The 60,948-nt window shown below is 39.4% G+C and overlaps 3 protein-coding genes across 3 annotated transcripts; 1 reads left to right on the forward strand and 2 right to left on the reverse strand.

Moving 5' to 3' along the window:
• Window positions 1-1,388: 1,388 nt before the first annotated feature.
• Window positions 1,389-12,432, reverse strand: mcm4 (minichromosome maintenance complex component 4). Its single transcript, XM_042498530.1, has 17 exons — window positions 12,336-12,432; window positions 10,999-11,075; window positions 10,685-10,843; window positions 9,738-9,901; window positions 9,518-9,619; window positions 9,340-9,435; window positions 9,070-9,165; window positions 8,208-8,346; window positions 6,954-7,174; window positions 6,677-6,797; window positions 5,904-6,163; window positions 4,198-4,563; window positions 3,964-4,091; window positions 3,239-3,446; window positions 2,876-3,104; window positions 2,181-2,314; window positions 1,389-1,961 (listed from the first exon to the last, which is right to left on the reverse strand). The coding sequence occupies exons 2-17, from the start codon at window positions 11,060-11,062 to the stop codon at window positions 1,866-1,868; spliced, it is 2,583 nt and encodes an 860-aa protein (XP_042354464.1). The 5' UTR covers window positions 11,063-11,075; window positions 12,336-12,432; the 3' UTR covers window positions 1,389-1,865.
• A 3,778-nt stretch (window positions 12,433-16,210) lies between these two features.
• cebpd (CCAAT enhancer binding protein delta) lies at window positions 16,211-17,621 on the forward strand. The gene has a single exon (XM_042497239.1). The coding sequence runs from the start codon at window positions 16,420-16,422 to the stop codon at window positions 17,296-17,298; it is 879 nt and encodes a 292-aa protein (XP_042353173.1). The 5' UTR covers window positions 16,211-16,419; the 3' UTR covers window positions 17,299-17,621.
• Window positions 17,622-17,711: 90 nt separating this feature from the next.
• On the reverse strand, window positions 17,712-60,497 carry spidr (scaffold protein involved in DNA repair). Its single transcript, XM_042497238.1, has 20 exons — window positions 59,913-60,497; window positions 59,418-59,579; window positions 59,248-59,311; window positions 57,994-58,200; window positions 57,124-57,266; window positions 53,251-53,489; window positions 51,166-51,266; window positions 49,270-49,489; window positions 41,351-41,555; window positions 39,563-39,795; window positions 31,374-31,532; window positions 28,373-28,460; window positions 26,258-26,398; window positions 26,087-26,149; window positions 25,378-25,576; window positions 23,818-24,012; window positions 22,491-22,584; window positions 21,762-21,873; window positions 19,705-19,761; window positions 17,712-18,252 (listed from the first exon to the last, which is right to left on the reverse strand). Exons 1-20 carry the CDS (start codon window positions 59,925-59,927, stop codon window positions 18,133-18,135), a joined length of 2,817 nt encoding a protein of 938 aa, XP_042353172.1. The 5' UTR covers window positions 59,928-60,497; the 3' UTR covers window positions 17,712-18,132.
• Between the last annotated feature and the right edge of the window lie 451 nt (window positions 60,498-60,948).

A 60,948-nucleotide genomic window follows, 5' to 3' on the forward strand; every position in this document is an offset into this window, starting at 1 on the left:
CATTCAAAACAAACTAGCTCTCCAACAGTCCCTTCCTCTTGGCAGACATTTTCACGGGTCACTGTAGAAAAAAAAACAGGTGTGTCGCGTTCATGATGGCTGCATCCCATTTAGCAGAGGTCCTGGTTTTGAGCATGCTGCCTTTTTTCTCTTTCTCTTTCTACTTTGTCATTATTGTTATTTAATTGTTATTCACGACATCTATTGCACGTCTGTCCATCCTGGAAAAGGGATCCTTCCTCAGCTGCTCTTCCTGAGGTTTCTTCCATTTTTTCTCCCTGTTACAGGGTTTTTTGGGGAGTTTTTTCTTCGGCGATGTCAGGGTCCTATGCTGTGAAGCCCTCTGAGGCAAACTCTGTTTTGTGATAATGGACTTTATAAATAAAATTGAATTGAATTGGGAAAGCACACTGGGACACTTAATGGAACTGAGCCACTGTTCACGTGATCAGTTTCACCTGTGCGTTTCCTATTTTGACAAATCAAAATGTCTGCTGGGAAAAAAGGTCCTTTAATAAGCTCAGTCACTCAACAGGAGGGAAACTTATGAATTTCGACTGGACAAGCCGACAAACAAAAATGTTGTTCTCTACAGAAGTGTTTCTGGTGTTTTGACCTCAATTCACAATCACAAAACAGTTAAACGTCAGTGTAGGCTACTTAGTTATAACATGTTAAAGAAAAAAAAATAGTTAAATTTTGATAATTGAGTCATAATATTACGAGAATAAAGTCTTAACACTATGAGAAAAAAGTCGCAATTTTATGAAAAAAGTCCTATTTTTGAGAAAATAGTCATAATTTCATAATAAACTGGTTGTATTACGAGAATAAGAAAAAAGTTGTGATTTTGCCATAAAAAGTAACTTTTATGAGAATAAAGTTGTAATTTTACAAGAATAAAGGCAGAATTTTACAAGGAAAAAATGTTGCAATTTAACGAAAAAAAAGTCATAATTTTATGAGAAAAAAGATATGTTTTTATGAGAAATGTGATATATTACGAAAATAAACATATTGCCAGAAAACTATAAAACAGGTGAGAGTACAGGTCAACGGGTTACCCGTTGACTGTGTGGCACCCAAAAATTCCAAATATATTAAATATGCTGGCAGAATTACGAGGTAATGTACATAAAAACTCATATGAATTTCAATTTGATAAAAGGCTGCAGCCATAAAAACATGAAGTCTTGGGTTTGAATATTTCACTCAGTCATAAAACTTAAAGATTTGGAACAACCTGGTGCAGAATATATTATACTGTATATTTTACTGTGAGAGTGCAGATTTATTTAATTTCAACTTTAAGATGCTCAGAGGAAAATATAATAACAGTGGAATTTATTGACTTACCACTAGTGTAAAAAAAAGAAACTTTCCAAGCATTTTCAGCGAGCAACATTTTATTTTCCCTCTATTAACAAGTAGTCAGTGCAAGCTACAAAGACAACTGTGGAAATAATAAGTGACTGACTCGACTCTCAGTCAGTACAATTTACAAGTTGGATGAAAAGAGCTTTTACCAAAACAAAATACAAAAACAGCAAGAGCATTACTTTAAAACAGGTAACCAATGACAAACAAGCCCTTTTTAAATATTAGATCTATTATTTGCCAGTATGTGTATTGTTGTTTTTACTTTTTTTCATTTATTTTTCTTTTATATAACAGTACACCAGAGTTTGAGCGAGTCATGCGGTTATTCTGAATCACATCTCTAAATTGCAGGATATTCCAACATCTAACACAGCCAGAAAACATATGGTGGTTCAATTACGCAAAATATTTTTACAGCACCAGAAAAGAGGTTGACACAGGATAGGTTTTAAAATTAAGGACTGTACATAATTGCAGGGTGTGCCTTAGGCGAGGAGACGCACAGTCTTTCCAGTGACTGTCAAGTAATCCTCGTCAGCCAGGGCTCGGAGCGCCTCGTCAAACAGCTCCTTAGTGATGGCCTGAAAACAAAGTCACAAACAGGGAAGAAATTACAGGACGCGGTGGCGTTGTTGATAAAAATGGACCATGTATAATTAAAAAAAAATTACTTTGAAGAAAGTAAGTCACAAATAATTTCAGTTTTTCAGAGATTTTCATTTAATTAATTACCTACACTGTAAACTGGCCACTGATTTAAAAAGGATAGTATCAATGAGAGACAAACTAAAATTATTTACAGTTTCCGACTGTCCTCTGAGGTCCTCGAGAAGCTGCTGGTATTTCATGGCAGGTGTCTTTCCTTTAGCCTGGATCATTTTCTTTAGGGCTTGGGCGACCTCCTCCTTGCGCTTGCGGGCGGTGGCACTCATACCTGGAATCAAAGATTAATTCAGTCAAATATGCTGTTTCATAATGGATGTATCTGCAGTTTATTTTTGGTTATGCGATTTTTGGCCATCGGCCTCGTTGGGCGCGAACCTCAAATCTCCACTCTTCACTCCTTTATTTTTTATTTTAAATAAATTAATTCCATTGGTCCTCCTCTACATCTATCAGTGGGTTTTACCATTCCTCAACCAATCAAATGTATTTTAAAAAAAAAGCTTGTGACTAAACCTCCTAGCATCATCGGATCCGTTTAAAAACAACATTTTTTCTAATTTCTGAAAAATAGCAATTTTGGAGATACAAGGTTTGCGACAGCAGTTTTATTCACAAAGGAGGTTTTGGGCCACATGTGATGAACAATTTGAGTTCTGCATTTAAAGTAAAAATTATGAGTTTGCACCGATTTCTAACCTAATACTCTGAACTCTAATCATTTTTTCACTTTAGGCCCTAATCGTATTCCGTACATATTGCCTCCACAAATACTTTCTATTATTCCGAATGCAGCACAAACATTAATCTTACAAGGTCGTGTGTTGCGTACCTGTTGTGAGAATAGAGATGTCAACAAATCCTGTTCTGGGGTCAGTGGCCGACTGTTTGAGGGCCTCTCTGTGCAGCCGTTTGGCTTCCTCCACGTCGATGGTCTCCACCTTCTCAGAGAAGCGCACCTTGGCGTGGGCCTCTGCCAAACGGATCAGGGACTCCAGCTGTCTGGGGTAAGCAGACACCATCCCTCGACCACTGCCGATCTTCCTCATGTCCACATAGGCCTGAGGACCAACATGCACACCGTCAAATGAGGGCTTGTGTCGAATTCATATTAAGCGACTGTTATTAGGCAGACCTTTCTGCAAATATCAAACATAACGCACATAAATTGTTGAAATCCTTAGAGAAAACAAACCTCAATGAGCGCCTGGCTGGCCTCCTCACTCAGCCTCGGACTGATGTATGTTCGTGCATATGCAATGTAGTCCCTCAACACAGCCATGTCCAGGAACTCCTCTTCAATCTGCTCCTCACTCTGGTAGTACAGCGACACCAGGTGGTGGGCCAGCCTGCGGTCGTATGCCTCGTCTTGGGGATCCAGCATCAGGAAGATGAGGTCAAATCTGAGGGAGCACGTAATGCTTTCTTTAAAACCATTAACATGACAACAGAGAAACTAAACCATGAACAAATCATGAAAAAAGGCATTAGGTTGGATGTCCTGTATACTGAATCCAAATGCAGTTCCCCTTATTCGTTATTGTCAATGTTAGATACGTCGCCACGAGTTTTCTCACATTTTTATTGTACTGTTCAAAAAAAAAGGATACAAATGATTCAGTTTTTTCTAAGTTTAAGAATTATAAAGGCAAAAGATGTCTTTTATGTATATGTGCGACAATCAGTTAAGTTATAAAAAAAATCAACAGAATAAAAGAGAAAAAAGGCAACAAAGAGACTAGATAATCCCACACAGTCACCTTAAGATACCCAAGAGTCCGACTCATCACTTCTGTTTGATACTGTGAAATATTATCATAGTAAGATTTATATTATTATATTACAACATAAAATGTAGACCGTCTTATCTCATTTCAAGCTGCAAGGAAGAAACCTGAGATCATGTCGACAAAAACTCACCTGGACAGCAGCGTGTGAGGCAGCTGGATGTTCTCAATCGTCGTCTTTTTGGGGTTCCACTGAGATTCAATCGGGTTGGCAGCGGCCAGCACGGCTGTACGGGCGTTTAGCTGGCAAATAATTCCAGCCTGCAGACATATTTCAAGAAAAAAAGTGTGAGAACTTTAACAAAACATGTTTTCAGTCTACATATTCTCCATCTACCTAAACTTGTTTAACATTTGGGAAACAAACCTTCGCAATGGAGAGGGTCTGCTGCTCCATGACCTCATGCAGCACAGATCGCGTGTTGTCGCTCATCTTGTCAAACTCATCGATGCAGCAGATGCCGTTGTCGCTCAGCACCAGAGCTCCGGTCTGCAGGACTAGCTGCCTGGTCTCTGGGTCCTTCATCACGTAGGCGGTGAGACCCACGGCGCTGGAGCCCTTCCCCGACGTGTACTGGCCACGGGGCACCAGGTTGTAGACGTACTGAAGCAGCTGGGACTTACTGGTGCCGGGGTCGCCACAGAGCAGGATGTTCACCTCTGCACGGAAGTTGCCCCGGCCGGTCTGACTGAAGTCCTTACGAGTGCCGCCAAACAGCTGCAGCAAAATGCCCTGGAACAAACAGACGGAAAAAAAAAAATTAGTTAAAAAACAAAACAAATGATTTAGAAGCATAATTCCATCTGGAATGATCAATACTGTGATTGGACCTGACATCGCCGAAGATTTAGGGGAAGAAGAAGAGGAATTTGTCATTGGCGCATTAACATGGTACAGAGAAATTCTCCTCTGCGGAGCAGTGAGCAGCTGCGTGTAGCGCACGAGCACCGACAGGAATATTAACCTAACGTACATGATTTTTGTTGAGAACATGTGAACTCCACACAGAAAGGACCTGGGTCGGCTGGGACTCAAACCTTTACTGTAAGGCAACAGTGCTAACCACTGATCCACCATGACGCCCACCATGGCTATCATAACATAACGCAAGGCTCCAGTAAAGGCTGCAGAAATTTAAACACATTTCTGTGATCAATAACCAAGTGAATACATATGAATTTAATTATTTTTATACTTTGTTTGTATATTAAATTACTGTATGTGATGTTTTGTCTTTTTTTTTTATATGGACCCTGAATCAAATAACCTTTTCCAGATATTTCAGTGGGAATTTGTCAGTTTGAGCTACAAACTCTAATGACTCACAGGCCTTTTTCACTACTTTACCATCATTGTTTTACCTCCTATTTATATATTAGGGAAGGGCATCAGTACCCGTGTACTCGATTTGGACGTCAGTATTCCTTCAACACGCAGAGTAATCACTGCTCAACCTCTCAAATGTGAACATGACTTTGTTTTTTGACAAACCTGATTTGATTATAGAGCTACGTGCAGTGCAGACCTCATAGGTCTGATATGAGTAATACATCATCATACTTATGTTAACACCCTTATCTCATTATCTTAATGTGGGTGTACACCTCATTAACTTGAGGTCTACTCAACCTTAATTTTGACACGCCACAGCAGGAAACACACAGGAGTGACAGTAATATTAATGATGGTTCCAGTGACATTAAATAGACATTTCGACTGGCAGAGGTGAAACAGATTTTGTTAGTGATGGCTCAGTTACATTAAGTGTCCCAGTGAGCCTGCGTGCACAATATCAGAGCCCTGAAACTCTCTCGACGACATGAACGGGGTCATTAATGTTATTAATTGCGCTCATTTTTCCTGCTGTGATGCATCAAAATGTCTGCTGTGCTAATTAGGGCTCATAGATTTCCGTTGGCTTTTCTTAAAATGCATGTTTATGCATTAAATGCAATGATCAGAGTGTTATTGGCAACTCAAACAGTGTGAGAGTTTGTGTTACCATTACTCGTTACCCAGTGCTTGCACAGGTTAACACTCGTGTTTTGGCGTGCACCCATTCACACACACACCTTTTTGATGTCCTCGTGCTCGTAGATACTTGGTGCGAGGGCTGAGGAGAGGCGTTCGTAGACGTCTGGCTTGGCTGCCAGCTCCTTCAGGGTCTGCACTCGGTCCTCGGTGAAAAGCTTCTGTTCGGCCTCCTCATCCAAACCGTGCAGGCGCTTCTCGTCTGTCTTCCGGAAGTGGATGGCGTCGATGTGAGTCTTGTAAACCGACTTCACATTGCTCTGACGAGGGTTCACGCGCATGGGGACCGCTCTGTAGACACCTGCAGGGACATTTAAGAAGGTGTTAGGATGTCTGACTGACTGAACAAGAAATATGGAGATTTTAGCTTGGGATTAGTTAACGTGGGACTGCCAAAAAAAGAATGTTATCTTATCTGCAGACAGTCAACATGACGAGTATCGGCCAATACTGACGTGCGGCCATTAAATCTGTGGATCCCCCATTATTTTATCACATTTTATAGACCATACTGGAGCTTAAATGACTGGTCTACAAACAGAGTTAATATCTGTAGCTATTCAAATAATATAATCAAAATAGTTGTATGTCTTTTTTTTTTAATAAAAATTAATTAATGAGCCCAAAATTGGGTTTGGGGCATTTAGTTGGACAATATGAATACATCAGCATCAGCTCTGGAAAATCATGATGGTCAATTCTCATTATATTGTGGAATTTCATAGCTCAGACGATAATGGAAAAATAACAGACAGATGAATCAATGATGAAATCCCATTTGCAGCCCCAGCGGTAGAGATTTAGAAAATCATACCAGTGATGTTTATGCGGTCACCAGGCTGCACTTTATCAACCAGGTCATTATGAGCGTAGATGACAGTTGTGTGAGGCGTCTGACCAGCCGGCATGTCTTCAGGAGACTCTTGAACTTTGATCTGTTGAAATAAAAAAAAAAAAACAAGATCAATGAATGAACAGATGTCACGACCTCCACAGACAACATGTCACTAATTACCACTCAACATATTCTGAGATTAGGTGTCGCTGACTGTCGGCAATCTGCCCCATTATCAACCCTATCAAACTCTCACCATCTGTTTGTCTGAGAAGACCGAGCGATTGTGAACGAGCGCCAGGCTGTGGGTGGTGTTGCAGTGGCGGCACACAGCCGGTTCAGCGATGCGCCCGCGATCCACCTCCACACGGGTGCTGAAGGCGCACACCTGGCACTGGAAGAAAGCCTCCTGCATCTCAGGGATGAGCTGCGAGGTGCGGATCACCATGCCGCTGATCGTGATCAGCTGATCGATGTCTGTGGAGGCAACACACGAGACACACAGACGCTTTAGCCCGTAGCTGATACCTCACATTTTATCAAGCAAGGAACAATATTCACAAAAATCCCACATGAAATATGGGAGGCAATATCGTGGTGTGGTGGTCTTTATAAAGTGTGATTTCACTTCATATGGGCTGGATTAATGAATCTGCTATGGCTTTAACGGTTTGCGTATTTATTCTGAACTGTCGCGGTTTGAGGGTTACGGGTCGGTGAACGTGCCCACGCGTGAAATAACCAAAGTTCATGAGTGAGTTTCACCTGGAAACTTTTAGTCTGCGCAGTTGCTGATGTATAGACGTGGATGGTAAATGGAAAACAACTTGTATTGCGCCTTTCAGTGCTCCGATCACTCAAAGTGCTTTTACACACACATTCATACACGAGTGACCAACGCTAACATACAAGGTGCCACCTGCTTAAACAGTTAAACATCCAAACACACTCACGCACTGACGGCATAGCTATGGAGAGCAATTTGGGGTTCAAAAGCTGACCAAGGACACTGAAACAGGAGGAAACGGGGATCGGAGCGTAAATCTTATGATTAGTAACCGATCCACTCGACCTCATGAGCCGCCAAAGCAAACTGGCGAACTGGTCAGACAAACGCCAAATTAAATGTTAGAGCTAGAATACCCAACTGGGGATACTGGTGACAACAGCAAGAGAGAGTGAGATATTTTAGAAGAGGAGGACCGTGTTGCTCAGCTGATTGAGGGTACAAGAATGGAAACACCTTCACTGTCCAATGTCTAACACACACTGGACAGTATCACCCAGATGTGCCAATCACTGGGATCATAAATGTTCAGGTGTTCTGTATTTTTAAATATAGCTACAATGAAATCAATCAAAACATTTCCCCTGATGAACAAATTTTATTTTTTATTATTCTATTTTTTTCTGGTATTTTTAAATTTCACAGCATGTTAGACGCTCTTCACTAAAGTATTATTCAAAATAAATTAAAGAAAGGTTTTAAAATCCCCTAAAATCCACGCACCTTCTGGGTTCAGACTCCTCATGTTTCTGGTTTTCAGGGCGTTATAGGGGCGGACTTGGATCTGGTACTCCAGGATGGAGTCTGGGAAACGCTCAAAGAAAAGCTCGTTGACTGCCATGTCAAAGGTTGGGATGACTTCCTGCAAATGAAACAAATTACAACCTTTAAAAAGGAGACAAAGATGCTAAAGATATCCTGTAGATAAAACGTGACAACAATAACCCCGTTAGTCAGATCCCATCACATTCAGGACTGTGCAACTTCTCTCATTTTTTTAATCGAGAGAAGAGTAGAAATATCAGCCCTGGTCTCTGTCTGGTGTTGATTCTCACCTCTGTGATTAGGACTTCTTGTTATTTAGCTGTTTAAGCACTTTGGTTAAAGTCGGTTTAGTTTTAGTTATTTTAACTTAAATACCAAAACAGATAAAAACATGCAACTAAGGATTCACGATAATATCTGCACAACATCAGTATCAGCCAATAATGGCTTTTAAATGAAAAATCAGAATTACTATTTTAATTTTTCGTGAACATGTAGGTTGAAGTATTTTTCTTAGTTTACACAGTGAAGGAATATTACATACATTCAGAAGTACTGTATTTTATATCTCCATCTACTGGTGGCTCATCACTTTAAAGAGCATGCATAATATGATGTTAATTCAAAAGTGGATATACCAATATTGGCAAAATTAATAGTTAAATATCAGCTTAACGGATATCGGCAAAAAAAACAACAACAATATGGCACATCCCTTTATGCAACCATGTTGTAGGCCAATATATGAATCAAAATAGTCTAAAATGACTTCGTAATGCAAACGAGGGAATAAAATATACCATAAAATATGGGTCATTACCTGTGGGTAGCTGATGAGCTGCCTGTAAAGCTCTGCATCAAAGGACTGTACGTGCAGACAATTCACATTCAGCACTGGATCACCGACGACACTGATCTGTGAGAAACGAAGAGGAGTTTTAATATTTAAGATTAAAGTCTGAGATTTCCTGTCATGTTTCTATTCAAATCACCATTTTGTGGGATTTCTCCCCTGATTTCCTGCACTGTGAAGGCAAAACTGGCCAAAAGATGCATGAGAATAAATCAAACAGATAAATAAGTACACTACCTCTTCCAGCTTCTGCATGTATAAAGGCTCGTTCAGGTCCAGGCCTGCGTTCTCATCTTCATTAGATGTCGGGTCAATGAACCTCTGCAGGAATCTCTGAATGCACAAAGCAAACAATTCACTCTCAGCACTAAGAATTAAGAATATGTTATAATACTTAAAATGTAAGATTCAATACCTGAAACTTCTCCTTGCAGGTCCCAACGTTGACATCTGTCCCCCAGATCACCAGCCTCTGGCCAGCGTTTGGCTCGCTGGCTACAGCTCCATCGGCACTTGGCTGTAAAAAAAAAAAAGTGAAAATTTTAACTACATTGTTAATTCTTTTGGTCCTGGCTCATTCATTCACAATAAATTACCATCACAATCTTAATAATGTTCTTGATGTGTCCACTGACCGCCTCAGAGTGAAGATCCACTTGTGGAGCCTTCCTGACTGACCCCAGATCAGGACGCTGTCTGGCCGGGGTGCCACGCACTCCACTGCGAGGGGTCCCTTCAACCCTGGAGCTGGGGGTCCCATACATGAGAGGAGAGCTCATGTCCACTTCATTGGGCAGGACTGTTAAAAAAAAAACCAAAAAAACAAAAAGACTGTAGTTAACTCAAGTGTGTCCCAACAGAAAAGACTGGGGCTCATTCACCAACTATTTAGAAATTTCTTCTTAAAAACTACTATAATTTTCACAAAAACTCTGACATTCAACAATGTATTCCTATTTGGGATTAGTTACTGGACTTCCAGGCTGGGTGGCTGGTTAACGCACATTTTAAGCATCTTTTTTTGTGTTAGTTTACATCCACTACTAAATATGGCAGCTCATTTGGCGTTCGCTTCCTACAGAAGTACCTCCACCTCACGGACTCTGGGGCCTTTCAGAACACTAAGATCACGTGACACACAGACTGAACACAGGTACTTTATTTAATAAATGATGTGACTTTTGAGGTTAACTGGTAAGACCAGGCCTTATTTAGGGGTTTGGAAGGTCTTGACATAATTCTCTCAACCTTTCTTCTTCAGTGTCTGTGTGTGCACACGACACTGCAGCCTCACGCCCTTTTAGGGGGATTGGCGGTGCGTTTCCCTACGCTAATAAGGATAAAATGGCATGAGCTACCAACTTACAGGGACAATAGGATTCCTCTTTATCGAGACAAAGGTGCCAAATATTCTGCAGTTTAAGAACATCTCACTAATCTGACGTGGCTTTTCTTAAAAGCTTCCTTAAGATCAAGTTTAAGAAAATCTTATTGATGAATGAGGCCCATTAAATCTTCCCTGCATTTCCACTGAATAAGAGTAAAATCAGCAGTAAATCTTTAATTTGGGCACATACTGTACCTGAGGGACGTGGGCTGGAGAGCAGAGATGTGTCCTGAGGTGCAGCTGGACTGAGCATGTCGGTGGCCGGGGAGGTCGGCATCGGCATCAGGTCCCCGGCTGAGGAGTCCTGGCCTCTGCGGCGCTGAGCGGGAGGCGAGGTGGGGCCCTCGCTGCTGGCTGAGGACACACAGGACACAGAGACGAGTTAATAACAGTCCACACAGAAAAGACTGCCACCTACAATCAGGTGGGCATGTCAGTGGCACAGCAGCTGAAATCATAGGAAGCTGTTCAGCAAAGAGTTTCATCTCATTTCGGGCACGTGGACTTACGTGTGGAGGGGTCGGTGTTCCTGTCTCGTTTGCGGCCGCCAGGAGTTGATGTTGGGGAAGACATTGTTGCTGAATATCTAAAATGGATTCAAGTGAATTAATTCTTAGCCAAAAGGAAGGTTGCCATATTATTTACTGCCATCGGCAGAGGAAGTAAAACAACAACTGCACTTTGTCAGGTTTGATTTTAAGTATTAACTCTTTATAGATGGATTTCTGCCACCTGCCAACTGTTTGTTTTTGTTGGGAGCCAAAAAACGATTACCTCTGTTTGAAATGAGTCGGAGTTTGTGTTCTGTGCGGCCAAAAAAAATGTTACAAGGCTGCAGGTCAACTGAATTGGTAAAAAAAAAAAAAAAAAAATGGATGTTTTTAATGTTGTTAAATGTTGTTGTTTTGTTTACCAAGCTATTGCCTTATTGCCCCCCTGGACCAACTTTTTTGCCTCATTTCCTTTTTGTTGCACTTTCACGCCCCAGTAACTGCTGAACATATATACTAATCCTCTAAGTGAAACAAAGATCAATCATGTTTGATACTTCCTGGTTAATTCACCTGTTAAATTTGAGGGTTCTTAACTTTATACTTGGCCTGACAAAGTAAGAATAAGTTGTGTACAGTCCCCAGTATTGTGTTGTTTTATTGTAATTTACTTTTTCTAAGTTTAATTTTACATTATGTCTTAACATTTTTGCACTGTGATTAATGTTATGCACTAAATCTCCAAGTCATACACCTTGTGAGTGCAAAGTTACTGGGTGATAAAAAACTTATTAAAAACATTAATTTTCATTCATTTGCCAGTGTTGTGGATTAATATTTCCAATATTTCCACTCAATGTTTTTATTTGGCTCTTCCAGTTACTCTGCAGGCAATGATCTCAAAATATAATTTACAGTTACAGTTTAAACTTCAACAAAGTATAATAAAGCAGTTGTCCGGTAATGTTACATTATTTGCTTTCCTTCACATGTTTGTTTGAGTTAACTCTCAATTCTTTAAAAAAATACAATACTTGAATTTAGTTGGGGGTTTTTTTTAGAATTGTGCACACTATTTTGCCACTTGATTGTTAAATATTTTAATGTATTTGAACTTCTTTTATCAAAAGCTCTGAGTCAGTCAACATGAACTTTTCCTCCATCTGACATGTGGCTGCAGAGGAAACAATGAGATGAAACCTCCTGCGCTGTTTCGCCTGATTTAACTGATGAAACTGAGCTTGAACGTTGATGCACAATCAAACAAACACGCGCATTAACAGCGAGTTTAGCTCAATCAACACGATCGATCAATTATTAAGGAAAAAAGTTAATCAAATGAAGTCTGTTCTTACCTCTTCTTCTGTGTACGTCCGAGTGCTGCAGATCTGGCGCGAAACTGCGAGTGACGTTATTTTCGCGGGGAACTTTGGACCAATAGCAGCTCAGATCATCGCTTTCTTTCCGGCCGACTCCGTCACTGCAGAGGGGGGTTCATGTTGAGTTTTAGCGGCTGAGACATTAATTTTACACAATACATTTGACTAACAAACAATACAAATAACGTAAAGTAGAAATAAAGGTACACAATTTCTGAATATTTATTTAAGCTACGATCGCACGTTTTCTGCGCGTGGCTTTAAACTCATTGATACCCTTAACTGATTTGGTTTGGTCCAACCAGAAATTACCTTTTTTCCACGCCTTTGCTTTATTTAAACAAACCAAAAGACAAAAATGCAAATCGTAAATTATTAAACAGAAATTAAAATAAAATAACTGTAGCAAAACATGAATGAAACTGCTTTTCACTCACGAAATTACAACTGACACGATAATATATATAAATGCAAATAAATAAATTGATGAAAAATAAAGTTTCATACTTGCATAATAAAAAGAAAAAATGAAAGACAAATAATATTTATAGGCTTACATGTCATTGTACATTGTAGTACGTTTAATTTTCATCTGAAAAATAAGGATTTTCGAGATGCTTGTTTTTTGTTGTTGTTGTTTTACAAGATTAATTGTGAACTGAAATGAATTATTTTTGACTAATAAGTTCAACTCTCCAAAAGGGTTGAGATGTTTGATTGTAAAAATTAGCAAGAATTTTTTTTTAAAGCACAAGAAAATTACCCGAAATTAGCACCAAAAAACACTAACAAAAAACAAACAAGGAAGTAGAAAAAAAAACACAAAAGGAAAGACAGAAGGAAAGGGGGGGGGGGGGGGGGGGGGGGGGGGCGTCTGGGAAATGCCCTGGAAAAAAAACAGCATAAAAATGTTGATTTTTTAAAAATTCATAAATAATAATTATGTTGATATTTATATATATATATATATATTATATAATATATATATATATATATATATATATATATATATATATATATATATATATATATATATATATATATATGAATTATAATAATTAGAAATACATCTCTCTGAATTTTTTCCCTCAGCTTTTTTAAAAGATAATTTTCTAAGTTGCTCATTTTCACATGTTTTTGACAGAAATTGAAGAAACTGCTCAGGGTTCAAAGGTGTAAATACCTGTAAGATGTATTAAAATGTATTAAAAAAATAATTCCTCCTCATTGCTGCAAAATGAGCAGTCTGAGGAAATCAACTTAAACTATGTTTTATCATCATTCATAATGATACATGTCTTTAGCTTTAATCGTTGAAAAAAATGCATGAAGTATTTTTACTTCATGCATTTTACTTTACACTAAAACACTTTACACTAAAACTAGTGTCTTTATCATGCAGGAACACGCACTGACCACCATGTGGCGCAGTTTCCATTTCAAAAAGGGCTCTGACAGAGGAAAAGTACAGCACACTTCCTGAGGGGGAAAACACAGGAGCGTTTCCGAGAAGTCTCAGTACCATGTGTCCCCTTAAAGTGATAAAATCAACCAACGTCATCTCTCCCAAATTCATTCTCTAAACATTCGTCAGTACAATAAAATGGTGCATTTAAAATCAATAGGTGCCACTATCTATCTATCTATCTATCTATCTATCTGGTGATGTCAATAATTTGATGACAGACTAAATATGGGTTTGGTAAAACAAACATCAATGAATACAGCCTCCAATATGCATCCACTTCTAGTAGAGTTTCTGCCTAGTAAACAGTAACAGTTTGACCATATATACAGTTTGTTTTCCAGCTTTTGCTTGTGTGAAACAGCTATACTGTATGTTTAAGTTTGTATATTTGTTAAGCTTGTAGTCTTTGTTTAGGTGTGGGTTTTGTGTCGCTCTGTAAATTTGTTCTTTGCCTGCAGGTAAATTTAGAGCTACAAACATTAGACAAATTCCCTGCGTGTGTTAACTGGGGCTGCGAGTACTGGTTATCACCTGCAGTGTCAACGTCAAAACGGCTGGTGTTGTTTTCTCCTTGAGAGTCTGTGTCATGGTGTCATGGCAAAATGTATTTCTGGTGACATATATTGAAGCAGGAACTACCACAGGAGCAGTTTTGAGTATTTTGCCGTGTATGTTTGTCTGAGGACAGATTTTTGTCAACGCAGTAACGTCGCAACCATGTAAGATGCAGTCACAAACTTCACAGATGTGTAGTTGAGATCAAAATAAAGGAGTCTGAAGATCAGCGTGGTTCAATCAAGGCTGCTCAGAGAAGGGACGTAGGAAGTAGAGAAGGGGACATTGGACCCCCGACTTTACACCCCTGGCCGACGTGTTGTGGTTGGAGAATTTATTTTATTTAATTTATTTATGACAAGAGTGTGAAATAATATCCAAAATTTGTCAGAGCCCAACTTGAGACTTAAATTTATTAGTTTTGTTTGTCACAAAAGACTTTAAAAACTGACTGACTGAAATGGTAAGTGGTTGGTCTGTCAAAAACGTTGCATATTTATTTCCTCTCAGCCAATTAATCAACTGATCGCTCAAACTCTAGTGTCAACATCCTCAACCAATAAAGTTGATTTATAAGTCTCTTATATATCTTTAAAAAACTTTAAAATGAGTACATTTCCACTTGGCTGCATGGCTTTTAAAAACATCAGCATGATTTTTCCATGGCAGGTTAAGAATGTCATGAGAGCCTTCTGTATTTTTTGTATTCTTATTTTTTGCTACTTCATACTTATACTAGGATACATTTCAGACAGAGGTAACGTCCTCTTTACTCCACTACTTACAGCTACAGTTACTTTTCAGATTATGTTAAAAATGTGATGTATTGTTACTGATAAAACTAATCAACAGAATATGAAGTAGTTATAATGAGCTTCACCTCGACCAGCTACAACAGGGATACTTAACTTGTGTTTCTTGGGGGCCACTTTTAAAAGATGACAGGAGTCCAGGGGCCAATCACAGCTGCCCCATACATGTTTCGGGGATTTAAGGACATTTCTGTTATGAAGATTTTAGGACATTTAGTGGACTTTAGGATATTTCTAAGATTTAAGGACATTTCAAAGATTTTAGGACGTTTCAGGATTTTAGAATGTTTCCAGGATTTAGGGACATGTCTGGGATTTTAGGGCGTTTCTAAGACTTAAGCACGTCTATAGGATTTTAGGATGTTTCTCAGATTTCAGGACATTATGGGCTTAGCTGGGTTTTATGCACTCTTGCACCTTATGTATCCTAAAAGTACGAAACCAATTCCCAGTGTGAATCACTTTCTTATGGTTATGAATAAAAATACGGTTGGGGGGGCAGATTTGGTCTGCAGGCCATAAGTTGATCATCACTAAACTAAAACACTGAAGTGCTTCTTCCCTGAAAATGCATCAGTAATGAATTATAATAATATGAGTCTACTTTAACACACTCTTCATATTAAGTACTTTTCATACTTTCAGTACATTATGCAGATAACACTAATAAACTTTTATGTTGTATTTTAACATTTTGAATGCAGGACTTTGTCTTGAAATGAGCGCTTCAACATTGTAAACTTGCAGTGTAATTATTTCTGTTTGAGACTGCCATTTATAGAAGCTCGTGACAAAATTAAATTTAATCCCAAACACCCAGAGCCTTCAGTATGTAAACAACTCTGAACCATTCATACTATCGTAGTAAAAAGTGGGTGGCATAAGCAACACGCCCCGCTCTCCTCAAATGGGAAGTGAACGGACACCACGTGACCTCCGTTTTCACTTGACTGGCTGGCGAGAAGGCGGTACGTGTGACGTCAGCGAGGCAACGATACAAAACACTGCGCGAAACTACAGACGCCTCAGAGAAGTGTCAAGAAGAGTCATCAGTGACAAGACCCTGACAGTCAACAACCAGGGCTCAAATCCAAAGATTTTTTTTTAAAGGGAGAAAGTCGCGTGCACAGAGCGTGAAGCCGCTGCAGGGCTGCTGTGCTGTCACATCTGTGTGTTACATTTTAACATAACCTTCCTGAACCACGTGGGCGAGTCAGCAGTGTTCATGTGTGACATATACAGCCTGGACTCTCACTGCGTGTCTCCACAATGCAACATGAGTTGGGCGATGGAGCCTGCTAACTTCTACGAGAGCACCAAGCTGGGCGCCCCGCAGCAGGGGATCTGCAAGCCGGGCAGCAGGAGCGACGGGGCGGCCGAGGACGGCACCATGGTGGAGCTGAGCACCGCCACTGCCATGTACGACGACGAGAGCGCCATCGACTTCAGCCAGTACATCGAGTCCATGACAGCCGTGCCAAACTTGGAGCTGTGCAACGACGAACTCTTCCTCGACCTGTTCAACACTGTGAAGCAGGAGAAGGTGGATTTCTACACCATGCAGAGCCCAGTGCTGCCAGGCGGCATGCAGCAGCTGTCAGCCGCATACGCAGCTGAGAGGAAGGCGGAGATCGGGCTGGATAAAGTGGCGTTTAATGTGCCCATCAAGCAGGAGTCTGACTGGAGTGACAGCGACATGTCCTCATCCCTGCCCTCCCAGATCGAGAGCTGCGCCCAGACCTCCGTCAGCCTCCCCACGGGGCAGCCGACTCCCCCCACCACCCCGGAGCCTGTCTCCAACGTGAGCTCGGCCAAGTCCTCCCCGAGGAAGATGGGCAGAGACAAGGGGAAGAAGGTGGACAGGTTCAGCCTGGAGTACCGACAGAGGCGAGAGAGGAATAACATTGCAGTGCGGAAAAGCAGGGACAAAGCCAAGAGGCGCAACATGGACATGCAGCAAAAGTTGCTTGAACTGAGCTCCGAAAACGACAGACTTCATAAAACTATCGAGCAGCTAACCAGAGAGCTCACCGGGCTCAGAGATTTCTTCAAGCAGATACCCAACTCCTCCTATGTGGGCTCTACGAACGCAGAGAGCCGGTGACAGCTTCAATATCCTATGAACTGAGCTTTTTAGGAGACATTACCTCAACAGACATTTTACCATCTGTACCAGATGTATTTTAAGCTTACCATAATGGCACTGGAAAATATATGATGTTGCTGCCATATTTTTGTGGGAATTTTCTCTATATTAAATTATTTTACCACTGCATTTACATGATGTTATACCTGATATGGTACATGTTTTATAATTCCAAACTTTGTATAAGAGCCAGAGCATGATCTTTTATATAGTTTGTATGAAACCTTGAAAACATTTTTGTTTATGGAATCTATAATAAAATTGCTGAAAAGGTGCAGAAATATGCTGGTCTGTGAGTAGTTTTTGCACTGATGTTGAGGGAGCAGCTGGAGAGAAGTGAGAGTGAAACAGGAAATGGAAAAAAAAGTCAGCAAAAACACAACTTTTATTGACACGTTGGTTATCTTATATACAGAGGTAGATAAATTGGAGGAAAAAAAAGTTTTTTTGGACTTCAGAAAACAGACAAAAGTCCAAAAATCCCCAGTTGATGAACCACGTGGGCTGCTTTGACAGACTGCATGCCACTGGTCTACCCTTGGGCTGTCAACTCCTGGTCCACAGGATCACATATCATTAACACAAACAAGACCTTGTCTGCTTGCAGCCCGTTCACTTCAGCACAGCCTCAAGCTGTCAGGGAGGCCTGCAGAGGGGGAGCAGGAGGAGGAGGAGGAGGAGGAGGAGGAGGAGGAGGAGGAGGCTGAACTGGCTCACAGCAAGGCCTTTAGTGTGCAGATCCTTGGCTTAGGTCTGAGGATTGATATCATTAGCTTACTTGCCCTGACAGCCTCAGATGCAGATTTCTTCCAGGCCGATCCAGAGGGCAGGTTTCCTGGTGACGACTCGGACGTAAGCGGCGAGGGGGCCCACCTCTTTTCCCAGGACATTCTCTACATCGTAACCTGGGAACTGAAACATGCACGCTTTATTTACTACCAGAGTTCCCACACACTGTTATGGACAAAATTTCAAAATTTTTCCATGACTTTCAAGGCCCCAAAATTTTGATTTTTTTTTCTTGCCCCAATTTCCCTTAGTTTTTCAAACATGTAAGATTCAAACTCTATTCGTACATAATTTAAGCATCCCAAATAATGTGTGCAAAGACCGTCAACAATTCCAACAAATATTTTCATTTTTTTACGGTCTCCTGCTGTGAAAAATGGTGTCATACTGACGCGCATTAGAAATTCAAGAAAAAAAAATCACCCCAAATTTTTAAGTTTTCTATTAAGCAAAAAACTGCAAAAAATGTTAAAAATAAAATTTTAAAAATTGTCTTAACTTTATAAAGAACACATGCCTTCAAATGCGATTTTCCTCAAAAATAAGAAAAAAAAGCCAAAAAATAAAGAAGAGAAAAAAAATCCTCTTTTTCAAGTTTTCCATAAAAATTTCCAAAGATGTAAAAAAAAAAGAAAAGAAAAAAAGAAGACTTTTTTTACAAAAAGAAAAGTTGCATGTTTTCTTTTAAAAAAATGTGGTAAAATAAATACATAATACAATCTCAAAAGCTGAATGCCGTCTCCTAAAGCCAAATGTTCTTAAAAACATCATTTGATATGCCTTGTGGGCATAAATGAAGGGAGAGATGAACGCGAGGAGAAAATGAATAAACTTACATGATAAACAAATAAACAATAACACAACATAACCTAAACATTGTTACACATCAATGCAATTAGAGCTATGCTACATTGCTAGAGAATACATCCACTGTTATGTTAGAATAATATGATTTAATTTAATACTCAAATCATTTCTGTGATTTTTCCAAACTTCCAAACTTTCAATGATTTTTACTAGTTGCATGACTTTTCTAGACCTGGAAAATGTGATTGTGAAATTCCATGAATTTTTCAGGTTTCCCATGACCGTGGGAACCCTGTGCTGCTTGTTTGGCTGACAACAAATCTTTTCATAAAACATATTACATATTTATATCTGCTGATGTTGCAAAACTATTTGAGTGCATTGACTTTTGCACTCCCCACATTGGTCAGCAGTATTTCTGTTGATCTAAGAATTTATTCTGCACTCATGAGCATTAATGCCCTCAGTGCAACTGTGAACAGCCACACTACCCGTAAACTACATAGGAATGTTGTTTTAAATGTAAAAGCAGAATGCAAACTTAAGAAAAAAAAACACTGACAGAGAATGCGTCACTATTTCCGCAGCAAATTCCTTCATCTGTGTCAGTGACGAGCATGACTCAGGTTTTTTTTTTCTTTTCTTTCAGTACTGAACAGTTTTTATCGCCCTGACATGAACAGACGACAGTGCTTTCAGGACATATTGACAGAAGATCAATGCACCGTGCAGCTCAGCCCACAGTTATGTAACAGTTTGTAAACCTACCTCATGACCCTCCAGTGCTGCAGTGTTCAGGATGGACATGATCGTCTTTCTCTGCAGCTGTCGAGAGAGATTAAATAATGTGGAGCAATTAATATCTATCGAATTACCACCTGAATGTTGAAAATGAAAAACAAATGCTGCGCTAACACATTTAGTAACAGACCAATCGAAGGGGCTGAAATATCAGTCGGCTTATAAGAATGACGCTGATAATTTTATCAGTTTGGCTCAGTTTTCTGATAACAAAGTCAGAGCAGCTTTTACATAATAAAGTGCTGTCATGCAGACGCACATAAAGTGAAGAATTGTGTTTATTCAGCTTTTTTATAAGCAGGAATGTCGGAGGGAGGGTTCGGTGTCTGACTTAAGGACACTCCAACAGGACTGATGCTGTTTGTAAAAAGATTTGAACCCAGCCTACACACACTGATCAATACACCGTTCTTCCACCCTGCTGTTCTTTGTAAGGTCATTCTTATGACATTAATTTTCTTTTAAAATCTTGCTGCTTCTCTTTTTTTCAGCTTAAAGCAAATGTTCAATGATTTGGTGAGAAATACTTTTTCGCTCTTTTTTTCCCTCCAAGAATTAGATTAAAAGATTAGATGTTAGATGAGAAGACCAATGCCACTATCTTTATTTTTTTATTTTACTTTTTATTTGATATATTCTTCTGCTTCTTGTATTTATATATATTATTTATTTATTTTTCATTTTATTGTTAAATCGTCAGTTTTCCACCTTTTTTGTTTTTTTTTTGATAGGTTGGTTTTTTTTTATTGTACAGCACTTTGATCCACTCTTGTTTCTAAATGTGCTTGATAAACAAATCTGGATTAGACTGGATGTCTGTAGCACAAGGCCGAAGCCATAGAGTCGACATCAGGGGGGACCAAATCTGCCCCGGGTCTGGGGTCTGCTACAGCTTTACAGTGTGCATTACCAATGTGCAATAAATTAAAGCTACAAAAATTGCACAGACAGCACAACATAAACAACTACCACTTGAGAAATATAATGTAATAAAGGTGTTATTGTTAGTTGAATATGCCTGTGAGCCGTATTCTGATGGGGTAAGACAACACCACCGCAATTTGTTATGTTTATTTATGATTTTGATTGCCTTTGCTATGATTATTTCAGATAGCAGAACATTGTTACTTATCATAGAATAGAATATATATATTTATTTATTTGTTCATCTTTCTTTTTTTTCAAAATAAATTAGGCCATACACTAGAAACAAGGGGAAACAGCCATCCTGCGTCCGTCCGGAGTAAAGCCGGGCAATATATTGATATTATATAGATATTAGTATGAGCCCAGTTATCATGTTAGATTTTGGATAACGTTATATTATTGTGTGTTTTCTTTTTCTGGTTTTAAAAGCTGCATCACAGTAAAGTTTTGTAATTTTCTAAACTTACCAGACTTTGTTAGTTTTATCCACATTACTGATGAGTATTCCTCTAAAACTTCATTGTGTAAATATTTTATGAAAGTACCAATAGTCAGCCCTACAATATCGTCGCAATATCGATATCAAGGTATCTGGCCAAAAATATTGTGATATCTGATTTTGTCCGAATCACCTGGCCTTAATCCAAAGGTGAAGACTCCAGGAACTTATTGGTCCAAACCAACAAATAGTCTGACACGCAACTTCTCATAAAACAGCAAATCTTCGCTTTTACACACCAGCTTTGGCACCAATTCAAGAAATAAATGTTAATTATTGAGCTTTAAAGGTGCTGCTGGCTGTTTTTTTAATCTTTGGATAGAGCCAAGTGACCTGATTACTCTTTTTTCCAGTCTTTGTGCTCAACTAACTGATGCTGGCTGAAGCTTCATATTCACAGACATGAGAGTGGAATCAATCTTCGCAACTAACTTGGCAAGAAAGCGAACACATGCACCTCCCAAAATGCTGACTCTAGATAATTGTGAGCTATAATGTGTAAAATAATACTAACGAAGCCCTAAAACATTTTCACTTTTGAAGCTTAATTAACCATCGAAATGAAAAGCACGCTTAAATGCAATAACATTGTTCTCACCTTAACTTTTAAAGTGCAATTACTTAATGAAGAACTCAGGAACACTTCCAGTTGAATCTTCCTGTCTGGCTTGTCCACCTCCGAATGACAAGAAACACAGTGGAAGTTTTGACTGTGGAAGAAAAAAAAAGAAATATGCAGTTACAATTTGCCATCAGGTTTGTTTGCAAGGACATTAAGGTGTTTTAATTCAAGGAATACTACACCTACAGAATGACTATTTGTAGATCAGTCTGTCATGTTGTGTTATGTTGAATTTGTCATGAAAATATTTTTCTTTCATGTCTCCACAAAAAACAGCAAACATATTGTTTTACTGACTGATTGGGGACCATTTGCACATTATAATTCAGGTCTCATTTATCCAGTTGTACACTCAGTACTTTCCAAACTCATGTGTTTTTGCTAAAATGATTTGATCTCCTCCATGTTCAAAACATCTGCAGCCACGTATTAATTTAATCATTCTGGAGCTGGAACGTTTATTAGCAGCGCAACTGGAATATAGCACCTTTAAATTATAAACTGCACCAAACTTAGCATAGTCTTGCACAGAAAGAGCAGCAGGACGTCAGCGCAGTTAAGGTGAAACTTAACCATTAAGTGCAGTCTAAAAGTTTTCTTTCACTCCCTCTGCAGCAGCACAAATTCAAGGAAACGCTGCATGACTAATTGATAAACATATGGTCATTTTGTGAGTCAAGTGTTCCTTTTAACTTGAGAACTTACGGTCTTTCTGCGGACAACTCTAAGTTGTCACTTCCACAATGGTTGCAGGCCGGCCAGGAATAAGCAGTGCTCTCGTCCACACCAACTATCACTCCTGCAAAGTTAAAATTTAAAATGGACATGCAAAATCATCTTTGGGAAACATTAATGCACACTGTATCTTTCAACTTGGCTTTTGTTTACTTTAATTCATGAATTATATTTACATCTTTTTCAACTTGTGGATGCCAAAAGGAAAAACATTGATGCCTGACAAGAAGTAACACTGATAAATGATCTACGCATAGGTCTCAAAGTGTGTGTATGTTTGTGACAGGGTGTGAGAGATAAACACATCCCTCTCATTTTTATCTGAGATCGCAGCGATTAACGCAGCAGAGTGATTCCTGCTTTAACACCATCGCACTTAACAACCAGAACTGCTGCTACACAAACACAAGCACAGGGCCTTTAACAAGATACTGAGTTTGACACTGATAAATCACTCTCGTACATTCCGGTCTGAACCTTTTCCACTGGTAATTTCCAGAAGATAGTATTCACGCACGAGCGCAAAAGATAATAAGTTTGTTTTATTTATTTCAGCCACCTGGCCAAACATGCACGGCAAGTGGGGCCAGAACCAAGAGGGTTCACAGTTTGATCTTTGCCCTCGACTGTGACACAGAGTCGACAGATGCAGTTTATTATCTGATTTAGGCGACTTTTTTTCCCTGCACCACATTTACATAATTGGGAAGGAACCTCACAACAAGGACCTATCAACTTTTAGCAAATGTGGTCAATAAATGCAGCAAAAACAGCTCTTTCTATTTAAATTAAGCTACAAATAGTTACTTCAACATGCATGCAGCTGTGGCATTAATATTTGATGTTAGCACATTGTAGCTTAAAAATATGAAGAAAAATGCACACTGACTGTATGCAATAAAGATTTTGAGGAAACAATGCTACATCGTTTCATCTGTAACTTATTTTCACAACTTTATTGCACCCTTATCTGAAACTGAAAGCCTTATGGGGAGCAGGCATGTTAATTTTTCTGACATAATGACATGGGAATTGACATGATTCCAGTAAAATTTCATGTGTTTTCATTTCACAAAGTTGCAAACAATGACAGCCTGAGGAGACTGAATAACAAACAGCAGAAAGCGATGCCTTGGAGCCACATCAAGGCCCCTTGCTGAGCTGTAAACTTATGTATGAAAAAAACAAGTGGTTTTCCTCCCAAGTAAACAACATGTTGGGCATGTTCTGCAGGAATCACTTCAGATGAAGCGAGTTATATGAAAACCACAGAACTCGGTGAGAGGGGGAAACTGACCTGAGAGAGAGCAGAGCGAGTTGGGTGTGATCTCAGGACTCAAGGGATCCAGTCTCACAGGTTGGGGCAGGGTCTCCGCCTGAGGCTCAGATAGCGACTGTGAGAGTGACTCAGGTACAGCTGAGGACAGAGGATGGCCTTCAGGATCCACAGAGCACATCTCAACAACTGACTGCTCCACACACAGGAGAACACCTACATTTGGAAATTTGGAAATGTTATTACAAAGGAAATATGCATAACCAAGCTAGAGTACAGTTCATCATCCCCAAACCAGCAGACCAGCAGTGACTAATGTATTATTATTTATGAAATTAGATCGTTAAGACTGATGCATCAGTGAAAGCAACATTTTACTGCTGTAATAAATCTCATGTAATTCGCTGTTATAACAAAAATATCAGTTATAAAGTAGCTGCCTTAAAGGCATTAACACACAGGGGATGTGATAAATAAACAACATAAGAATGCAAAATATTCGCCATTAAACTACTCATACCAGCAGTGATGTGAATTTGCAACAGTTACAACACTTGTTACTAAAAGGTTTTGATGTGAATAGAATGGCTGCCAGCGTTATGAATTTATGACAACTATAGGGATCCTACTGACCCAGAGCAGCGTCTGTCAGCCTCTCTGAGGTAAACTGGGGTACGGCCTAAGCTTAGCGTACAAAAGTATGCAAGGTTTATGTCTCTGGCTTTTATTGTGAAAGGTACGAACGGAAGCAGTGGATCTGGTTTACGTTGCTTTTGTCAAGGCTGAAATGTGATAAAGTTCTCCATCTTAGTTCAGACTACGGAGCCTCTGTGTTGCTGATTTATTTGTAGCCACATAATTTTCAACTTCTGTGTGAAAGTACTCATGAAAAAAACGTTTGAAAAAATACATTGGGGTGCCCAGTGGCTCACCCGGTAGAGCGGGCACCCCATGTACAGAGGCTGCTGTCCTCACCGCAGCGGTCACGGGTGTGACTTCAACCTGCAGTCATTTGCTGCATTTGATCCGCTCTCTCTCTCTCTCTCCCTTTCACACTTGAGCTGTCCTATCTCTGATAAAGGCAAAAACCAAAAATATTATCTTTCAAAAAATAAATAAATAAAAATACCCCTGGGGTGTCAAGGCCTAAAATCTGATAATGTGATGCATTATCAGTCACAGTAGACTAGTGCTGCACAACCACTAATTTTGCTTTTGATACTTCAGGTATGTAAAACTGACAAAACTTCTTTACTTTGACTTTAGTAGAATTTTGAATGTCCGACTTTCACCTGTGATGTTGTATTTTTACACTATTGTACTGAGTACTTCTTCCAACACTGTTTCTAACAGGTAAGTGTAGCCGTCAGATATATGTGCCATGGAGAAAATACCAGATTTTCTGCTGAAATTGATTAAAGTAGAGGAATAAATCAGAAGTAAACAGAAGTACTAAATTATCTCTTGATTAAATGTAGTTATTGACTTCCCATCAGTGATTGTGCACACACCCCTGTGAGATAAAACACCTCATGACACAGTGAATAATGGCATGTCAGGTCAAGTCACACAAAGCACTACCATGTTCTCTGATGGCATCTCTGAATGACATGCGACAGGCAGCGGGGGAATTTAGTGCTTCGAGGACAGAGGAAATGAGCACACAGGAAGCGCTCACACACAGGGCCACCGTTCGCCTGCACGGCCTCTCTGGCTGCTCCTTCTGAAGGCTGGGGTCTGTCAGCACCAACCAAACTTCACCCTGGCCTACATCACTGCTCTGAAACGAAACACAAAGACAGAGAAGAAAAGTGTGAATTACTTGGAAACAGAATGACCTAGAAAAAGGCAGCTTAAAAGGAAACATTACATAACAACAAGCTTACAAAGCACAAATTAGATGCAAATTTATGTCAAAAAAATCACCTGAAAACAGCTTTGACGAGATTATTCAATCAACAAGGTTACTAGTACAGCAATAAAAAAAAAAGTGTATCTGTGTGGCGTGAGCGCGAGGCAAAGTCCACCACATTGTTCTGAGCTGCTATCTCATCTTGGTCAAAGTTTAAAGGTCTCACCAATCAATGGTAAAGAACGCCCGGGCCTCTAAAACACTGTCATACGCACAGTGATATGGACGCTGCTCTCTACGTCAGAGCTCAATCTTATCAGTTTGTTGGTTTAAATGATCTCAGTGAGGATGACTTAGAAGTGCTAAAGATACAATATTTATCATCTTCTCCTGAAGTTTAAGTTAATCAGTATTTTTTTATGAATAAGAAAAAAGTACCTGCAATATTCTCTTGTGTAGAACAGTTGCAACAAAAGTGCAGCGACTGGTTTTAAGCTCACTCTGAAAGAGGAAAAAACAAGTTTTAGATTGAAGCACTGAAGATAAGTTATCATGATCTGCAGCAAATTTGATCTAATATGTTCTCTGAAAATGTGAGAAAGTGTTCACCTGCAGTATGTCTCGCAAGGTTTGTTTTGTGGGCGGAAGATAAAGAGAGGACACAGTTTGCTCCTCAGAGGGTTCAACTGAGCTCTCCTGGCCAGACAGCAGGTAGCAGAAGCTCGGAGCCGGACCTGCAGCTCTACTTTCCTAAAAAACAAACAAGACGTGTGAAAAGCATTTCTATGTTTAAGAAAATGTACTGATTTGTAAATTTTGAATCAAAGTATCTTCTCAATTAACAATTTCTTTATAGACAGTTTTGTTTTTTTTAAATTGACTTGTTTATCTTACAAGGATAAAATACATTGCTTCATATAAAAAACACAAAGTAGATGCACTGCATACAGGTTTGTTGCAGATTAATTTGCAATCCCTGTCTCTGGTTATGCTTCTAGAAATTAAGAGAGGAAGTCAAGGATTAATAAGCGTGGAGTAATACAATACAGTATTGAATATAACATATTACATACAATGAAATACAGGCAAAAAAAAAAAATTCACATGGATAACAAAATAAGAACAGAGACAAAAATGTTTAACAATGACTGTGTTACTATGTTTTCTGTATTTGCAACACATTTTCTTGTGATAAATACATGTTGTCATCTTGATGAATTTGTCAGTTTGCTCATGTATTATCTCTACTCAACATTTTTTTAAGTGTTCCTCATCAATTGTGTGAACACGTATCTAACAAAATCTTTATGAGATTGTCATTTGTTTTTTTCGTGTGTTTTGTAACGATCTTTCTCTGTGAGCCACTACAATTTTCACCTCATTTTTCACTTTGTTCATTTCTGGATGTCTGTAGCCATGGTGCATTTCTGTTTTAATTAAAAAAGCCTGGAGTTTTCACATAACAAAACAAAACAAAAGTAAACAAAACAAAACAAACAAAACCAAACAAAAGATTACTCAATAAGCAGAAATATGTGTCTATGTGACTAATTTTTCTTTTTTGTAATAGTTTGTGCCGTACTGAAAGATAACACTGCATCTGGCAGCTTCAAAACAAGCTGCGATGTAACCACTTGCAGCATTTGTGCACAGTCAATTTACATCCTCTGACATTGCTTGTTTTTGCCACTGACAGGCTCAGATTATTATTCCCAATGTCTGACAACATTATGGAAAGGATCCCTACAAGGATATACCTTTTTGTCTAAGAGTAACATCTACTTTTTAACCACAAACAGTACCAAAACTCACCATGGCAAACCTAACCAGACTCCATGAAAAAATCTAACAATTTTATCATTATTAAACACTTTTCATGTTAATACAACAGAAACAAAATAAAACTCACAAAAACTTACTTGGTTCATTTTTCCACTGTTTCAACAATCAGCAGTGCTGGTTCGATTTGAATTAACCCTTAATTCATGCAGTTAGATGTGAAAATATGCTGGCTCTATACACACTTAAATCACATTTTATTTAAATGGAGTCTGGTGGATTTGGCAAATGCCATTTCAGGACTGTTTCTGGTTAAACAAAAAGGATCTTACATTTTAACAAAAAAGTCTATATCTGTAGGGATGCGTTTCATAATGTTGTCAGACACTTATAAAAATAATCTGAGCCTGTCAGTGACAAAGATAGGCACTTTTACTGGATGTACATTGTGGGTGCATGATTGCCCCAAGTGGTTGCCACTGTAGTCTGTTTGGCCGCTGCTGGCTGCAGCCCTGTCGTTCAATATTGGACCAATTTCCAAAACTGTTGGCTACATTAGACACAAAAACATGGAAAATAGGGGCCAGAATAAAGATACAGAGGTTACCGTTTAAATATTTTTTTGGGGCAAAAATGCCAAAAAATTTTGTAGTTTCAGTTTCTAAATTACTTCTTTTCTTTGTCTCACATTATAGTAAACTAGGTCTGGGGTTTTGGTTGGACAAAACAAGACATTTGACATAATTACTAGGAGTTTAGGAAAATGTGATGGGCATTTCATAGGCCAAACATTTACTCAATTAGGAAAATAGTCAGCAGAATAGTTGATAATAAAAAAAAATCATTAGTTGCAGCCCCAGTTCCCATCATAAAAATAAGAATATATTCCCAAATCAAGCCCTCTCTTAGTGAAGACATACGATTCCTGCTCTAATAAGAACTTACACTGGACATACTGGGTGTGTTTCCATGATGTTTAAGAGGCATCACTGGGGGCCACAGACTGTCTATCAAGCTGAAAAGCCTGGTGCGCCTAGTGAGACACAAAGAAGGAGAAAAAAGAGTGAGGAAGGGGCACTGAAGGGGGAGGAGGAGGAGAAACTGGTGAATAAGGGACTCCAATGGGAAGACAGAGCTTTCACAGGCAGTTTCACTTCCACCGAAACACGAATCTGTTAAGACTGAGCTTGTTTTAACAAATTAGCAGAGAGCATGCTCAGGCTGGCAGAGCACAAACACACAAAAACAGTTTTTTACAAGCAGGTTTTGGAGATATGGGAGATACAGGTGGGAAAACAGCTCACAGCTAAATGACTTTATCATTGTGGTGCAAAAAAAAAGAGGTTTAGAGAAACAATTACAAGTGATTTTAACTGTTTAAAAGGTTTGATTAGTGACGTTCATCTACTCTCACCACGCTCTAAATCTCAGTGATGACATTGAAATTAGTTCATGCTCTATTTGCTTTTGTGAAGCTGCATTTACGTCAATCTGATGCTGTAAGGATTAAATCATTCAAAAGGAAGAAAAACATCAAGTAGCAACTCTGACAGGACATGTCAATCATTTGATACACTGTCTCTTTCCTAAGAAGTACTAGCTGAGTGTTGGGTAGCCAGTCAATGTTACTTATTCATCCATATGTGTGTGTGTGTGTGTGTGTGTGTGTGTGTGTGTGTGTGTGTGTGTGTGTGTGTGTGTGTGTGCAGTCACATCAGCCAGCAGTTAACGACCTGTTAGTCAGCCTGTAATCACAGGGTTTCTTTGTAAGGAACTGGTTGAGCAGCCCATTCAAGTCTAGTGAGGCCTCCTCGAGGATGAGTAACGACAAAGTAACAGGAGTCGTTCATTTCATTTTGATTTTGATACTGAGCTGATACACACCACTATTTTGGCAAACCTCAACACATCTTTTTTTGTTTATTTTTTGCAATTTGTAGGTTGTAATCTTTTAATTTCGTCTGTATTTTTAAACCTGAGCCCTATTTCAGTGTTTTTGTGTTTAATGTAGCCAACAGTTTTTTTTTTTTTTCAAAATTGGTCCAGTATTGAGAAAGAGAAAACACTGCAACCGGCTACAATTTAACCACTTGCGGCAGGTGCGCCCATTAATTTACATCCACTGAAATGGCTTGTTTTTGCCATTGACAGGCTCAGATTATTATTTTAAGTGTCTGACAACATTATGGAAAGGATCCAAACAGAGACAGACCTTATTGCTGAAGAGTAAGATGCTTTTTGTTATACCAGAAACAGCCCCAAAAAACGCCACTGCCAAACCCACCAGACTCCATTTAGATAAACAGTCATTTTAGTGTTTATAGTGCCAACAAGTTTTCACATCTAACCGGGTGATTTAAGGTGGTTGATGGTGGTTGGAAAAGTTAAAAGATGAACCCAGTTTGTGTGATTTTATTTTGCTTGTATCGTTTTTTATTGAAGTGTTTGGTCATGCCGATTTCGGGGCTGTTTCTGGTTAAAAAAAAAAAAAAGGATGTTACTCTTTCTATCTCTGTAGGGATCCTTTCCATATTGTTATCTAAGCCTGTCAGCAGCAAAAACAAGCTTTCAGTGGCTGTACATTAACAATGCACACCTATGCATAGTGGTAATATTTAAGAAAAAGGATCTTACTTTTAACCAAAAGGTCTATTTTTGTGGGAATGCTTTCCATAATGTTAAAATACCAATTTGAGCCTGTCAGTTGCAAGCACTCTTTGCGGCCACACATTGACGGTGTGCACCTGCTTCCAGCTGCAACCCTCTTGCTCATTATTGGACCAATTTTAAAAATTATTGTCCCAATTAGTCAACTAGACAGAAACACATTAGAAATGGGGTAAAGGTTGAAAAATACCAAAGTTAGATGTTGATCCGAACCTTTAAGAATGACTTTTCCTTTTTTTTTGTTGTTAGCATACATTCGAGAAAAGGGAACTTTACTGTGGAAATTGCTCCTTCCCATCAGGACACACCACTCACACAGGGGCCAGAGAGGCCTCTGCTTGTTTGTTTAGAAACCACACCCCCCAAAGACTGATACTGTTTAAGAAATAGTTCGGCATCTTGGGAATTATGCTTATTTTTCGCAGATAGTTTAGCAGAGAGAGGACTGATACCACTCTACCATCTCACAGCAATATCAATCTCTTTTATCTAACTTTCCGCAAAAAAGTAAACAAGCATGCGCCCTAAAAGTCTTCACCTCTTCTATACATTATTATGATATCCCAGGAAAGCCTATATTTACTGGTTCTAAGAAACTGGGAATAGGAAAAAACTGAATGCCTGATTTATCCTAACCCTGGGCCACGTGTTTTTCAGTTTGAGCTAGGAAGATGGCCCATGTGTGAGCAGCGGAGGTAGCCCATCCATCACAGTTGAGACCACAGAAAACCTCCAGAGACATTATAGGCTGCTGTGGCATTGAAAATACCAAGGATGTAAACATACCCCCAGCCAGTCTCTAAATGTTCCCATGTCAGTTCTTCTAACTGCTTCTAATCTGGGATCCTGACTATGGAAACTCACAAGGGACACATAGCGTGCACCTCGGTATCACTTTACATGTAAACACAGTTGCACTGCCGGCAGCACAGCATAATCAGGTTCATATGAGCTGAGAACAGTAAATTCTCATTGTGTTACAAATGCGGGAGTTAATGTTTCAAAAGGGTGTTCAAGCATGAAAATGGGGGATTTGCTGTGTTGGAGATTCACACATTAAGATTCTAAACCCAATGTGTGATGGTTTAGCTTCAGGCTCAGCGCCTCTAGCACAGGGCCCTGAGGCGTTTACCCAGGGCTGTTGTTCCAGATGGCTAGGGAGCGAGATAAGATAACCTTGTGTAGAGCAGAAATCCATATCACTGATTGGTATTGGTCACAGGTTGAAGTTTACTCATGACACTGAGCTGAAATTCAGGTGAAAAGCTACCTTTCTCACCTTTCTCGCGTGACCCGCTGTACCACTTTAATGCCTCTCAGCATGCAGGTCCTCCCCTGCCACATGTCGCAGTACTGGTGGAGGTCGTCCTTGCAGGGCAGGAGGTGGAGCTGGACCACGCTGAACATCCCGTAGCTATCCTGGACGAGCACACAGAGCCTAGGGAAAAAATCAGACAAAATAAATAATAATAAAATTATAATAATAATAAAGAATAATAAATTATTATTATTACTATAAGTAGAAGAAGAAGAGGAGGAGGAGGAAGAACATAAAAAGATAATAATTAATAATAAAATCACATTTTATGTATTTAATGGTGTCCTTAATGTCACTAAAGTTATTTATATCTGTTTAATTTCTAGCTTACTTGCTGTTTACTTCTTTACTGCCTTTCCTTGTGAATTTTTATGCTTCTTTGCCCATTACCACCTCTAAATGTAGAGCTGCAACTGTTGATTGATTTTGTTTGGCAACTTATTTGATAGTCGATTAATCAGTTTGAGTAATTCTTTGAGAAAAATGTAAAAATTCTCTGAAGTTAGAGATATTTTCCGGCCTTTCGTCTCTTTGGGTTATGGAAAAGAAAATATTTGAGGACAATGTCTTCAGCTTTGGGAAACACTGTTTGGATTTTTTTGCAATTTTCTGATATTTCATAGACCAAACAACTAATCCATGAATTGAAATTAATTGACAATGAAAATACTCATAAGTTGGAGTCTTTAACTGTTGATCTGTGTGAAACAAGCAGCAGATACACATATGTGACTCGTAGTTTCCCGTGACAGTACACAAAACCAACAAAACTAAAGTTTTTGGCCACACTACCAGTGGCCAAAAACTCCAGGTGGTACCTTTAAATTCACATAATGGAGATTTTTCAATCTCATGTTGAAAAATCAGAAAGTTGTGATTATTTTAAGAAAGAGCGCCAATCTGCACACTGTGAATTGCACAGCCCCATCAACATCTTCAGTTCTTAAAAGTTCAGATTGTTGTTCTCTTTAACTTTCAAGGCCACACGGACAAGAGGTCCTAAAAGTTATCCATATAATTGAAAGTTTAAATGTCTAACATATCCTGGCAACTGAAGAAACTCAGCAAGTAAGTCAACTTAAATGTTGTAAGTTGACTCATTCATTGTATCTGGAACACCAAACTTGGTGTGCAGAGCTCATCTCAGTTTCCTTTGCAAACTGCATTTGTCCCTGCTTCACCTGTACGTTGCTGGAGCTGGACTGTAATAAAGAACTAAATAAACAAACAAAGTGTCTCTGCTGCAAGTGTTTGCATTAAAAATAGGGTTAATGATGAGCACATTTTCACCCAATTTGTTTGATTAAAATCAGATAATCCAACCATTTCTTGTTTTATGAAAATAATGAGCCATTTATATGATTTAGCACTTATAAGAATGAAACGCCACTGTTTCCAGTGACACACTTAACAGTACACAGCTAAGGCTCAGCGCTGACATTTGGACGTGTTAATGCCAGTGGCCGGTTTGACAGGCTGCCGCTGACAGAAAAGACCTTTGGCCCACAAAGTTGTGAGGCAGTGAGCCGCTGTGTATTCTTGCACTCTGCTGCTCCCAGTGAGCGAGGGACTGGAACTTCTGTAGGCTCCAGTATCTTAGCCAGTCAAGCCCAGACACAGCCCTGTACCAGCCCTGAGAGTAAACAGCAGAGTTCATATCCCCTGGTTAGACAAGCAACGGCCAGGGAAGAAGAAGAAGAGAAGGAGGAGGAGGAGGAAGAAAAAAACAGGGAGGAGGGAGGAGGGAGGAGGTGTCAGCATGCCCATCATGCATGTGCATGCATGCGCACATCCCAGACATTGGGAAACTTTGAGACTGTTTTCAGCCACCTGATTAGACCTATAAATGTCCTCTGTTGGTAAACATGGGGTCGGACTGTGTGTTTTGAGAGACCTGGAAATAGATATCTCAATAACATTCCTGACATGACTTCTGGTGGTGTAAGCCAATGTTTTCACCAAGATTATTCTCAGTTGTTTGCTCTATTCACAATCCAAAATCACACCAATATAGCACAAGAAGAAATGTTAAACGTACACATAATGAGGCAAATAATCTTTTCTGTAGATTAGATGCTTATGGAGCTGTACATATTAGTGCATTAAGTGTAACGTTAAGTGAAGAGAACATTTTTACAAAGAAGGTATTAATCCCTTTAATCACTTATTGACACGTTGGACACTTTGTCAGAAAGAAAAATGCCTCAGAAAAAAATAATTTCCCGAAAGCCAAAACATTTCACATTCTTTCAAAACACAAAAATAATATTTGCGTCTGTTGGGGTGACAAAGAGGCTAGTGTCCTACAAAGAGCCCTGTCACAAATAGTTGTAATCGTTAGGCATCAACAAGCAAATATTTAGATTATTCATTGATCTGTCTTTTGATTAGTCAATTTTTTTTAAAACTATTATCAGCACTGATGTGTTCAAATTGCTTCACTGACCAAAACCCCCTAACATAAAATTTAACATGTATTTGCCATTTCTTACTTTATAAATGACTTTAAAATGATCGACCCTTATGAGGACAAGCAGTTATGGACATTTTTTTGGAAACTACAGTATGTCAAGATTATTAATGCGAATGTTGACAAACACATTATGCTGGCCTGTACTTAGACCTAGCCATAAACAACATTAGCATCACATCCAGGGTAAAATTAGTTTATGTATTTGGTAGGTGTTAATAGCCACTTAGGGATTCTCTCTGGATAAGTTTTTGTTGTGTGGAGTATACACTAATTGGGCCACATTCACAAAATGTGCAGAAAACAGAAACAATACAATATAGTAATTGGCACCAGGGTTGGTGTGCATGGTGGCACCAGGGTTGGTGTCAAAATTTGCATGCAGATTTCCTGTATTGCCAGACTGCATTTTTGCATCACACTGGTGAGATAATGCTTTAGGACTGGCAGTGTTCTGCATTGTTCTTACGGGCACAAATCTTTGAAAAAAAAAACTAAATAAAAATGTGCTTTACTGTCTTTTAGTCATTTACAGCTTCATCAGATTTGCTGTTTCTTTAAAGCTGTTAACCTTTAAGGGCATCCGTCGGCTCAGTGGATAAAGCAGACACCCCATATATGAAGGCAGTGTCCTTGCCACAGCAGCCCTGGGTTTGATTCCAGCTCTCTCTCTCTCTCTCTCTATTTATATATATATATATATATACACATACACACAGTAAATAATTTCTTAGAACACCTGGGCATGCTGGCTTTTAGCAAACGTTACTCAAACATGAGGAAATAGTGCATATGTTGGGGCAATTTTTAGCTGCATACAGTATAAATATACATTTGGCACTCGTGAGTATTTACAGCAGAAGGACTGTCTGTGGGATTGTGGGATCTACTCAAAATGATCTATAGAGTGCATGTTCAGCATAATGAAGAAACAACTGTTATTATCTTATTTTAGAAGACATTTGTTTGAAACTGTGTTATAATTTGAATATGAATTCTTGTGGCCAAAAAAAATGTTTTGTGAGGGCACAGTGACCTTTGACCACAATAAAATTTAATTAGTTCATTCTTGAGTTTTGCCAAATTTGAGGAAACTCCCTCAAGGCCTTTTTGAGATATCGCTTTAACGAACATAAGACGGACGCAAAGTCGAAGTGACCTTGACCTTTGACCACCAAAATCGAATCAGTTAATCGCTGTGTCAGAGTGAACGCTTGTGCCAAATTTTGAAAAAATCCTTCATGGTGTTCCTGAGATATCGGGTTCATGAGAATGAAACAGATAAGGTCACAATGACCTTTGACCCCCAAAACTGATCAGTTCATCGTTAAATCCAAGTGAATATTTGTGCCGAATTTGGAAATTTGGAAAAAATCCTTCAAGCCTTTCCTGAGATATCACGTTCATGAAAATGGGATGGACGGACAACCCAAAAACATAATGCCTCCAGCCACGGCTATGATCAGCATGGAGGCATGAAAGTCTAGACCAACATCAGAGTTATCTCTTAACCATTATCAAGGAGCGTAACATATTGTATATATAAGTAAATACATTCAAATACTGCTACATACAAAATTCTGCATTTAATCCTAAAAAACTGATGCTTTTTTTTAACTGTACAAGACTAAATCAATAAATAAAGAGACACAACTTTGCCTCTAATATGAATACAGCTGCCAGAGTCAAATTTGGTGAGAAATACACTTTCACTTTAAGTAGAGCTTGTCTGAACTTGCAAAGACTTCTCATGAAATCTAATATGACACTTGACAGAGGAGAGAAACGGGTGATGAGACTCGTGGTGGTGCCAGCTTGACATAAACAACCACCTCCCTGTTCAGTCCCTCCTTCAGAGCCCCACTTCCTCAAACAGCGACCCCTTGCTCACATAAAAACCCTCCGCCATCGGTTTCAGTCGCAGGCTGTTTTCAGGAATTTGTTATTGTGAGCGATCACAGAATTCTCAGCAACTCAGGTTTTCTTCCAGGAACTACGATCCACTGAGTCTGTGCAAACACACACACACACATGCTCCTTCACACTCTCACAGTCACACTGTGTACGCATGCACATTACTTGGCAACGCACAAGTAAGTGACCCACGCATTAAGAATACAGCAGTGAGGCCTCATTGGTGGGGGGCGGACAGGCGGGATTCCTTCCTATGTGTTGTCCACCAATCACTGCAGGCAGAGTGATAAACACGGTTGTAACAGGATCCTTGCAGCACATTGTGTTCCTTCTCCAGTGAGGAAAAAAAAACAACTAGCCTCTCCTCACTTCCTGCAAACAGTTAATCTTCTTGTTTATTCTATTCTGAATTTACGGGAACTTAACATCTTCTTCAGGCATAAATATCATACTGGCCTCCACCCCTGTGTGTGTTAACATAGAGGCCAAACAACAAAAGGATCAAATAAGCATGCTGACCAGAGGGGTGAGTCATAGAGGCTGGGGACACAACATGAGAGGTACAAACTGTCCTTGTCTTTATACAGAATGGGGCAAGTGGGCTGCAAAGTAAATTACCCACTGTAGAGCAGGCATGCATCCTGGGAAAGTACAATAAGCAACACAATGTACCAAGAAAGTTGTTTTTCAAATCAAAACCTCAAATAAGTGTAACTCAAATGAGTTTAGCATCCTATTGTACTTTACAAAAAAACATGATGGTAAAGATGAAAATAGACTAAAAATATCACTTTCCAGAAAATCTGTCACAAAAAGTACGCTGTGTCACCCACATATTTTGACCTCAGGAACTCGTGATCACCTCCTAACCTCTATCCTATCACTACCACCCAAGCCTGTTGAATCTGGATGAGTTACAGAGAAACGGAGGGAAGGGCAGGAGTGTTTCCGGTCAGAGGGCGGCGTTTATTTACCAACCACAGAAGCAGCATGGCAGGAGCAAGTGTCATATTACAACGGACCCTCATTTAGTCAGTTAGCCTGTCAGCTGACCGGGGCTGTCCCCTCACCACAGAGCCCCTGGGGGCCTCTCCACTCAGAGGAACCAGCGCTTTTCTTTTATTACTCAGCAAAGAGCTAAAACAACAAGCCTGGGGAGGGCCAGGCAACTAGAGGTCATGCTCTTTGGATTTGCTTCAAATAGCACATTCACTGATTCATTAACTACAACAAGACCACTTAAGTAAACATCGAAGTCATTTCAATAACACAGGATGCTTTGAACAGCTCGCACAGCAAGTCTTCTGAAAGAGTTAACTATTGTTTTGTGTAATTAATATTTTGGTATGAAGAATGAAAAATATAACCGTGTGATGTTAAATTGGTCACATAAAGCGAAATACTGACAGAGGATCCACACTCGCCTCGACTGCAGCATTTTAGTGTCTTTCAGCTCACTGTTTCGGTTTTACAGCAGTCAACAGCTCACTGCTCTCATCATCATCATCATTTCCAGTCACAGCAGGCAGCCATTTCCAGCGAAAAAACTCCCATAAATCCACTCTACGCTACAGCCAAGCACCAGTTAGAGATGAGCTTGTGAACACAGTGAAGCATTTAGCTGTTAAAAAGACAGATATTTCCACCACAAGTTGGTGGACACCAAACAGAGCTTAAAGGAAGGTAAATATTGGACGTTCACCAGGTGACCAAAACATGACTCCAAATGAATACTAACGTTGTTTTGTCTTTTTCTTGATGAACTGATTATTTGTTTTGATGATAAAATCATCGCAGTTTCCCATCACCCACTGTGGTTTGTTCAAATGTCCTGTTGTGTCTGACCAACAGTTAAAAAAACCTAAAGATATTCAGCCTACTATCAGGTATGAAAAATAAAAACCTAAAATACTCACATCTGAGAGGCTTGAACCAGGAATTATTTTGCTTTTTTTTTTTTTTAAAGTGCTTAAAGGTCCAATGAGTAGGATACAGGGCAGTGATACTCAACTTGCAGCTGAATCTGGCCCAGTTTTAACATACATAAGGAGCCCGAGTGCATAAAAGAAAAGCATCAAAATAGAACTTGTTTATCAAAAAAGTGCCAGGGGGCGGAATCCCCCACACCCCTAAATCCTAGAAACAGCCTTGCATACATGTGCGGGGCTGCTACAGCTGGCCCCTAGTCTCTGGCCCCTGGGGAAAGCAAGTTGAGCATCCCTGATTTAGGGACATCTTTTGGCAGAAATGGAATATAATATTCATAGCTATGTTTTCTTTAGTGTATAACCACCTGAAAACAACACTTGTTGTGTTTTCGTAACCTTAGAATGAGATGTTTATTTCTACATGCGGAGCAGATGCTGTTTCATGGAGTCCGCTGTGTTGTTCTACTGAAACCCAGAACAGACAAACACAAACACTGACTCTAAGACAGGGCCATTCATGCTTTTGTGCTGACCACCGTAGTTCTCCTACATGCTTGGCACACGAGAGAAGTTTCAGTTGGTTGCAAAGTTGCAAACTCACCACTAGATGCCACAAAATTTGAAACACTGTACCTTTATACAGCATTCAGAGTCTGGGCCAGGGTTACCTGCACAAGGCTCTAATCTCTTAAATCAGAAGCAATCATAGGAGTGCCTGATCTGAAATGGTGGTGGCCACATTAACGGTGCCACCAGTGCTTATACTGCTAACAACAGTGTTGTGAGAGTGTTAATGTGGTTGGGGGGTGCTGAAGGGTGGGTGCTAATCTACAGCTACAACGCTGTCTCGCCACTACGGGTTTAAACAGCTTTGTCAGCATTAACCACCTACCAAGGAGTGTTGATCAGCTAGTCAGTGTGACATACACAGGGATTCACAGGCACTAACATGCAGGTGCGGCCTGACCTTTTACTCCAACAAAAAACAGAGAAGCTCAGTTTACAACACACAGAGGGAGCATGACTTCATTCTCTGCTCAGGATGACGTTATTCTGAAATATCTTTACATAGCAAAAAGTGGTTTACTGCCGTGCTGTGAATGTCATATATAGAGCCTTTAAATGGTTATTCGATTATTATCACAACAGGTCACAATTCTTTTTCTGATAATCAAGTGATTGCCTTATTTAACTGATCATTTCAAGCTCTATACCTTTTATATTTCAATGAATATTAATGCAATGTGTGGGCTCCACCATCAGATAAAGTCACCAAAGCTAAAACAAGTCTCACCCCGTTCCTCACAACTGTACATTTACTGCAACGCTGAGACTGAAAGGCATGACATCTTTACACCCATGTAAAATATACTTGTGGTTTTCTTTCGAGCATTAAGGTAATGAAAGCGGCTGCAAACCTGTTCCACCCAGCTGAGTACGAGTGGGCACCGATTCAACTCTGGCTTGCTGGTGCACGAGATTCTGAAAACATCATGCTGTCTTTCCCGAGAATTGGCCAGAATCTCTCACAGAGGAGCTGGATTCAATTAGAAATGTTTGTGTCCTTTGTCAAGCAATGCCATATGGCTGGAGACAGCGTGAGCACTTTGTGGGGCCCGCTGCGCTGTGAACAATAGCTCGACCACTTAGACACATTGTGCCACCAAGGAGAAGCATGCAAGGCCCGAGCCCAAGAAAACCAGCATGCATTTTTTCACAAAAACAGTCATTTATATTGTGGGAGAGAAGCATACACAGGAGATAAAATGTGATTCATTTTTTCCCCAGTCTCTTTTGGCATCGAGTGACAAACTAGAGGCCCCACTGGGCTGCTGTACCTGGTTCTGCCTTTTTCTGCAGGAGGAGGAGCGGAGGGAGGTCTGGGCTTGAGGATGGACACAGGAGAGCAGTCAGGCACAGGGATGGAGTAAACTCTCTGGATCACCACCTCCACGTCCTGTCCCACACAGCCAGCCTGGCCCAGCCCCTCAATCACTTCCAGGAGCGAGAGGCAGTGTCTCGTCAAAACTCCTGAACCTCCAAAACTGCACAGAGCTTCTGAGGCAGCAACCTGAAGAGAAGACAGAGAGGGAAATCAAACAGTATTTATTGTAGAGCTGCAATGGTTATCCAAATATTCAATTAATAGTGTACCAGTATTTTCAGTACGACTAATTTTTATGTAAAAATTCTAGTTTCAGTTTCTCTGGATTTGTCATTCAATTTTATATATAACTTTTTGGAGTTTAGCACTGTTTCTTCTTAACCACGTTTACGAAAAATTACAATAAATCTACCTTGTACCTTGTTGGTTGGAAAAGACAATACATTTCAAGATGTCAACTTGGATTTGGAAATTAGTGATAAACAATGATTGTTAAATAATGAAAAGAATTGTCTGTGGCAGCCATGCGTTCTGTGTTTGTGCATGTGACACGAACAAACAAGTTCACTAACGGTTTATTTATATTTCCATACAATTTGTTGTCAACAAACATCACGGCAGTGTGTAATGCTTAATACAGGGATCGCCTTGTCTTTACACTGCATTAGACAACTGCTAAAAGGACAGCATGGCCACTGGCGCCATGTTTTTCAAGTTACTGCTAAAATTTATTGTTTTTGCTTGAGGACAAAAACAGAGATTCAGATTTAAGAAAACAAATATGCATGTAAACCACCTGCAAACTCATGATATCCCTGCAGTAATGACCGAATGCACCAATATCTGACTGATGTGGGTTAAATGCTCTGGAGTGACTGTTAATTGTTCTTTGTGTGAGAATATTTATGAAGTGAAAGCAGTGAACCCTGTGGCAAAAACATGTTGTTCGCACAGTTGCACCTTTGATTTGATATGAATTTATGGAGAATAAATTCATTATATTTATGAAGAATATGAACACATGCTTCCTGGTATATGATCATTCCATAGGGGTATTTTTGCACAGAAAAATGAAACCTTATGCAGGGTTCAGCATTGTTTTTTTTTATATATACAAGTTGTTACTATTAAATTTATTAATGATAATCAAACAACAAGAAAGACCACAGTAAACTGTCATGAAAAACTAACCCATTTTATCTGCCTTGTTCTCAAACTGGTAGTAACCTGCACAACACAAAATTGGAGTTCATCCAACCTAATTCCTGTTTCCCAGATAACTGAAGTGCTTGCTTGTACTTCACCTCTTAATTTTTTTTTTCTTTACTGGCTGCCATTTTTCCAAAAGAGCCAGATCTGTACTTTGCAACTGAGAGACACGAAGGAAGCAAGATGGCTCACTCCTTACCTACTTTCATTGTCAGCTATGAAAAAAACTTGTTTATTTAATTTTACCACTTGTCACATCAGTAAAATGAGTTGCTAGATTTATTAGCCCGATGTTGCATTTTGCTTGCCCCAGGCAATCCTTAGTACTGAGCCCTGCCTTATGGCCAGTAGCTTCTTAGACTTAAGACATTTTTCTGTGCACTTCAGGTGAGTGACCCAGTTTAGGTGGCATTATGATGGTCAAAACAGATTAGTTTGATGTCTTACATTAACTAATAGTTAAAATGAGGTACATTTGAGTTGGTAATTAAAGCTAAGGCACGTGATTATATTGATATCGAAGCATACACACCTGTTTGGCAGTGATCTCCTCTGTAGTTCTGCATTCCTCCAGCAGTCCAAATATTTTGCAGAGAGAATACGGGTTGCACCTTTTTGCTGAGAGCAGGCCTATAGGTGCAGACGTGTCGGCTGGTTTGGTAGCAGAGCAGACTTTCTGGCTGAAGTGTGTGTTCAGAATAATATCACAGCTGAAACCCTCTATGGACAGACTTTGCCTGCAAAGAAATAAAGTTCATCAGTTCTGGATTCGGGATATAGCAGTTGTTTCAGGGCTGTTGTTTCATTCTACACCTCGACTTTGAGCGAGTTTGGGACATTTAATTTACCATGAATTTATACATATTTCAGGTGTTGGGCAATGCTAAACAGTGTTGTGATTCAGTTAATAACAGATGCAAAGACTCCAATGTTACACTACAGTGAATGGAGGAGGCTATTGCACAAATGTAAGGGGGCTGAGAGCTCGAGACTGTTTGAATGTCAAACTCAGATAAGGTACCAACCACCTCCGCAGGTCTCTTGACGAGGTACCACCCAGCGCAGAGTACAAGTTCAAAAACCTCCTCTAAAGCATGTGAAAATACACAACAGATGCATCTGTCCTCTTTTACTGAGGTATAGGATGAATTTTCCATGTAAGCGAGGTTCTTAAAAGGCTACACCTCACAGCGCTGCACAGCTTGATTAAAACACTTTCCAAATGTGACATCATGTGTGGAAAAACACTTCAACACCCGTCACAATCAAACAGGCCGAGGGTCTGCTGATGAAAAACACAGAATCAAATGCAAAGACGGCATGTGTGACCTGAAGTGCTCTTGTGTTAAATTTTACTCATTTTTTAACTGTTACCAGCTTGGATTTAACTGATCTGTGTGCGCTAAGAAGGAGAAGCTGAACTTTTCCATGAAATCTACAAAAGACATTTTTCGTCAAGTGTTTAAGCTCTTCAAAGGTAAATGACACATACCTGAGTGTTACCAAGCCTGAGAATGCAACAACTTGAATAACAGCCAGATAATTATATGGCAAGTTGTTTGGGGTAAGTTTGAGTTACGACTTAATATCTTCCATATGTGACACGGATAATAGTGTGATGATGGCTTATCGCTGACTCAGAGCCAAGAGCACTGTGTGACTGGAACTGCAGTACGTGCCACAGCTCGTCTAGTTGAACCAGAAAAATTAAACACACAGATAAATCGGAAAACAACAATTTGTTTGGCTGTGCATTAAAAGCAGGAAGAGAGTATTCACAAAACAAACTGCCGCACACACTCAATTGGCAATTTTAGGTGGAGAAAGCTAATGCCTACCATATTCTAGACGACTTTGAAAAGACTTTTAAAATGACTCAAGTCCGAAACCCTCCCACATCTAAAGACATTGTAAGGTTTCAATCACACACTGTAAGATTCTGCAACTACTGGGGATCTTGCAGCGTCACTGTTTGCAAAACTACTACTAGATTCATTTTGATATTATTTCCCATCCTGCTCCTGATGGACAATGTAATGCCAAAGTCCCTTTAAGAGATAAGACATACTAAGAATTTTTTGCATGTATGCAAAAAAAAAGACAAAACCCAAGAAACACAAGATAAAAGATGTCATATGTCCACAGTATTGCTTAAGTCAGCATCAATAAAATCTATAAAGATAAACTATAATAGTGTACAAACTTCACATTTTGGATTTTATCGCCTCAACTTGTCATCAGCTTCCATTGGTAAGCTTCCCTATGTTAGTGGGAGGAGACCATGGGAATAAGAGGCAAACTATTTCAAAAATCAAGATTCCCAAATAAAGTAAGCGCCACCCTGGAGTCCCCTTCATGTTTGATGTCTATCCGATTTGCTGCCTCTTCTTTGGTTCCAGAGACGCACACTTTTTCAGACCCTCCACCTCTAGGATTTCATAATGTTACAATTCCAACATTTCACGTAATTTCAGCCTATCCCTGTGAATTGTGCATGACCTTGCAATTTTGTGCAATCACCGCAAATTTAATCATTTAAAATGGGTACATTCTCATTTCATTGACCTGCATGCAGCGTATTGATTCACTCAGTCCCTCTCTCTCTCTGTTCATCATGAGACTTGTTTTAATGACAGTCAATTCGGTGTCTGTGTGAGATTAACAGCATGGTGTGGGATGTTAATTGTTGCTGCGTGGCTTCGACACGGGACAAAATATGATGATCATGCGCTCAGTAGAACAGCATCAACAGCTAATTGTTGAGGTGGCACCAACACAACTATTTTCGCAATTTTTACTCACCCCTGCAATTTCATTGACAAAAAAAAGAGGAAAAAAAGGCCTTTGAACATTGCAAAATGCATTGCATTTTTTTAGAAAGTGATTGTGGAATCAGCCAGCAAGATCCTGGAGGGACTGCCAACTAGCTGTTGACAATGTTTACATCACTGAACTTCACTATTTGCATGAGCCAAAACTAAAAACCAGAAGAAATGCAAATGTAACTCGACCCTTATGAAGGTTTATTTAATTCTATGGTAATTTTGGAGAGCGGTGTTTGTTGATTCACTGAATTATATCACATCACACTGATTGTTGTTTCTAATACTTGAGATTAGTGTAAATACTGTCTCCTTTTACAAATCAAAGCTGGGCATTATTAATCATATTTTAGTGCGTAATTTGTTATATATTCACAAAACAGGCATGTAGAACATAAAGAGCACATTTACGCAAACATTTGTACAAACTACAGACTCATGGTGAAGTTTGATCAAAATTTGATACTGTCTAAATAGAATTTGAAAATTTTAATCTAGTCTTCATAAAAGGTTGTATTTTTGCAGTTTTTTTTTCGCCCTGACTGCCTTTACCTGTATATACATGTTCATGTCACTGTGTCTATACCCTACAATTAATGCAGTCAAGCAAGATTTATGGACACAATGTTATGCATTTGCCACATACAGTACATACTGTACGCTTTACCATGACGGTGTAGACAATTGGATGACTCGTCCATTAGTCAACTGAAAATTAATCCGCTGGTATTCTGACAGTCAATACTTTCAGTCATTCATCAAGTGAACATACCTAAGGCTTGCTGGCTACACTTCTTCCTGTCTTCCTATATATCATTTTGTAAAATACGCACAGACTCTTACTCAGACTCAGCATGCAAAACAATTCTCAACATTTTAGACCTGGATTTCAGTAGTCATGTTGAATAAATAACAAAATCACCTTTCTACTACCTTAAAATACTGCCAAAATCAGGACCAACTGAAACTTGTATACGATTTTATCACTCCCAGACTGGACTACTGCAATTTACAGGTCCGTCTAAGACAGCAATCAGACCGTTCAGCTTATTCAGAATGCAGCTGTCAGCATTGTAACAAGGACCAGAGAGACTCAGCTTATAACCGCAGTTCTCAGATCACTAGATCGACCACCAGTTTCAGCTTGTCTGTTATACACTGAACGGTTTAGGTCCAAGATATTTGTCAAATCTCCTGACCCTAGAAGAACCTTGCCGACCTCTTAGGTCAGCAGGTTTTGGATAACTGGTAATTCGCAGGGTAACAGATAAACTAGCTGCCTATTACCTAGCAGGATATACCATTAATATATATTTATATATCTTTATAAATTAAAATATTGGGACATATAACTTCATATAATTGTTTCTCATATATATATTGAACCGTATGTGTGCAAACATTTAGCAAAAATATTTGAAGCTACTCATATAAGATGATATATGTGCATACTGAATGTGTATAAGTGTTATGAGAGAAAAGTGCATAATGGATTTTTGTTATTGTTTTAGAAATTATACATTGGCATGAGCATATAAACCAAATATGAATGAATGAATATTCTAGATTCCATTATACATTTTCCACATGTATGTCAAACTTAAAGGGTTAACATCTGGGGACACATTTGTTTTGCACATATAAAATGTGATGTATGTACACATACATGCATTTTAAATCCATTATTAAAAAAGCTTCACAATAAAGAGTCAATCATTTAATATAAAAATATGAATAATAATTCATTGGAACAATATAAACCATTTTCACTAGTTGTGTAGTCATTTTTAGAATTACCTTTAAAATTTTGGTGTAATCTCAGGTTATTTACATCCATTTTGTATATAACCTAGAACTTTAATCAGAAAGTGGTTGTGTTTTTGTTTTTAACAGTACTGTTTACCTGTTGATGCATCAATACTACTGATAATAATATTATCATTATTTAATAATATGACGTTCTCTCTTCTTTCATCATCTAATCTTGGATTAAAGCTTCGTTCTGCTGATCTTACTTTTTTATTTTCATTGCCATCTTATTTCTTTTTTTTCAGTTCTGACAGCTGGACCAAAAAAAGTTTCATGCACACACATGTATTTGTTGACTCTGCATGAGTTCTCATGCTTTTAATACAGCATTTATCAGTCCAACATCTGAGCAGAGATCAGTTAATCAGTGAGAGCTTTACAGTCACGTTAGCAGAGCGGAACGTACTGTTCATGAGAACAGGTAAGACACCCGCACAGGAAGTGTGTGACCCCATTGTGAACAGGTGAGTGGGCAGCTGTCATCATCAGACAGGTAGCCGGGTTAAGGAGTGGCCCCGGCTGCTGGCGTCACAGCTCGTAAGTGAATAATACCTGCAGGTATTTCCGCTCATGCCTTGGCCCACTCACAACAAGGCGTGGGAGGTGGGAGGAGCAAACCTACTCACTGCAGGAATTGTGGAGGAGTTTAACCCCTGGTGAGTGTCACACAGGAAACTGATAAGAGGAATTTTACCAGACGTGTTCATGCTCTAAATTCCGGGTTTTTCCACTCGTATCCAGCCTTTGCTGTCACTGTGGAAGTTGGATAAATGAAAATCTCTGCAGAGAACTTTAAGATTGTCATCAGCTGTTCTTGGTTATGATTTAGGGACTTTTTATTGAGTTAGAAAATTGATTGATTTAAAATGCAGACCAAATGTTGTGACTGCTTAAAGTATTTTACACAAACAAAAGAGGATTTAAAGATCCTTGCTGAGAAGAGAAATCATTCTTTGAAAGAGTAGAAGTGTTTGGTGGGGGCTCTACTCTATCTTGTGATTTCAGGAATAGAATACAACAGGGAAGGAGAGGTGCTAAAGCCAGAGATGCTCTCAAACCACCATGTGTTTTCAATCTCAGTCCTTTGGCTCCCTACACGCTTTGCTCCCAAATGCTCCAGAAAATAATCCTACTGTGTTTTTTCCCCGGTTTGCTGGAAATGACCTAACTACTGCCAGGAAGAGGAATGTGAAGCATTCCCTGGAGCTGTTCGTGACGTCAGAGCGCTGAGGAGGCCCCTGCGCTTCCGCCAGCCTGGATATTCCAGAGTACACTCAACCTAAACTCCCAACAGCTGGAGTCAACTGCTGCTTCGCTCCAACTCCAAAACAATCCCAAAAACACACACTCACCCCCCTCCTAGCCTCTCCACCCTGCCCTCACATCTGGGCCTTTGCTGCTTGCTATTGTGAGATGAGAACAGTACATTTTTATACGGGAAACTTTGCTATTTTTTAACCTGGACACTATTTTCCCAAGCTTTTTTGTCTAACTGACTGATGGAAACGACAAGTTTTGACACTGGGTTCAGTATTTAGAGAGAGCGCAGCAGCCATTAGCCACATCACAGGCTGCAATGCAGCCACTCAGGGCATTTACGCACAGTCAATTTACATCAAATACAAGTGCGTGTTTTTGTCACTAAGCGGGTTTCTATTACAGATTTGCACAAAACTTAAGCGTTATTTTCAAAACGTCCATAAAACACAATTGCAAGTTGACTGCGTTTCCATTAAGTGACATTATGCTACTTATTGTCTCATGATAACATTTCAAGAAGCATGGCGATGGATGTTCAAAACATGAGCAGTTTCATTTCTATTGTAGCCACCATACTAGCTCTCATTATTTCCAATCCAAGGCGACATAAGTGTGTTATATGAGCGATAATGTAAAGGCAAGCCCCTTATAAATGGGAGCGGCCACGTATGAGGGATTTCTGGGAAGTGATAGTCCACAGTTTCACAGAGGAATTGTGGATTCAAAACTTCCAGATGATCCAATCAACTTTTGAAGAGTTAAGTGATGCAATAAGTATATATTTAATGTATATCAGGGCATCCAGTGGCTCAGTGGATAGGGCAGGTGCCCCATGGATGAAGGCAATGTCCTTGCCGCAGCAGCTGTGGGTTCGACTTCAGCTCACAGCCCTTTGCTGCCTGTCATCCACCTATCAGTATGCCTTGTCAGCATTATTTTAGGGGATCATGTTAATCTTTTTCCTGCACAGAGTGAGTCAGTCTTGTATTGTGCAACTTTGGCCTTTCTGTGTAGTTTTTGATGGCTTGCCAAGTCACGATGACGTCAAAAATCAAAAACAGAGAAGTGCAAGAGAACAGTTCATTAATCGGCGTAATAATGCATCATCGCACCCATCATCGGTAGTATTAAGCCCATAAAGTTGAAACGTAAAACGTATCTATTCTTAATATGGCTCAAATAAGTAATCAATTTTTATAACTAATTAATCAGTTCCAGCATTTCAATTGTGATACTGAATATTTTTGATTATTAGTTTAACAAAAATGTCATTGTGGGCTTTACAGAATTGTAATGTGCTTTCCTACATTTTATATATCTCACAGTTAATCAGGAATATAAATCAGCAGATTAATTAAAACTTCTAATAATTAAGTGCCATACTAATTATTTAACAGCTTGCAATACATCTTATTGCAGAAGAACCCCTGAAGTGATAATTCATCTTTATTTATTAATCCACCAGTCAAAATTCTCTGCAGCTGGCGCTTAACGGCCGTCACTTTTAGAGCCTGTTAACTGCCCCGCAGCATCAAATATCCAAATCAAACTGCATGCAAACTACAGCAGAATGGGATTTTCATTTAAATACCCCCTCCAGACACATTTTAAAACATGCGAAAAACACTCAGATTTGACTAAAGATTTGTGTGATAAGGATTTTCCTCCAAAAAAGAGACAAACATCTACTCCTTTTCATTCACTGAAAACTCCATCTGTGCAGAAATGCAATAATGTTCATTTTGTGTGTGTCCACAGGAAGTTTCAAGTTTCCTCATCACTCTTGTGTAAGTTGCATAATGGACCCAGTATTGGCTCCAAACTCGCTGTGATGTCATAAAGTCCGGCTCATATGTTCATGTGTTAATCTCAGATTTAAAGTGAGCACATAGAAACGTTTCCACCTACAGCAGATTAACCCCGTGAACCTGAGCAAACTGGCTGTAATTTGTTCAAAAGCATGGCAAGAAGGCTATGAGAAACTTAAAAAAGGGCAAAAAATAGCAATAAATTAGTAAAAAGTTACAAGAAAATTACCAAGTAAGCACACAAAAAAGAAAAACAAAAAAAGTAAAAAAACAAAGACAACAAAAAAAAAAAATACCTTAAGGAAGTGCTTAAAAAAGGAGGGAAATCCTTCTGTCAGTTTACTTCTGTAACATAATTTTAAATATATGTGAATATATGTGATATATATAACTATAGTTTTCTGGACATTGTTTTTGATAATATCTCATAATTTCATTTTCTTTTCACCTTTTACAATTTGTGTGCGGGACTTTTCTTTCAAAGATGCTCAATGTATTTTTCCCCATGTATTTAAAAGAAATGAGATTTTCTCACGGTTTAAACACTTATGAAAGGCGTCTAAACGCAACATAAGAAAAACTATGTCTATCCAGGTGTTAAAGGGTTTAAGCAAAAACAAAAACTGATGTCTATCCAGGTGTTAAAGGGTTTAAGCAAAAACAATCTTCTCATGACAAACTCTGCACAGTGAAGTAACAAAAAGGAAAACACAGAGTGGCTTTAAAGGGCGACATGTACGGCATCATCTCACCATGGCGGGTATATGTGGATGATATCTTTGGGTGTAGGAACCAGCTGGGCTGCCGTCTCTCTGTTGAACAGCACCAGCACACGAGCATTTTCCTCACAGCGAGGGTGAGTGTGTTGGTGGCCCTCTCCGGGAGGCTGGTGGTGCTCACAGTGCGCCAGTTGCATGCTGCACTCCTCCTGAACCTCCAGCACCTCCAGCACCAGCACGCCAGGCCTGTCCACTGGAGAGCAGAGCAACAACAACACAGATGTTGAGTGTGTGTTTCAGTGTGTGTGTGTACTCGTGCTCTCACGGACCCCTGCTCTCTGTGGGACTCATTATGTGTTATGAGAGTAATTCACTTTTAGCATCAGAACAATTCGCACTGCATAACTGTAAAGCTGTTACTGACTCAGGCTGAGTTGGATATGAAACGCAGTGAATCCCACTGGGTGAGTGTGCAAATGTTTGGAATTTCACCACAGCGCTGACTGTGCTTTTGGCCTGAGCAATGAAGTCGACAGAGATAATTAAGAAGAGCAAATCGAGACAATGCCCCGAAGCTATAAATCAAACTGAGATAAGAGAGCAACTTGGCTGCATGCAAATGTTGTGTGTAAACTTGATTGCGTTGAGTTTTGAAAATTGCAGCATTAGAGCTCACAGTGAACGCAGATCTGTTCGTGTGTACGTTCACAATCCCTGAAAGTAGCCAGAGGGGAGAATTTATTACCATATGAGTACATCAAATCAAAGGGATCGCTAGAGAGTGATTAAGTTTTAACATGCATTTGTCCAAACATGAATCCCAAGTGCTTCATTTGTGCTCTGTGTGTCCCAGATTACAAAATTATCAGAATAACCACAGGCAGCGGGCCAAAACTGAGCCTGTCTTTGAGATCCTCCTCTTGGCCTACTATGATCTGATAAGTTGTCGTCAGGGCGTTATGTCAGGAAACAATTCAAGGCCTGTGTGCGAGTGCACTGACATCACACACCAAAATTACAGCAACAAAGATAAACAGGTGTCCTGTAACAGCATGATCCAGCCAGTGTTGTTATTGTGAAGCATGTAACAGGGAGTGGGACAAATTAAATAGAAACAAACTCTGCTGTAAAGGTTTAATTATGCACTTTGCACGGCATCTGACTTGTAACGGTTTGAAAACTCTAGATAAAAAGAATCAGGCGTCAATGCAGAAAAACACTAATGACTGGACTTAAAAATGAGTTAAAGTCGACTTTTCACCTAAGGACTAAAGCAAGGACACATGCACAACGCTGGAATGAACAGACAGGCTACAAGAGAAAAGAAGTGTTGTTCAGTAAGCTGGTCAGAGGTTAATGTACCAAAAGTTTTTAATTGAATACAGTGGCATCACCATTTATTCCTTGTGTATTTTTTAACCGAAAAACGAATAAATAAAAAGTAAAACAAAAAAAGAAATGAGGTCAAGTCAATATAAAACTCTGCGCTTTAACCCTCCATTTAACTCTTAAACATCATACTAATCAAACCATCTACTGACCACAAACTTGGATCAGGTGGGTGTTTACTCTTTCCACAATCAACTGTCACCTTTAAGCCTCTGCTGGTGTCCTATTACGAGGAGATACTTAACAACCAGAGAGCACAAGTGGTTTGGTACACCACGGAAAGGAAAAAAAGAACTAGGCAAGCAGTATGTAGGTGACAGGAAACTGAGTTCACAGTTCAGAGCCACAGTGATCAAACTACAGCCGGCACGTCCTCGGCATCGCTTCTCCATATGATCACGTAAAGAAAAGAATCCCGCCTGCCTGCAGACGGCCTTCATCCCACTCACAAATCAAAGTTCATCATTAAACATGAGCGGTGATTCAGAGATCAATGCGTGCAGCATCCTGTGGAGAATACAGTTTGTCTGTGAGGATCACCTGCTGTTGTTGAGGAGTCAGAGATGGACTGGTGCCTCCAGAAGCTCACAGCTGACCTCTGTCTGCACTGCAGTCGATTCAGCCTCTCAGCAAGACCTCCGCTATGCAAAAGACAAACACAGAGGTACAGCGGATGACTTGATAAACTAACGCAGCTTGAACAAAAGCAGGTGTAAAATTGTTTTTTTCAAAAACAGAGATTTCTGATGTAACACACAAGCTGTCGAAGACTGCAGATAGCCATCTGTCAGATTTGGTGGGCTTGGAGGTGGCAATGACATTTAGCACCCACATCATGACACCAGGTGTCCCTTTCATCATCAGTTCTGCTGTGGAAACATTGCCGCCAAAGTTTGACTCTGGCAGCAAGCGCAATGCCTCTGTACCTGTGTATGCTCTATTATGAGGCAATACACTATGACACATACATAATAATGTGCAGTAGAGATGCAGCAATCGAGATATAAAAAGATATACTATGCAGGATTTTTCTTAAAAAACAATATAAAATGATGTAAATGACCAACTGGAGGTGTGTGGCGATGTTTATTTCTGCAGGGACTCTGCCCTCGGCCTGTTTTTTCCTATTTTGCCATGTCCCAAATATTTATGGGCGTGCAGTTGTGGCACTCAGGTGAGGTTGGAGCCTAATAAAACATTAGCGACCAGGTGCCTGACTGTAACAGTTGGGCCATACTGCCTGCATGAGCTGCTCGGCGCATTGCGGAAGTTGTTGTGTTTTTTTTTCCAACACCCATGTTAACAGGTTAGAGCAGTCACACTACCCACGTGAGCAGCGCTACTCAGGCGAGGCTGCTGCTCAGCTGCGGCACATCTAGAGAATAGGAATCTTGCCTATTTTTACCATGCAACGCTCACAGTTTTCAGCAAAAATATACATTAAAAATGGTCATTTGAGTTCAACTAAAACATAAGAAACTTGCGTTCTTTGACTTGTAGAAATGCTCATGCAGGCAGTGTGGCCCGGCCACATGACGAATCCAAGAGGGGGCTGAAATAATTGTGAACACAGTGTCGAAAAAAAAACCCCCACAAGTATATCACAGCGAAACACCAAGCAGACAAAGCTCGTTCCAAAATGAGAATTAATGTGGGGTTGGCTTTCTTTTGCTGGTGAGCACTTAAGGACAGGAAGTTGCAGGCAGTTATTTGTAAGCTTGCACAAGTATCGGTTTTTCCATTAAAACAAATGTTATATTCCTACAATAGTACAGTAGCTTGCTGTGTCGATACCATCAGTGTAGGGGGGGACAGACAAAGTCTGAATGTTATTTTTACTAGAGATGTGTACAATTAGTTGAATAATTGATTAAACATTGCTAATCTCGCTCATAAGCACCAGAAATACAACTCAATAAAGTTAATTTAAAAATGATTGTGCCATTTTTATGTGATAGCGTTGATCAAATGGAAATTCTTATTTGTAAACTTTTATTTAATGAGGTGTTGTCATGATTTATAGGAAAATGTGCAATAATAATAATGCATGGTGCAAAGTGCCAAACATTTCAGCTGCATCAAAAACATGATTTGGTTATTGAAAAATGGGATTCACAATTTCAAATGGATTTTACAATATATGCAATATTTTTTCTGATGATTAAACTTAAAGATACATTTGTGCTCAATTTTGATTGTTTTTAAATGTTTTCTTAGTTTAGACTAGTTGACTAGTCTAAGTTTAAACGTATATTTGAATGTCAGTGAAGTTAGTCATTATAAACAACCTTAGTGTTTACAAACAGTTACCAACAATTCCTGCAGAGTATACCTTTATTCTCATTATAAAATTCTGTGTTTATGCGTTCAGTTACATTCATTCCCTCATTGTGGGCTGCTGACTCAGTTTTTGGCGCCACAACAATCCCTGGCCTCATGTTACCTCACATTAAAATGATCCACACACAGTTGTATGCAGATTTTAAGTTAAGTGGAAAAAGGGAACATTCATACTGGATCTGGAATCGGCATCAGCAGTTACTCTAAGTTGAGATATCAGAATCAGTATCTTGGGAAAAAAAGGCAAAATTCCCAAATGTGACTTTAAACAAACCACATGCAAACCTTTGAAATTTCCTTTTCTTTTTGGCGGAGTCTTCAGGGGTCTTGGACTCCCTCTTGTGCTGCGGTTTCTGAGGCGTCTGCAGCATCGCCTGAGCAGATCTGACCCAGTCACTGACTGACCTTTTGCTGCCCTCACCAGTTTGGAGAGGAGAGCTCTCAGAGTCTGGTCTGCTCGGAGTCATTGTGCTGTCAATATTCTCACCATCAGAAGCATAGCCTGAGATCTCCAGCTCCGGCATCTGGGGATAAAGTGATAACTATTAATTAACTTTAAAAAAAATATTTATTTGACCCAATTTTGAAACAAGTCAGTTGAATTAATTTTAAAGTTTTAAATCAGAGATAAAATAACAATATATATCAGGGAGATATTTGATATTAAAAAAGGCCTCAGCCTTCAGTAAATTAATTCTGAGTCATTAGGTTAAATAAAATGAATAAACTCAATCACACACTGGGTGGATATGGTACACTGATACACCGACTGATTAATTCACCAGATACGTTAAGAAAACAATCTTTTTTTGCTGCATCACTGCTCACTGCACCTGAGGGAATCAGCACTCATGGAAAAATCCACAAGAAACCCGAGTTCCTGTCATGTGCAGACAAGACCAGCATACCAGGCTCCGTCAGCCAACGTGCTCTCTTATTTGAATCAACTTGACCCTGCTAGGCGGAGTGCCAGCAGACGTCACACTCTAACCAGCTACAGAGAGAAAGGAACACTATGTTCCTGGCCCCGGCTCAAAAATGTTTTCACCCGGCACTGAAAGCATTGTAAGTACACAGCTCTGTGCAGCCTTGTCCACTTAAATGTTTCCCTCAACAAACAGTAGTAAAAAGATGTTTATAGTCCTGCTCTGGTGACACGGCTCTAATCTAGTGAGGAGCCCTGATGTGGTGGAGGTTGTTGACCCAGTGAGCGGCTGAAGTTTGCCGGACCGGGACACGCTTGATTGGGGAAGTGGCCTTCCTCGTTGGCCTTGAGATGCAAAGTCACCCTCACAGCTCCGCCTATCCACATTCATCGCTAGTGCAACAACACAGAAATCTGGCAGACATATACGTCAAGTGAGTCAGACGTACATTTATCTGGAATACTAAACTTTGACTTGGACTGGGATCCCTCTGTATCCTGTTAGATCCGGTTTGATTTAAAATTGGCAGCATTTGAGCAAGCTTTCAAGGCCACAAAGAAATTCAAACTAGGCTGTTCCATTTTCCTGCTCCAATTTAATCAAAATCTACCGTATTGTGGTGCTGTAACAAAATGCCACAAATCCAAATGCTATTCCGATTACTGAATCTGCACTTGACTTATGGGCAATCAAACTGTCAAAAACACAACATGCATACATTTCAGTACAAGCATATTTCAAAAAACTAGGACCCTTAAGAGTCTGTCTTTCTAGTAGGCCTCTGACCACAAACCTCCTGCTGGGTGATCTTAGATCTTGTTTGACCCCAGAGAGCTGATAGCAGCAACTAAAACTGTGACAAGAGGAAGTAGCTGGGTCTGTGGGGGTGATGTCAATCTGTCTACAGGCTTCCTCTTGACATACAGCCTGCAAAAACTCAGAGCTTAATCACAAGATATTGGTTACTTAAATGCAGAGCTGTAACTATCGATTAGTTGTCAGTTATTAAATTAATCGCCAGTTTATCTGATAATTGGTTTGAGTACATTTTTAATAATAACAATAATAATAAAATAATAATAAATAATAATAATAATAATATAAATAAGTCAAAACTCTCTGATTCCAGCCTCTTAAATGTGATCATGTTCTGGTTTCTTTACTTTTCTATGACAGTTAACTGAATATCTTTGGGTTGTGGACAAAACAAGGCATTTGAGTACGTCATTTTGACTAAACGACTACTTGATAATCGAAATATCTGGCAATTAAATGTCTTTCAATTGACTTATCGTTGCAGCTCTATTAGTGAGCAATGTATTTTAAGGCATTGTGCTGATTTCAGTGTTGTCATGATACTGGAATTTCAAACTTCCATACAATAACTAAAAAAAAAGTCAATATCTGATACCACAGGGACATTTTGACATTAAGGGGAAACACTTGATTATGGATATAATAAGGCCATAACAAGACAACAATGACTTTTCCTTTCTTAGTTAGTTTGCAGAGAACAGCACAATGACTTCAATAAAAAATAGTAATAATTCAAACTTTAAATTAAGGAAAAGAATAATCTTGTGGTGGTGCACACATTCAAAAACCCGAGACGGACACAAAATGCAATTAAGTGTAAGTACAAAACAAAACTGTGCCACAAAAGCCTGAATGCAACCAGAGTGAATGAGATGAGTGACAAGAAGACAGAGTGAGTGACTGAGAAGAGGAAGGTTTCTGGCGCCACTGCAGTGAGGTGTGTGTGTGTGTGTGTGTGTGTGTGTGTGTCTGTCTGTCTGTCTGTCTGTCAACTCACTGTCGGAGAGAGGAGAGAGCAAGAAAGTAGTCTCAATAGTGCTGATATTGAGGAAAATTTGGTATTAAAGCTGTTTCGAATAGTCAGGATCAGTATGTCAATAAATCAATATGTTATGGATGACTCAATAGAATAGTGTAAGAACATTAATAAACCGCTATCCCCACAACCGCACCACCCCAGTAATTTGACCACATCTAGCTGATCAGTTACATGTTGTCAATATGAGCTACTACGAAACGCCGTGTGCGGTCTTGAACCTGAGCACAACACCTTCAACCACTCCTTGTACATTCTGTCAGTGCCAGCCCGGCCTTTAACAAACACCACTGCTGAATGACTTTCGAGAAGGAACAGTCAATCTAAGTCTGCACAGCACACAGGAGGGCCGACAAAAGATCGACTACTATGATAACAAATATATTTGTCTAATGAAACAGCATGAGAAGTGTGTTCAGTAAACCGCAGTGTGAGCATCATATGACGTGGCTTTTCAGCGATTACTATTATCTATTAATCTGCTGATACATTTTTTGATTAATATTCAGAGAGCAGTGCAAAAAATGCCCATCACAGTTTCTGAGGGCAAGCTTACGTCAATGTACGACTTGTTTCGTCTTATAAACAACCCCCACTTTAGAGAGATTGAAACCATAAAATTTATGCATTTCTGCTTGAAAACTGACTTATTAGACAATAAAAGCCAAATAATTTTCTGTTAAAGCAACTTTTGTCTTCATTTAAGTTGTAAAGTTTCTTCTTCAGGCACTCCCAACAGTTTTAATATCTGCTTTGGATCAATGAAAAATTGGCAGCTTCCTACACACTCTGTCAGCACTTTAAAGCTAACTCAGCTTGTGAACTTTGACAGTTTGGATTATAACCTGAACCTACAGAGAGCATGGTGCTGGTTTGAGCCTGTCAGGGCCTTTCAGGACATGAGGGCATGACTGCAATGCTCCACCTAGTGGCCTAAACGTACAACCAAAACAAAATACATTAAAATAACTAAAACAACACTGATATGAAGTCTCAAAATAAAACACGATGACACAAGTATACTTTTACTTTAACCTGGAACATGTGCAATCACGCCATGTAAGACAACACTGATGGTAAAGCTCATCAAGTTTAATATACGCAGTGCACAGAATTTGATCTGTCTCACTGGACTCTAGGAAAAGTACTGACATTTATGGCACTACTTCTAGGATAACTGCATGCACTGGCAGTCATCTAAACACTTTTAATTAGAAACATACACCAGACTCCTTAAGTCATGTGGAGTTTCAGTGGCTGTGTGGCACCATCTAGTGTTCATTAAAACACATAACACAGTTGAGAAAATGAGTTTTAAGTTACATATACTATACTGTCAGAAACACAAAAACAACAAACAAAACAGTATATTTGACTCACATTTGTAGGTTTAAGAGTCAGATCTTCTGGTTTTTCTTCAGCAGACTCTGACTCACAGTCAGAGATCTGTTGCCCACTGTCCTTTTCAACTTCTTCCTCACATTCACCCACATCACTGTCTGTGTCAATAACAGGAAGGTCATCTAAAGACAGAAATTAAATAATGAATGAAAATAATAGGTTTAAGTTTGAAAAATTATCTTAAGTAAACATTAACTTACTAAATTCCTTTATGGCTTTCAACCACATCTCACAGCCTGCTATTAAGTGGAGATTGCTAAACTGATAGGTGTAGTTTGGTAGAGAGAAAATAGTTCCCAGATGAAAGCGCTCACAACGAGGTCTGCAGATTATCTTGAGTGACCAAGTCATAATTTCTGTAAAGAAACATTGCCGTTGAGTTTATCAAATGTATTTTTGGTGCTCTGAGAACCACAAGTCGAAAGCAATGTAGTTCAATAATATTGGCGAGAAAACAGATATATTTTTGGCCAATATCTCCAACACTCAACAACTCTCACCAAAACAATCTAGTTTGATAAATAGCACAACAGACAAGAGGAGAAATATGTACATTTGATTTTGGGGAAAACTGTTCCCTTTAATGCATACAAAAATGAAGTGTACAAACAACAGGTTGTGGGGATTATGTGCAGCACTATTTCTTGCTCAGGTGCAGTTGCCTGAATCTCTACTTTTTGCCTGTGGCAACTACACTACCTAAAGTTACTGCTCCCAGCCAAGTCTTATATACGAAGTGTAATATGAGACCTAAAACAAAAATCAGCTCTTGAAAACCTGAACTGCACCGTTAGAACAACCTGTCATGTCTCAGCAATGACTTAGCAAGTCTCAACTGACTTTCTTTACCTCTATCAGTGCTGAGCATGCGCAGCGCTCTGGCGTACGACTGAACGGGAGCTGTGGGTCTCCCTGGTCTCTGGGGACGTTGTTGCTGCTGAGCCGCGACTCTGGCGAGATGCTGCTCCTGTATCTCATCATCAGACTGTTCACTGTCGCTGGAGCTCCACGCAATGTGCACTGGGTCCTCATTACAGTGAACAGCGCTGCTCTGCACTAGGCAAACAAAAGAGAACGAAAAGGTGAGCTGTCGGCTATGTTTCAAAACTTTTAACCAGTTGCTGCACTCCCCTTATGGGCACCCAAATCAAGCACTCAAACAATGTATATTACGTGTCCCCTACTCTGCCCTTTTCACAATCTAAATTAATGACAGAATATTTCAGGGCTGGGTGATCTGTATTTTCATGATACTGGAAATTCTAATTTCCAAACAATACCTTGACATACCCAGATATTTGACATCATTTTCAATATTGTTGGGGAAATGTGGCATACTATGTAATTATTTTATTAAAAGATAAATATGACAAGGCTATAACATAACAACCATGACTTTTATTTTCTTTGTTAATAGCAGAGAACAGCAGACTGACTGTAGTAAACATTAACTATAAGAGAGAGCAAGAAGAAGCAGCTGGTACTGGTTTATCAATACTGTGGAAAATGAGTATTAAAACACTTTTAAAGTATTTATCGATATGTACTGCTTAATCAGTATCTTTGAAAGAACTAGTGGGTATTGTTTGAAATTAAATGCATTCCCTTCCTTCTGTGCTTTTTCTTGCAAAAACATTTTTCTTTTCACGAAAGAAAAAAAGCAGATATTAATAGTACAACCCCAATTCCAAAAAAGTTCAGACGCTGTGTTAAACATGAATAAAAATGCAATATTTTGCGGATCTTTATGGGCCTAAGTTTAACTGAATACAGTACATAGACAAAATATTTAATGTTCGAACAGATTTTATTGATCTTTGAAAATATAAACTCATTCTGAATTTGATGCCTGCAACACAAAACAAAATTTAGGTCTGATGCTTAGCACTAGTTGAAATTGACTGTTCAGTCCAAACAAACATTTAAATAAATGCAGTTTTATGAAGAGTGTCATCATTTTAATTCAATACTTAGTTAATTAAAATGACAACATTGTGGATCATGAGTGACTCTCCTGAGAAAGACCACAATATGTTACCAGTGATGGAGAAATACCAATAAACTGCATGCAAATAAATCTAATAAGACAAAACAATGAATTACCAAAAGCAGGAGACTGAGCCAACTTTCTGATGTCAGACAGTTTCCTCCCTGATGACTTGAGCTTCTGCAACAAAAATAAGCAGCATCAAAAATGTTAGAGCTGCAGGAGTATTTGCGTGAGCTGTTATCTGGTTATTAATCATTTCATTATGTATCTGATCGTTATCAACCTTCATCACAGGAGTGTCCAGAAAACTGTCCCCACATGTCTCCCAGCTCTTTGCGACGGACACAGAAGAAAGTGATGATGGCTCTCTCCTCACCTTTTGTAAACCATTTTCAACATCATCGGGAAAGAAAACACATTTTATATCTTTGTAGGAGCTTTTACGCTACGAGAATTGGAAAAAAAAGAGAAGAAAAAAAGTCAGGTCAAAAATGTTTCTCATCACTGAATAAAGCAACCGGTTTGATAGCTGTTCATTAACGTTAACCCCGATTCTCATCGTGGTGGCATCAATAACGTATATCAATAAATTACAAACAGTTGTGTATATTGTGATAATAAAGTAAATATCACATCAAAGCAGTTAACACGTGAGTGACAGGTAAACTCCACTCAGCTGTGGGCGGGCAGAGGCTAATAACTTGCTGAAGCTAACTAGCATGTAGCTTAAAGTTAGCGTAAACTTGCTAGCTTTTTAGCTCGCGAGCAGGTTTCTTACCTTTCCGGAGGACATGGCGACAAAATAGAATAAGTTTCAGCTACAGCTGCAGTTTATGTATGTGCACACACAACACTGTCGACTCTAATCCTTTTTATTAACCCATCGTTGTGCATTAGCGGTTTGCCGGTGGGTGCTAACTCAGTAGTTTGTACAGTAACTAGCACCGTAGCTGCAGCTGTTGCTCAACTTTCTTCTTCTCCTTCTGTTGAGTTTATCGGCTGTTAGTGTCCATAAAGTCGCATTACCGCCACCTGCTGAATTCAACCTAACTCACCACAAACTAAAGATAAGCAACAATACTAATAATAATAATAACAATAATCACAATACCCTTTCCTATCCGGCTCCCTCTCTACCGTAACTGAACTACTTTTTGGACAAATGTACTCCTCGTGTCCTGACTGACCCGTCCATCGTAGCCGCACACCAGAGCTCGTCCCACCAACACTCTCACGTGAATCTATCTGTCTTTAGGCCCTGACAGTGTCCGTCTCCCTCACTCTCTGTGGACAGGTAGCCTCCCATGCCACATGGTGGCCCTAACACGGACACACTCTGTGTCAGTCCTCGGATGTTTTATAGTGAAGTCGGTTCAGTCACACAGTCTCCGCCACTGTTACTCAACCTGAAGCAGAGGGGTGTGTTTGATTTCCCAACAACGTGGACCGGAGGCAGCCTGCGTGTGTGTGTGTGTATGTGCGTGTCTCTTTCAACGTGAATAATAAACTACTTTTACGCAAGCACAAGTTTGAAGTGTTTGTACTTTATTTGAACATTTTTCATTTTGTGGTATTTTGTACTTTACATTCAGAGGCAAATATTGTACTTTTATTCTTGCCACATTTATTTAAAATCAGGGGACTGTACTCTATTATCAGAGGTGTAGGGTGGCTCGGCTGTGACTTCACTTTGTGTGTGTGTGTAATTATTATTTTTCTGTATTAAGTATTTGTAGATTCAAATTATTCTTCCAAAATCTAAATCAGCTAACATATGATGAGTTTTAACTATGGATTAGGGTACCCAGCAGTAT

The sequence above is a fragment of the Plectropomus leopardus genome, chromosome 12, assembly GCF_008729295.1.
Source record: "Plectropomus leopardus isolate mb chromosome 12, YSFRI_Pleo_2.0, whole genome shotgun sequence".
Lineage (NCBI taxonomy): Eukaryota > Metazoa > Chordata > Actinopteri > Perciformes > Serranidae > Plectropomus > Plectropomus leopardus.

What these genes read in the sequence shown, in the direction of transcription:
- spidr (XM_042497238.1), bottom strand. An exon ending in AGGAGATCACTGCCAAACAG is followed by an intron (nt 39,796 to 41,350) that starts GTGTGTATGCTT and finishes TCTTCTCTTCAG; the next exon opens with GTTGCTGCCTCAGAAGCTCT. An exon ending in ACACACCCAGTATGTCCAGT is followed by an intron (nt 26,399 to 28,372) that starts GTAAGTTCTTAT and finishes TTTGTTTTTTAG; the next exon opens with GAAAGTAGAGCTGCAGGTCC.
- mcm4 (XM_042498530.1), bottom strand. Translation starts at nt 11,062, where the DNA reads ATGTCTTCCCCAACATCAACTCCTGGCGGCCGCAAACGAGACAGGAAC. An exon ending in TGACCGCATAAACATCACTG is followed by an intron (nt 6,164 to 6,676) that starts GTATGATTTTCT and finishes ATGTCCCTGCAG; the next exon opens with GTGTCTACAGAGCGGTCCCC. An exon ending in CCTCACACGCTGCTGTCCAG is followed by an intron (nt 3,447 to 3,963) that starts GTGAGTTTTTGT and finishes GTGCTCCCTCAG; the next exon opens with ATTTGACCTCATCTTCCTGA.
- cebpd (XM_042497239.1), top strand. Translation starts at nt 16,420, where the DNA reads ATGTGTGACATATACAGCCTGGACTCTCACTGCGTGTCTCCACAATGC.